General features: G+C 46.6%; 1 protein-coding gene across 2 annotated transcripts; it reads left to right on the top strand.

Annotated features, from left to right (window-relative positions):
* Positions 1-9302: 9302 nt before the first annotated feature.
* GALNT8 (polypeptide N-acetylgalactosaminyltransferase 8) lies at positions 9303-46919 on the top strand. Of its 2 annotated transcripts, XM_047787780.1 has the most exons (11): positions 9303-9684; positions 18352-18649; positions 27036-27202; positions 30468-30651; positions 31584-31781; positions 32317-32431; positions 36112-36297; positions 37536-37673; positions 38309-38404; positions 39449-39616; positions 46100-46919. In XM_047787780.1, exons 1-11 carry the CDS (start codon positions 9474-9476, stop codon positions 46241-46243), a joined length of 1905 nt encoding a protein of 634 aa, XP_047643736.1. In that variant the 5' UTR covers positions 9303-9473; the 3' UTR covers positions 46244-46919. The 2 variants fall into 2 exon arrangements, with proteins under 2 accessions (XP_047643736.1, XP_047643737.1); XM_047787781.1 differs by lacking the exons at positions 39449-39616; positions 46100-46919 and adding an exon at positions 38757-39092.
* Positions 46920-66153: the final 19234 nt, after the last annotated feature.

The following is a 66153-nucleotide window of genomic DNA, read 5'->3' as shown; positions in this document are numbered from 1 at the left end:
TACTATGCTTTCCCTGATCTCTCTCATAATTCACCGGCCCACACCCTTCTTTCTCTGTTTTTAGCTGAAGATGATATTTGAGCCTGAATTCTATGCCCCCTCCCTGAGATTTACTCATTTCCTTGGTTATCTCCCCAAGAGCTAAACTGGTAATAAACTTCAGTTTTTCTCTTGTTAATCTGTATCTTATTATAGGAACTCCAGAACTTAGAAGAGTAGAGAAGAGATATTTTTCCCTCCCCTAGGCAATTAAAAGTATGAATCAATTGTCCTTAAGATAGGGAGGTTATCCTAGCAGATGTGCTCCATTCATATTCTTTAAAAGCAGACAGTTTTCGCTGGCTGGTAGCAGAAAAGCAAGTCAGAGAGATTTTAAACATAAGGAAGAGGTGACGCACTATTGCTGGCTTTGAAGATGGAGGGACCCAGGTGGCAAGGAAGGCAGGCAGCTTCTAGGATCTGAGAGTGGCCCGGATTAACAGCCAGCAAAGAAATAGGAACCTAAAACCTACAGCTGCAGGAGCTGAATTCTGCGACTAATCTGAACAACCCTAGAGGTGAACTGCCCCCACCACCCCAAGGCTACAGAACCAGAGTAGCTGACACCTTGATTTTGGCTTTGCCGGACACTTAGGCAAGAACCCACCTAAGATCACCCTCGCTTCTGACCTACAAAACTATGTGGTTTTTGGAGATCCCGTCATGGTGCAATGGAAATGAATTGACTGGGAACCATGAGGTTTCGGGTTTGATCCCTGGCCTTGTCCAGTGGGTTAAGAGCCAGCGTTGCTGAGAGTTGTGGTGTAGGTGGCAAACGCAGCTCGGATCCTGTGTTGCTGTGGCTGTGGCTGTGGCTGTGGCTGTGGCTGGCATCTGTAACTCCAATTCGACCCCTAGCCTGGGAACTTCCATATGCCCTGAGTGCAGCCCTAAAAAGCAAAATAAATAAATAAATAAATAAATAAATAAATAAATAAATAAAGATGATACTGACAGAGTGCAAAAGGGTTTTGAGACTGTAGACAAAGTTTACAAGCTGCTGCTACTGGATCAGGTACAAAAGACAAGGGCCCTGGATGTAATACAGGCAGGAATATGTGGATCACATTGTGAAAGATTGAAAAAGGCAATTCAGAGTTCCCGTCGTGGCTCAGTGGTTAACAAATCTGACCAGGAACCATGAGGTTGCAGATTTGATCCCTAGCCTCGCTCAGTGGGTTAAGGATCCAGCATTGCCGTGAGCTGTGGTGTAGATTGCAGACGCGGCTTGGATCCCACGTTGCTGTGGTTGTGGTGTAGGCCGGCAGCCTAGAGCCTGGGAACCTACATAGGCTGTGGGTGCGGCCCTAGACAAAGACAAAAAGAAAAAAAGAAAGAAAGAAAGAAAGAAAGAAAGAAAGAAAGAAAGAAAGAAAGAAAGAAAGAAAGGAAGGAAGGAAGGAAGGAAGGAAGGAAGGAAGGAAGGAAGGAAGGAAGGAAGGAAGGAAGGAAGGAAGGAAGGAAGGAAGAAAGAAAGAAAGAAAAAGGCAATTCAAGAAGGAAGGAAAACCAAAAAATGCTGAGGAGGGTGACCCTGAGCTGTTCAAAAGGCAGTGTGTGAACAGACCATAAACCTCTTTATTGAGGAGTTCCTTTCTGGTGCTGCAGGTTCAGGATCCAGTGTTGTCATTGCAGCAGCCCTGGTTGCTGCTCTGGCTTGGGTTCAGTCCCTGGCCCGGGAATTCTATAAGAGGTGAGTGTGGCCAGGAAAAAAAAAAAAAGAATACCGAGAATTTTCTGGCTGTAAATATACTTGAAACCTATTTTGATGCTGTTGAGATTTGCTTTTTGGCTTTGTTAGAGCGGGTTCGTGTTGCCATTAGCTTATAGTCCTTTCTCCTGACAGTGGTCTTTCTGCTGTCTTAAGGGAATATCCAGAGTGTTCACTAAAATGTTTCGGTTGTGACCCAGCCAGAATTCCTACGTCCCCCAAGACTGGACTTGTAATATCTCCGTTATGCCCAGCCCTGGAGCAGTTGCTCTAGACTAGACCTTGTGGACTTACTCCCTGGGCTCATAAGCCTATCGCTGGTCTAGGAATTCAGAGGGGAGCCAGAAATCTCCCTCTTTCTATATAGCTCCTTTGACTTTTGTACCCTGCCCTAAAATTTCCAGTTGCTTTAGCAGCTTTCAAACTCTGCCCTCTGACTCCTCAGCTCAGTGGCTATCATGTTCTGCTCGAGGTTCACCATCCTATGCCACGTTTGCAAAATTGTCTGCAGATTAAGAGCTGCGGTCAATGTAGGACTCATCTCATGTTTTTCTCGTATCTCAGGGATCACAGTCATTTACCACTTATTGCCTGAAAACAGGTGTCTTATACAGTTTGTTCAGTTTTATAGTCTTGGGAGGAGGGAAAAGAAAAATATGACCCCAATTACTCCATCCTTGATGGAAGCAGATGTTGATTCTAGAAAACTAAAAAAAAAAAACCCCCAAAAAACCAAAAAAACCAACAAACAAAAAAACACCCAAAAAACAAACAAAAAAAACTTGTCATGATGTTTTCCATCTGTTTTCAGCTGATTCTTCAGCAAGTTTAATAGAAGGTAGTGATAGCCTTTTTTTCCTGCATCAAACAAAACTTTAGTTGCCTGCGATTCCAGAGTATTTTTTCCTAAGTGCTTCTCTCCCACCCCCGTTTTTTTTGTTTTTTGTTTTTTTTTCAAATGGATCATTTCTCCTTGAATTGTTTAAAATCTCACTGGAAGGCCTAAATGAAACAGAAACTGAATTGGTGGCTGGCAGGTGGCTGGCAGGTGGCAGGTGGTAAGTAAGGTAGTGTTCAAACTATTGCCCATCAGATAATATTTGAAGAAATGAGTTTAAAGCCTTATAAAAGTGAATTACATGGACAAGTGTGGGCTGCATAAAAATTATATCCACTCTAGTTCTGGTGGTGACGGCCAAGATTTCCTTGCTAGGTCAATGATGAAACTTACAACCAAATGTAGCTCAAAATGTAAAACTCAGAGTTCCTGCTGTGGCTCAGGGGAAATGAATCTGACCAGTATCTGTGAGGATGCAGGTTCCATCCCTGGCCTTGCTCAGTGGGTTAAGGATCCAGCGTTGCCTTGAACTGTGGTGTAGGTTGCAGATGTAGCTTGGATCTGGCATTGCTTTGACTGGTGTAAGCCAGCACTTCCATATGCTGTGGGTGCAGCCCTAAAAAAGAAAAAGAAAAAAAAACCCAAACTCATATTTTGATTGTGCTTCTAGTTCCCCTCTTTGGTTGCTTTGTTTTGTTGGTCTACTTTCCAGCCTAATTTTTTTTTCCTTGGGCCAACTGATACTTTTATAGATACTCAGGGCTGATGAATTAATTGCAAAGAATTCAGTTGCTGCTAATTCTCAAAATTAAATGTTTATCAGTTGGACTGACTACTCCATTGGCTCTCCCTAATTGTATAAAAATGCATTTGGTTTTATGATGCTCTCTGATTTTGCAGTATAATTCTCTGTTCTCTGTGCCTATGGTGGGAAAAATTTATCTAAGCCTATTTTTATTTTTATTTATTTATTTATTTATTTATTTATTTATTTATTTATTTATTTATTTTTGTCTCTTTAATCCACACTGGCAACATAGTTCCCAAGCTAGGGGTCGAATCGGAGCAGTAGCTACCAGCCTCTGAGACAGCCACAGCAACTTGGGATCCAAGCCGTGTCTGTAACCTACACCACAGCTCATAGCACAGTCAGACCCTTAATCCACTGAGAGAGGCCACGGATCAAACCTGTGTTCTCATGGATACTAGTCAGTTTCGTTAATCACTGAGCCACGACAGGAACTCCCTAAACCTCTTTAAAAATTTTTTTTTATTGTAGTTGATATACAATGTTCTGTCGATTTCTGCTGTACAGCAAAGTGACCTAGTTATACATATAATACATTCCTTTTCTCACATTATCCTCTATCACGTTCCATCACAAGTGATTAGATATAGTTCCCTGTGCTATACAGCAGGATCTCATGGCTTATCCACTCCAAATGCAATAGTTGCATCTATTAACCCCAAACTCTCAGTCCATCCTATTCCCTCCTGCTTCCCCTTGGCAACCACAAGTCTGTTCTCCAAGTCCATGAGTTTGTTTCTTTTCTGTAGATAGGTTCATTTGTGCCATATATTAGATTCCAGGTATAAGTGATATCACATGGCATTTGTCTTTCTCCTTCTGACTGACTTCACTTAGTATCAGAACCTCTAGTTGCATCCATGTTGCTGCAAATGGCATTATTTTGTTCTTTTTATGGCGGAGTCTAAGCCTCTTGATTATTGCTGGGAAAGACCATTTTGAAGTGAATTTTCTCACTCAGCAGTTTTGCTTACCATAGGATTTTTTTCTGGGTCGTACCATCTCATATTCCCACTCCTGGGTGAGCAGCCGAAGTGAAAAACTACCATCTTGGTTCTGTGTCATATATAGACTTTAGCATAATGATAAATATATAGGCAGCCAGTCCAGGAGGTCAGGAAGGACACTAGGAAATGAATATACATGCAAAAGGAAAACGTTGCAGGTTATCTGTACTAACCCCTAAACCTACAGTATATATATAAAAAAAGTATGATTAAAACACTGAAACAAACAGGGAATTCCCATCAGTGCTAAGTGGTAACAAACCTAACTAGTATCAATGAGGACTAGGGGGTTTGATCCCTGGCCTTGCTCAGTGGGTTATGGATTTGGCGTTGCAGTGAGCTGCAGTGTAGGTCACAGAGGATCTGGCGTTGCTGTGGCTGTGGTGTAGGCCAGTGGCTGCAGCTCCAGTTCGACCCCTAGCCTGGGAACCTCTGTATGCTGCAGGTGTGGCCATGAAAATACAAAGCCACTGAAACAAATACAACCTGATCTCAAGTGGATACTACTTAACCTTCTGATTCTGTTTCTTGTCTGTGAAATGGGATCATAATTCCTGCATCAAATGGTGGTTATGAAGGAGTTCCCTTGTAGCTCATCAGGTTAAAGATGCAGTGTTGTGGCTGCTGTGGCTCTGGTTATAGCTGTGGTGCAGGTTCAAGCCCTGGCTCCAGAACTTCCACATACTAAGGGCATGGACAAAAAAAAGAAGACCTGATGAGGTCACACACAGAAAATGTCCAGTACTGGCTGGCCCATAGAAGGGGCTTATAGAATATTTCTTTCTTTTTTTCTCTCCAACATGTGCTCATGATCTATAAATGAGCTTTTTCTGAGCCATTGTTATCAACTCTATTCCTTGTCAAGTGAACAAATCCTCTAAAATTACACAGATACTTGTAGCTGATTAAGTAAGGGTACAGTTTAATCTCTTGAGACCATATCCCCACGTGAGCATAGAATCAACAGCAATTTTGGTGATGACATATGAGAGGAGGAGGAGCTTCCAGCCAAAAAGTCAGTATTATGATCAACAAAAGCAATCCATTCTGAAATATTTGTCTGGCTGGAGGTTTTAGGCAACGAGAAAGAACAGGTAGATCTTATTAATGATTGAATCACCCATTTTCCCCAGTAGGATATAAAACACTATAAACATAAAATTGCCCATGCTTGAATGATCCATGGTTATATTTAATTCCAGTACACTTCTACTCTCATGTCAATTCATTTCCTCCGAGCAAAAATCTCTGCCCTTGAACTCTCCCCGAGATTCAGAGCCAAATTTCCATTTTCTCTCTGAACATACCTGTTCTTGCAGAGGCCAAATAGGTGACCTAAATATCCCCCCCTCTCTATTTTCCCCCTTTGTAAACCCCCCTTATTTTCTTTTTAGGGCGACAGGTAGGGCATATGGAGGTTCCCAGGCTAGAGGTCAAACCGGAGCTAGAGCTCCCGGCCTACACCACAGCCACAGCAACACCAGACCTGAGCCGAGTTTGCAACCTACACCACAGCTCATAGCAATGCCGATCCTTAACCCACTGAGCAAGGCCAGGGATCGAACCCGCGTCTTCATGGATACTAGTCGTGTAAACTCTTTCATGGTCACTACCCAGCACTCAGTTGCTAACGCTGGAAACCTCAGAGTCCTCTTCCATTGCTCCCTTCCCCTAGGCCTTTATTTGCAAACGGCTACCATGTCTGGCGAGTCTACTTTAAAATATTAATTTATGAACATTTTCCATTGTAAACCTTATAAGACCCTATCAGAGAATAATTAAAAAATAGAAAAAGAGACTTAATTCATACTTCTACAACCTTATTTCCTTTTTTTTAGCTTTTTTAGAGCCACACCGCAGCATATAGAAGTTCCCAGGCTGGGGGTTGAATCGGAGCTGCCGGCCTACACCACAGCCACAGTAAGGCCAGATCCAAGCCTCATCGTCTTTTTTTTTTTTTTTTTTCTTTTTAGGGCTGCACCCGTGGCATATGGAGGTTCCCAGGCTAGAGGTCGAATCAGAGCTACAGCTGCTGGCCTATGCCACAGCCAAGCAACACCGGATCTGAGCCGAGTCTGCAATCTACACCACAGCTCATGGCAATGCCGGATCCTTAACCCACTGATCGAGGCCAGGGATCAAACCTGAAACCTCTTGGTTCCTAGTCAGATTAGTTTCCACTGTGCCACGACGGGAATCTCTGAGCTTCATCTTCGTTCTATACCACAGCTCATGGCAACGCTGGATCCTTAACCCACTGAGTGAGGCCAGGGATGGAACCCATATCCTCAGGGTTCCTAGTCGGGTTCATTAACCACTGAGCCACAAAGGGAACTCCGGGATCATTCTTTTTTAAAAAAGAAAAACAACTTTAAATTTTGAAATAATTAGAGATTCTCAAACTTTTGCAAAAATAGTACCAAGCATTTCTGGGTACCCTTTACCAGTTTCCCCAAATGGATATATTTTATGTAACTATAGTGTAACAGCAGAACCAAAAATTTGACACTGTGCTGTGTATATAGTTCTATGCCGTTTTATCACAGCATCCCTACAATCAAGATCCTTTGCCGTCGGTGTTCCGGTCCCGGTGTGGTGCAGTGGGTTGATGATCTGGTGTCTCCGCAGCTGTGGCATAGGTCGCAGCTGTAGCTTGGATTCAGTCCCTGGCCTGAGAACTTCCATATGCTGTGGGTGCCGCCAAAAAAAAAAAAAAAAAAAAGGATGCTTTAGCATCATTCCATCACCACCCTGCATACAAACTTACCACAGTCTGCTAGTGTCATCATTTTACTTGTTCAAGTAAAATGTAGAAAGTGTACCCTCTTTTATTTTTTTATTTTTTATTTATTTATATTTTTATTTTTATTTTATTTTTGGTCTTTTTGCCATTTCTTGGGCCGCTCCTGCAGCATATGAAGATTCTCAGGCTAGGGGTCTAATCGAGCTGTAGCCACCAGCCTACGCCAGAGCCACAGCAACGCGGAATCCAAGTCGGATTTGTTAACCACTGTGCCACGTCGGGAACTCCGGTACCCTCTTTTAAATCCCTTTACCCTCTCTCATTTATAATAAAACCGTCTTAAATATCTCTTTTACATACTTTGAAAACTACATTAGATAGTGTTATGAGTTTTGTGTCAACTGTTAAACATAATTTAGAAAACTCAAAAAGGGGAAGGAAATTCTTTTGTATTTAGCCAGATTTTTATTCTTTCGACTTCTTTGCTGAGTGAGACTTACTATTTTTTGTTTGTTTCAAGCACATTCATAACTGCTTGTCAAAGTACTTTTACGACGGTTCTTTTTAAATCCTTACCGGACAGTTTCAGCATTTGTGTCATACTCGTGTTAATGTCTGTTGATTGCCTTTTCTCATTCAAGTTGCGATTTTCCTGGTTCTTGAGAGGGGACATGATTTTTCTAGTGCATCCTAGACATTCTGGCTATTATGTTATGAGATTCTGGATCTTATTTAAATCTTCCGTTTTAGCAGGACTTTCTGACACTGCTCTGGTGGTGAAAGGGAGATGCCACCTTGCTGCTACGGGGGGGAGTGGAAATCTAGGTTTCCCACTGGGCCTCCATGGTCACCTGGGGGGGGAATCCCTTATTACTGGTGGCGGGGAGGGAGGAAGTTCATGTTCCCCACTAGGCTTTTGTTGATGCCACAGTGGCTGAGAGAGGGAAGATCACTTTCTTTCTGTTGCCTCATGGACATCATAGGAAACAGGGATAAAATGTAGGCTCTGTGATACCATCCTGGAGCGGGATGGAGGAAGGAGCACCCCATCAGCGGGGGGTGGGGTAGGCTCCCCACATGGCTTTTGTTGACACATGGGTGTGGTGCCGTGGGTTTTCAGTGGTATTTGCCTGGAGTAGGGCCAAACACCTATTTGAGTTTATTTTTGTGTATGGTGTTAGGGAGTGTTCTAATTTCATTCTTTTACACATGGCTGTCCAGTTTTCCCAGCACCCCTTACTGAACAAGTTGTCTTTTCTCCATTGTGTATCCTTGCCTCCTTTGTCATAGATTAGTTGGCTGTAGGCGCATGGCCAAACACCTATTTGAATGTTTATTTGCCTTTTGACATTTATGGGTAGGCAACTTCTCAGCCTTCAGTCTAGTATCTACTGCAAAAAGCAAACCCAGCGGAGTTCCCATTGTGGCTCAGTGGAAACAAACCCAACGAGTATCCATGAGGGTGCGGGTTTGATCACTGGCCTGGCTCAGTGGGTTAAGGATCTAGCATTGCTGTGAGCTGTGATATAGGTGGAAGACACGGCTTGGATCCTGCATTGCAGCTGCAGCTCCAATTCAACCCCTAGCCTGGGAACTTCCATGTGCCATATGTGTGGCCCTAAAAAGCAAAACAAAACAAAACAAAACAAACAAACAAACAAAAACACCCAAAGTAAACCCAGAGGCGAACCCAGAGAATTCATTGCTGTGTTTTTTCTTTGGTGGAAGTTCCCAGGCTAGGGATTGCCTTGGAGCTACAGCTATTGGCCTATGCTACAAACACAGCAACACCATGACCGAGCCTTATCTGTGACCTACACCATAGCTCAAGGCAATGCTGGATCCTTAACCCACTGAGTGAGGCCAGGAATCGAACCCTCATCCTCATGGATACCAGTCAGGCTCTTAACCTGCTGAGCCACAATGGGAACTCCTGTTTATCCTCTTTTATTCTCGAAGGACCAGACCTCACATGTCCTTTCAGAGAGTCTCCCAAGTGATTTTACCAGGGAGAGGGAACACTGCAAAGCTGAACCCCACAGCCTGAGCTAAGTCAGGGAGCAAGCATTAACCTGACTTCTGGAACATAGCAAGGTGTGCCCAGGTGACCTGCCCATTGTTGGGTGGCTGCCATGGCACACTCCACACACCTGAGGCTGCTTGGTAGGACCAGGCAGCCTGTGAAAGCTCTCCTGATCAAAGAACATCTGGCTGGACAAGCAGACTGTCTTCCATGCAGCTGGCAGAGTCCAGACTCGGCTCATTGTGATCCTCAGCCTGCCTGGGCAGTGGCACACGCAGCCCCCAGGGAGTAGCCGAGGCAGAGTATGATGCTCAGGAGAAGTGTCCCCAGGGTCCTCGGCCTTGGGCTGACGCTGGTCTTTGCTCTCAATCTCCTCCTGATACTTTATGCCAAGGGAATTTTACAGAAGCTGGCTCTGGGTGACATCCAGGAAAGGCTTCACTTGCCTCCATCCGAATGGAACAGGACCGAGATGGAGCGACTCTCTCGCCTGGAGGTGGAGTTGCAGCATCTGAGTAAGTTCATGCATAGCAAGAACTTGGAGGGGATGGGTGTGTGTGTGTGTGTGTGTGTGTGTGTGTGTGTGTGTGTGTGTGTGTGTAGGGACACTTTGGAAGAAGGGGCATGGAGGTAAAAATGAGTGAGAATCTGTGTCCTCGTCTCTCCAGTCAGTGGTCAGTGCTCAGTTTCAGCATCTAACATTGAATTCTGTGCCTCCAAAGGGCAGCTAAGTACTGAGAATTAGTGGGACTCAGCACCAGCCACTGATGGAGGGGAGCAGGGTGCGTCCATGCCAGTGGGGTTTGGAGGGGGACCTGTATGTGTTCGGTTGTAACTGTACAAAATGAAACACAAAGCTGCAAGACAAAAATAGCTGGAGAAACTGTTCAATTGTATGCAATATAACTTGTATCCTCCCTGTTTCTTATGCCATCACTAGCCTGTGCTAAAAATAGAAACTGCCCCTTTCCATATATAATTAGTTGCTCCCTAAGGGGGGCAGGGAGAGAAACAGCCCTCTGTTCAGAGCTCCTGGCTGCTCTGTTGGTGGATAAACCTGCTGGAGCCCTCATTGCTCTGCCTCCTTCTTCCGCTCCGTTTCTAACAGTTGGCTCCGCAGGCATGGTCACAACTACACCCCTGAGGCTGGGAGGTGGAAGCTCCAGGTAAGTACAGCGAGAGGCTCAGGACCAAGCAGCCACAGCCCTGTCCTTAGGCCTTTACGTGGCGGGGGAGGTTCAAGGGTGGTGACAATCCCTGGGGCCAAGGCCTGACTTGCATTTGCTGGGAGCTCCCATCGGGAGCGAAGGGGGCTTGTTGGAGGACGCGAGTGGGAGTCCAGGTACGGCCACGTGGTGCGTGATTTGGAGGAGGCGCCTCTCGCTCAACCTCCCTCTTTTTTCCTTTTTAATTCTTTTTTAAGTTTTGTTATTTTTAAAATTTTTTCATTAGAGCTGGTGTACAGTTTTGTTTTTTTTTGAATTGTGATAGAATTGACATATAAGATTATAGAAGTTTCAGGTGTAGAAACATAATCATTCAATATTTGTATATATTGTGAACTGGTCCCCATGATAAGTCTGGTGAACCTCCATCGTCACAGAGTTAGATTTTTTTTTTTCCTTGTATTAAGAATTTTTGAGGCATTCCTGATGTGACTCAGTGGAAACAAATCTGACTAGTACCCATGAGGATGCAGGTTTGATCCCTGACCCCCCTCAATGGGTTAAGGATCTGGCATTGCTGTGAGCTGTGGCGTAGGCCAGTGGCTACAGCTCCAATTGGGCCCCTAATCTGGGAACCTCCATATGCCGCAGGTGTAACCCTAAGAAGACCAGAGGAAAAAAAAATTTTTTTTTGAGCTTTACCCTCTAGCAACTGTCACATTACAGCATTATTAACTATGTTAACTATATTAACTATATTAACTATATTAACTATATTAACTATATTAACTGTCACATTACAGCATTATTAACTATAGTCGCTACGCTGTATGTCACGTCCCCAGGACTTGTTCATTTTATAACTGGAAGTCTGGACCTTTTGACCCTCTTCAGCCCCTTTGCTCACCCTCCACCCTGCCTCTGGCAACCTGTTCTGTGCATCTACGCGCTCATTCCCCTCCCCTGCCCCTTTTACGATTCCACAGATAAATGAGTGAGATCAAATGGTATTTGTCTTTGGCTTATTTCATTTAGGAAAATGCCCTCCAGAGCCACCAAATTTTGGCCAGTTTTGTTTTAGGGGTGCACCTGAAGCATATGCAGGTTCCCAGACCAGGGGTCGAATCAGAGCTGTAGCTGCGGGCCTACACCAGAGCCACAACAACATAGGATCTGAGCCGCAACTGCGAACTACACTGTAGCTCATGGCAACACAGGATCCCCAACCCACTGAGGGAGACCAGGGATTGAACCTGCAACCTCATGGATCCTAGTCGGATTCATTTCCACTGAGCCACAAAGGGAACTTTAAGCTCTTTTTTTAAGTTTTATCAAAGTAGAGTTGATTTACGAGGCTATGATAATTTCTGCTGTACAGCAAAGTGATTCAGTTATACATGCACACATATCCATTCTCGTTCAGATTCTTTTCCCACGTAGATTATCAGAATATTGGGTAGAGTTCCCTGTGTTGTACAGCAGGTCCCTGTTGGCCAGTCATTCCACAGACCTCAGTGTGCATATGCCCATCCCAAACCCTCAGTCCACCCCCCACCTGTCCCCTTTGGTAACCACAAGTTTCTCAAAGTCTGTGAGTTTGTGTTCTGCAAATAAGTTTATTTGTATCCTTTTTTAAGGATAAATTCATTTGTATCCTTTCCCACTATTCCAGGGTTTGTTTTTTTACTCTGGCTCCACATGGAATTCTAACCTGTCAGAGGTTTTTTTGTTTGTTTCTTTTGTTTTGTTTGCTTTTCAGGGCCCCACCCTCGGTATATGGAGGTTCCCAGGCTAGGGGTCTAATCGGAGCTGTTGCTACTGGCCTACGCCAGAGCCATAGCAACGCCAGATCTGAGCCACGTCTGCAGCCTACACCACAGCTAATGGCAATGCCGGATCCTTAACCCAAGGAGCGAGGCCAGGGATCGAACCCGAAACCTCATGGTTCCTAGTCAGATTTGTTTGCACTGTGCCGCAATGGGAACTCCAAACCTCTCTGAGTTTTATGCGCCTGGGCATCTGCCTCCTGTGAGGGGAGCAGCCATGTTCCTGGGCTCCCCCTGTGACAGGGACCAAACGTTGATGCCCTGAGGGGGTGCCTCGAACGTGCAAACAGGGAAGGGATGGCACAGATGAGTGGGTGTGTGCACTTGGGGACCAGGGTGCTGTCTGCGCCTCGTCAGGGCTCAGAGGGAGGCAGAGGGATCGAAAGAAGGATGGACAGGAAGGGGAAAAGGAAGCGAGAGAAAGGGAATGAGAGAGGACAAAGAGATGAGGACAGAAAAGGAGCCAAGAAGTGAGGCGGTCCAGGGCAGAGAAAGGAAGCATTTATCAGACAAGAGGGAAACACCGAAGGTGAGACCTGTGGGTGGTGGGGTGAGAAGGAGGCAGAAAGCACTGGAGCATCATCTGCACCCTCCATCACGAGACTCGAATTGTTGGGCTGCGGTGTCCTGGAAGGCGGGTTTCCTGAGGGCTTGATCTGATGCGGGTCTTGTGTGCCTTGCGCTCTCTTCTCTGTGCCTGGCACACAGAAGTTACAGGGATGACGGAGTGAATGAATGCTTGAGTGTAGGAAGGAAGAGAACAGAAGACAAGTGGGCAGGGGCGAAGGGAAGAGAGCTACAGGGCGAAAGGGCAGAGGACACAGGAGAGTGTCAGCTCCAGAAGCCCTGGCGTGGAGGACCCCGACTGGGTTGGACTGTCGGAAATTACCACAACTCTGGCTCAGGTCGTCACGTGGAGAAGGAGAAATCGCGACAAGGCTCTTGACTTCTGCAGAAGGGCACGGGCACTCCAAACTGAACAGAGGACCCTCCCCTATTTTATCCCTAATGCCAGGTGATGTACCTGTCCCCTTCCCATGGGTCGGGTCAGGGCGCACATTCTTCCCAGTTGGCTACTTTGAAACAAATTGTTACTGGGAAAAGAGGGAAAGAGGAAGGGGGGTGGTGGCAGGGTTGATTCAGCAGAAGCTCCAGGACCAGGAGCCGGAGCAAAATGGAGTCACCAAGATTTCCTTTGATAGAAAAGACATTCTGGGAGTTCCCGTCGTGGCGCAGCGGTTAACGAATCCGACTAGGAACCATGAGGTTGCGGGTTCAATCCCTGCCCTTGCTCAGTGGGTTAACGATCCGACGTTGCCGTGAGCTGTGGTGTAGGTCGCAGACGCGGCTCGGACCCCGTGTTGCTGTGGCTCTGGCGTAGGCTGGTGGCTACAGCTCCGATTTGACCCCTAGCCTGGGAACCTCCGTATGCCGCGGGAGCGGCCCAAGAAATAGCAAAAAAAAAAAAAAAAAAAAAAAAAAAAAGAAGACATTCTGTTCCTTTCCACAGGACCTTGACTATGCGCATATTCTCAGTGCCGTTTCACCCGAGGATGTCTGTGTAGCTGGGCTCCAGGACCACCCCAGTCCTCTAGCTCAGTCTATTGGTTCAGCCCCTCAAACAGCACGAGTTCTGCCCAGAGCGCAGCTTGTCTTCCCTTCCGCCGGGACCTCCTGTGCCCGGAGAAGCAGCAGGGCCATTGGGATTTCTTCCCTCTCCTTCTTTGCCAGGACCCATGGTTCCTCCTCTGCTTGTTATTCTCTGTGCGCTCGTTGCCGAAATTCGGCCTCTGTCTGCCAGTGCCGAACTGGAACGGAGAGAGAGTTTTGGGTAAAGGAGAGATAACTGTACTGCTTTGCCAGGCAAAGGGGGCCACAGAGCCTAATGCCTTAAAGACTGTGCCCCCCCTTGGAAGGGGTTAGGAGGTGGTTGGTTAGTTTGGGGAGTGGAATAAGGATCAGGGTGGAGGCAAGCGGGCATTGTCTTTTAAAGCTGGTGTTTAGTGGCCCCCGGACTGGTGCTGGTGGTCCTCCTTCTTCCCTGAATGAAGATGGCTTTGTCAAGTAGTTCTCCCATTTGGGGCGGGGGGGGTGGGGCGTGGGTGGGGGTTAGTTCTACAGAAAGACTCAAAGATATTATGTATATTCTTTGAGGAGGAACCAGGACCCTGCCCCAAGACTGCCCTGCTCCTCCCTGGTCTCTGCAACCCCTCTCTTCCCTGATTAGCATCTGCCCTTTGGAGCTCAGAGAAGGTCATGGAAGCTGAGGCTTATTTCCTAAAAAAATAAGGAAATACCAGACACAGAAAGGCTTGTGTGCCTAGGAGACCCACGGGCCATCAGCTCGGTTAACCAGGGGCTCCCTGCCTGCAGAAATGAGTCTCAAAGTGTCTTTGGGACCATGTTTCCAGATCGCAGATGCTTTTCTTTCCTGAAGGGCTCACTGAAATTGACAGCCTGCTCAATAACCCGGCCTCTTGCTTGCTTATTGGCTCCAAGAAGACTGGAGGAAGTCATGCCAAGAAGGATACCTAGACAAATTATGGAGCCTATCAAGAGCCAAAGCAAACAAACACAGGATGATAATCACATCCCTCTTGTAGGAGGGGTTGATGATGCTAAGCCAATTTTCTGGAACCTCCCTGGGGGGGTCTGAAAAGGCCCGCACCAGAGTGACACCCTTGGGTGTGTCCCTTTGAGTCTTGGAACGTTTCAGTGTAAGTCACGGGGATGGCCTAAAGACACTGTGTTCATTCTGCTGGATTCTGCCCTTATGTCATCAGTGGTGATGGAAGAAGAAAAATCAGATCTCCCCCGAGGAGCAGCGTGCGGGAGTTTAAAGGCCAAGAGATCACAAGACTGTCCCTGTGCTTGGTAGAGAAGGAGGTGAATAAAAATGCGCTTCACTTTGGAAGAGTGTAAGAGGTCTACTCTCACTTTTGTTTTCCACCAGAGCAAATATACATGCTGTTCACAAGAGCCTTCTTGGGAAGATCTGCCACTTATTTTTCTGTGTTTGCTCTGACCATCCCCTTCCTTCCTTCCTTCTTTCTCTCTCTCTCTCTTTTTTTTTTTTTAACGGCTGCACCTGCAGCATATGGAAGTTCCCAGGCTAGGGGTCAAATGTGAGCTGCCACTGGAGCCTCCACCACAGACACAGCAACACTGGATCCTCAATCCACTGAATGAGGCCAGGGATCAAACCTGTATCCTCGTGGACACTGTGTCAGGTTCTTAACCCAATGAACCACAATGGGAACTCCTGACCATCTTCTTTCTGCCTTAGGCACTTCTGTGGTTGACGCCTTAGGCACTTCTGTGGTTGACCCTCCTTCAACTTGGGCCAATTTATGGAACCTTCCAAAAAGGTCCTCCTCCTAGTTGTAGGACTTCCTTGCTTCCCACTTAGGGTCAGTATGTGTGGCTGAAGTTCTGGCCACATTCTGTTCACCAGGCTATGTGCGGTGGTGTGGGGCTGCATCTGTCCAGAGGGAGTACACGCAAAGGGACCATCCAATCTCCAAGCTGGTGCCTCTGGGCTGCAATCATCTGATAAAGGGATGCTTTCTTGTAACTTGCAGGAAGGTATTACATGGGCTAGAGCTGACTCTGTGAGCCTGATTGGAATTTAGGATGCATGCAAGAGAGGGTTGAGGGGAACGAGGTGGGTCTGTATAGGGAGTCCCTAGATTACTATTTTGGGTTTAATGCTGAGGGGTGTTATAGTCAAGGCTGGACTCGGGACACACTAATCAGCTCTGGGACTGATTCCACCAAACTTCCCACCTATGGCTGCCACGAGCATCTATGTCCCCAGGGTTGCTGCAGGGACCTCTGCCTTCCCAGGAGACTCTCCCAGACCCGCAGCCAGGTCTGGTCCAGGCTCCTATTAAGTTACTGCTTTTGCAGTATTTCATGCAGGTCCTGGCATGCATGAGATGTTGTGTGTGCCCTTTAAAAATGAAGTCTCTATTTCCCCCAGTCCTTTGGGACTCCAGAAATTAAGGTGCTCTGGCATTAAAAGCCACATGCTTTGGGGGCTCATCTTCCTGGTGCAGGACCCCTGGGCTGGGGGCAGATTGCAGGAACAAAAGATTGCTGCTAGTAATAGAAAACTAGATATCTCAAGTTAAGGAATTTAATGCTTTTCTCTGTATGGGAAGATGCAGGGTCTGGGCTCACTGAACGCATTCCTTTGATCTGCATCTCAGCTCTCTGGGGCCAGTATCCTGGGTTTTCCCATCCTGAGTTCCCTCAGGGCTCACTTTAGGAGTGGCTGCAGTCTGATGGCTGCTAGGTCCAGGGTGTTCTTTGATTCCTTCCTGAGTTCCCTCAGGGCTCACTGGCTCACCTTGGAGGTGGCTGCAATGGCTGATAACTGTGACATCCTTTGTTTACTGACGTGGCAGGCACTATTTTATTTCTCAGTGCCATCTGCAGAAATGGGGGTGATGCCTTGGGAGGCATGGGGACAGGATCCTTAGGAATTTGGGGAACTTGAAAAACAGCAAAATGAGAAATGTCTCTGTCAACTTAAAAAAATGCACAACCTGGAAGTCTAGAGTTAAGCTTTATTTGGGGTGAATTTAGGACTTAAGCCCAGGAGAGAGAATCTCCAGTAGCCCTGAGAAAACTGCTCCGATAGGCAAGGGGGGGGCGGGGAGCTAGGATCTATGAGCTTTTGCAACAAAAGGTAGGTCGTAGGAACAAAGGTTTACAGATAACGAGATTTCCCGAAAAACATTTACAGAAGACCAGTTTTGATGGGAAGATAAAGGTCTGGACTTACTGGCCTCACTCCTTTGATATGCTCCTGGGCTGTGGGCCTGGCTTCTTTGTTTCTTTCCTGGGTTCCCAAGGGCTCACTGGCCCACCCTTGATGTAAATGGTTCTTGGGCTTTATTCTGAAAAATATTAACTTATTGTCAATGTATTTCTCAGGTTGTTGCCAAAACTCAGCCTTTGTCTACTGGTGCCAAATAGAACCATGGAGACAGAGTTTTGGGAGAAGGAGAAAAAAATAGCTTTTATTCCTTTGTAAGGCAATGGAGGCCACAGCAGACTAAGGCCCTGAAGACTGTGCCCTTCTTTGGGAGAGAATAGGTAGTGGTTTTATGGTTTAGGAGTGGAAAACAGGGCCTCAGATAAGGATCAGGGTTGAGGCAAGCTGGCTGAGTAGCATCCTTGAGGATGCAGTTTCCATCCCTGGCCTCGCTCAGTGGGTTAAGGATCCGGCATTGCCGTGAGCTGTGGGGTAGCTTGCAGACATGGCTCGGATCCTGCATTGCTGTGGCTGTGGTGTAGGCCGGCAGCTACAGCTCCGGTTCGACCCCTAGCCTGGGAACCTGCATGTGCCATGAGTGCGACCCTAAAAAGCAAAAAAAAAAAAAAAAAAAAAAAAAGCTGGGGCTAGTTCTGGTGGTCCTCCTTATTTCTAGAATGAAGAAGTCTTCATCAGAATTCCTGCTGTGGCTCAGAGAGTTAAGAACCCAACTAGCATCCATGAGTATGAAGATTTGATCCCTGGCCTCACCCAATGGGTTAAGGATCCAGTGTTGCTGTGGCTGTGGCGTAGGCTGGCAGCTGCAGTTCCAATTCCACCCCTTACCTGGGAACTTCCAAATGCTGCAGGTGTGGTCCTAAAAAGACCAAAAAAAAAAAAAATTCTTCTTTAAGTATTTAACATCTTCCATTTGTTGGGGGTTTTAGTTCTGCAGAAGGGCTCAAGGATATTGTTTGGCTATATTCCTTGAGGAGGGACCAGGGTGCACTATTGTTTCTAGACTGCTCCTCTTTGGTCCCTGCAGCCCCTTCCTTCCCTAATTAGCAACTGTTTGAACCTACCCTTTGGAACTCAGAGCAGGTCAAGGAGGCTGAATGAAGCCTGTTTCCTAAAAAGAAATGGGGGACCCAGAAAGGCATCCATGCCCAGGAGCGCCACAGGGCCCTGCTCTGCTTCAAGATCATGGTCCAAGATCTGACAGAGCCAACAGGAAAGATACTTTCTCCTGCCTGCCTTGCTGGGACAGCCGAGCAGAGCTCTGACCAGTTCCCTGGACACCTTGCAACCTCTGGGACAAACGCTCGGAAATTTTAGAGGAAACTATTTCAAGGAAATGTGGGTGAGAAAGCCACGTCCAGATTCCTAACGATTGGCTGAAATGTCTTCTCCCCTGCCCTTCATTTGCAGAAGAACATATGAAACTGGCTATGAAGCAACCGAAAAATGTGGACACCCCACCAGAACGGGTGAGAGATGAAAGTCGGCCTGTTCAAAAGGCAGTGGAAGCCAAGGAGAGGGCGAGGAAGGACCAGAAACCAAAAGAGCTTCTGTTTCCAAACTCGGTGCTTTTCCAGAAGTGGGGTGAGGACCTTTCTGAGGAGGAGCAGAAAAAGGCCGAGGCCCTCTTCCAGAAGTTTGGCTACAATGTCTACCTCAGTGACCAGCTGCCTCTCGCCCGCACCATCCCAGACACGAGGGATCCCAGGTAGGGTTGACCACAGCCGCCTTCCCTGGTACCTCAGCTTCATTTGAAGATGGGTGTTGGGAGCAGGGGAAGTCAAGGGCTGGGAAGAGAGTCCGGGGAGTGGGGAGTTGGTGGGGAAGGGGCTCAGGGCGTAGGAAGTCCTGAAAGGCTGACTGAGCACAGTTCTCCTCATGCATTTTATCATGGCAGCTCAGAGGCAGTAACTGACTGCTTAAAGTGGGATTTTTTTGTCTTTGTCTTTTGTTTTTTTATCTTTTCAGGGCCACACCTGTGGCATATGGAGGTTCCCAGGCTAGGGGTCGAATTGGAGCTGCAGCTGCTGGTCTACACCACAGCACCAGCCGCTGCAGGATTTGAGCCTCATCTGTGACCAGGGGTCGAACCCGCCTCCTCATGGATCCTAGTCAGGTTCGTTAACCACTGAGCCACGAAGGGAACTCCCGGCTGCTTTCAGTGTTTACTGCCTTCTGGAGAAGAGCAGAGATGTCATAGACACGTGGATCCTGGAGAATTCTGATGGGATCCTGGAGAATTCATAATTTTACAAATGAGGAAACTACGGTTGAGTAAGAGAAAGGGCGTGGGCAAATCGAAAGAAGTTAACAGCCCTCCTTTCCCCCCTGGTGTTTTCCTCGAACCCTCGGCTTGGATGGTCTTTGTTATTAATTTTAACTTAAGCTTCCCTCTTGCCTTCTCTTTCCCCTTCCTATCATTTCTTCTCTTTCTGCCTCTCTCACTTTCCTAAAGAAATTTTTAAAATCACAGCTTTGGAGATATAATTCACACAACGCATAATTTGTTAATTGAACAAATGTACAGTTTAATGGTTTTTAGTGTATTCGGAGTTGTGCAGCCTCACAATTAATTTTAAAACATTTTCATCACTTCAAAAAGAAACCCCATGGGAGTTCTTGTTGTGGCTCAGCCGGTTAAGAACCTGATATAGTGTCTGTGAGGATGCAGGTTCGATCCCTGGGCACTCTCAGTGGGTTAAGGATCCCGCATTGCCATGAGCTGTGCTGTGAGTCACAGCGAGGATGTAGTGTGGCTGTGGCTGTGGCTGTGGTGTAGGCTGGCAGCTACAGCTCTGATTCGACCTCTAGCCTGGGAACCTCCATATGCCATACTTTTAGCCCTGAAAAAGAAAACAAAACCAAAACCAAAAACCCATATTACAGTTACTCCCCATTTGCCCATGATTTTCTCATCCCTAGGCAACCAACTAATCTGCTATTTGTCCTTTTGGATTTGCCTATAATATGGGGTCTTTCGTGGATTTTTCTTTTTTTTTTCTTTTTCAGCCGCCTCCAAGGCACATGGAAGTTCCAGATCCAGGGATCAAATCCAAGCCAGAGGTGCAGCAATGCCAGATAATTAACCCGCTCCTCAGTGCAGGGGATCCAACCAGCACTTCTACAGTGGCAAGCTGGATCATTAACCCACTGCGCCACAGCAGGAACCCCCTAAAATGGGGTATTCTGTGCTTGGCTTTTTTCACTTAGTGTAATATTTTCAAGTATCATTCATGTTATAGCATCTCACTATTTCACTCCTTTTATTGTAAAATATTTCGCTGTCTGATTATTTTATCCACACACTGGTTGATGGATTGTTTCCGCTTTTTGACTGTTATGAATAATGCTGCCGTGAACATTCATGTTCAAGTTTTTTGTTTGTTTGTTTTGTTTTGTTTTAAGGGCTTCACCCACAGCATATGGAATTTTCCAGGCTAGACATTCAATTCAAGTTGCAGCTTCCAGCCTACACCACAGCCACAGAAACACCCAATCCCAGCCACATCTTTGACCTATGCTGCAGCTTGTGGCAATGCTGGATCGAACCCACAACCTCATGGTTACTAGTTGGGTTCTTAACCTGCTGAGCCACAGCAGGAACTGTTACATACAAGGTTTTTGTGGACATTTGTCTTCATTTTTCTTGATTATACCCTAGGAGTACAATTGCTGGGCTAAATGATAATTCTATATTTAAACTTTCAAGGAAATGCCGGACAGTTTTTTTTTTTTTTTAAGTAACTGAATCATTTTACATTCCTCCAGGAGCATATGAGAGTCCTGATTTTTCCACATAGTTACCAACATTTATTATTAATTTTTTTCTTTTTGGGGGGGTGGGCACACCTGTCTCATATGGAAGTTCCCAGGCTAGGGGTCAAATCAGAGCTACCGCTGCCAGCCCATGCCACAGCCACCCACAATGCGGTATCTGAGCCAAATCTGTGACCTACACCACAGTTCATGGCAATGCTGTATCCTTAACCCACTGAGCAGAGCCAGGGATTGAACCCTCGTCCTCATGTACTCTAGTTGGGTTCATTACCACAGAGCCATGACGGGAACTCAAAGTTTTTTTTGTTTGTTTTTGTGTTTTTTTGTTAATAGCCATCCTTCGAATGTGAAGTGGTATATCTTTGCGCTTTTGATTTAAATTTCCCTGATGTCTAATAACATGTGGTCATTGGCCATTTGTATATGGGCTTTGGAGAAATGTTCATTTGGAGACTCTCTCTACTTTTAAAAACTGGTTTGTTTGTCTCTTTATTACCGAGTTGGAAGTGTTCTTTGTATACTCTAGATACAAGCTCCTATCAGATGTATGACTTGCAACTGTCTTCTCCCCTGTGGGTTGTCTTTTCATTTTCTTGATTGTCTTCTGTGATGCACAAAAGGTTTTTTTGTTTGTTTGTTTTTTGACTTTTTTGTCTTTTTAGGGCCATACCCGCAGCATATGGAGGTTTCCAGGCTAGGGGTCGGTTGGGAGCTACTGTTGCCAGCCTACACCACAGCTCACAGCAATGCCAGCTCCTTAACCCATGGATCAAGGTCAGGGATCACACTGCAACTTCATGGATTCTAGTCATATTCGTTTCTGCCGTGCCACCATGGGAACTCCCAGTATAACTATTTTAATAATTTTTCAGAATATTTTTTGTTTTCTTTTTTGGTCACGCTCATGGCATATGGATGCTCCAGGGCCAAGGATTGTACATGTGTTACAGCTGTAACCTGAGCCGCTCTAGTGACAATGCTAGGTCCTTAACCCACTGAGCCACCAGGGAATTCTAATAATTTTTCAGTATATATATATATATATTTTTTTTTTTTTTGTATTTTTGCTGTTTTCTTGGGCTGCTCCCACGGCATATGGAAGTTCCCAGGCCAGGGGTCTAATCGGAGCTGTAGCCACCAGCCTAAGCCAGAGCCACAGCAATGCGGGATCCAAGCCGCGTCTGCAACCTACACCGCAGCTCACTGCAATGCCAGATCCTTAACCCACTCAGCAAGGCCAGGGATCGAACCCGCAACCTCATGGTTCCTAGTCGGATTCGTTAACCACTGAGCCACGACGGGAACTCCAGTATACTTTTAATACTTATCTTCTTAATGGGTGGTCTAGGGCTTGTCACATACACTTCATCAGAGCCTGCTTAGACTTATTTCAATGAGATATAGGAAGGTGACTCATATATAGCTCCCTTTTTTATTATCGTTATATATGTTTCATGTAAGTATGGTACAAAACTCCAAAATACTGTTATAGTCATTATATAATTTTATGTCTTTTAAAGAAAATGAGAAGAAAGGGGAGGAAGTATAAATTTATAGTTTGTTATATTTATCTTCTTATTTACCACTTCTGATTCTCTGCATTTCTTCCTGTAGATTCAATCTGCCATCTGGTGTTATTTCCTTATTTCAGTACAGCTTTGCTCCCATCCACCACTTTTGTGCTGTTTTTGTCAAGTATGTTAAATTACTATATGTTGTAGTCCCAATAATACAATTATACATACTTTAAAAAACAATTTCTTTTAAAATTAGTTAAGAGAAGAAAGGAGAAGAAATAGGCATTTACAATGTCGTTTTTAAAAATTAAAGTTCTCTTCATAGCTCAGTGTTTAACAAACCCGACTAGGATCCATGAGGATGCAGGTTGGATCCCTGGCCTTGCTCAGTGGGTTAAGGATACAGCATTGCCGTGAGCTGTGGTGTAGGTTGCAGACACAGCTCAGATCTGCCATTGCTGTGGCTGTGGTGTAGGCCATCAGCTGTAGCTCTGATTAGACCCCTAGCCTGGGAACCTCCATATGCAGCAGGTGCAGCCCTAAAAAAAAAGACAAAAACAAAAAAATTAAAGTACAGTTGATATACACACAATGTTGTACCAATTTCTGCTCTACAGCAAAATGACCCAATCATGTACATATATATTCTTTTTCTCCTATTACCTTCCATCATGTTCTATCCTAAGAGATTGGATACAGTTCCCTGTGCTATACAGTAGAATCTCATTGCTTATCCATTCTAAATGTAAGAGCTTACAACTACTAACCCCAAACTCCCCATTCACTCCCCCGTCCCCCAGCAATCACAAACCTATTGTCTTTGTGAGTCTGTTTCTGTTTTGTAGATAGTTTCATTTATGCTATATTTTAGATTCTGCATATATGTGATATCATATAGTATTTGTCTTTCTCTTTCTGACTTACTTCGCTTAGTATGAGAATCTCTAGTTGCATCCATGTTGCTGCAAATGGCATTATTTCATTCTTTTTTTATGGTTGGGTACTATTCCATTGTGTATATGTACCAAATCTCACCCCATTTCATCTGTTTCTGTGTCTTGGCTATTGCAAATGGTGCTGGAATGAACATAGGGCTGCACGTATCTTTTTGTCTTTTGTTTTTGTTTTAGGGCTACGCCTGTGGCATATGGAAGTTCCCAGGCTAGGGGTCAAATTGGAACTGCAGCTGCTGACCTACACTACAGCACCAGCAATAGCAATGCTGGGATCTGAGATGTGTCTGCAACCTACACCACAGCTCATGGCAACGCCAGATCCTTAACCCACTGAGCAAGGCCAGCAATTTGTTATTGCTGAGCCACAACGGGAACTGCTACAGAGCCATATTGTAATTGCTTATTTGCCAAATGTGGCTAGCGGCTATCATAGCAGACAGCATGGATATAGAATCTCTCTGTCATCACAGGAGATTCGATTGGACAGTACTGGTCTGTACATTCCGGGTCAGGTGCTGGGAAACAGGGAGGAAGGATCCAAGCATCATTTTTGGAACTGCGGGAGCCACATTTTCTGCCTCTCTCTCTCTTTTTTTTTTTTGTCTTTTTGTCTTTTTGAGGGCCACACCCAGGCTAGGGGTCTAATCAGAGCTGTAGCTGCCCGCCTACGCCAGAGCCACTGCAACGCCCGATCCGAGCCGTGTCTGCAACGTACACGACAGCCCATGGCCATGCCAGATCCTCAACCCACTGAGCGAGGCCAGAGATGGAACCCCCAGCCCCATGGTTCCCAGTCGGATTCGTTTCCACTGTGCCGCAATGGGAACTCCCTGCCTCTCTTGATATAAAGTGGGGAGGAGGATGTGGAGAAGAGAATTGTTGTGAAAGCAGTTAGAAAACAGTCAAGACCATATATTCAAAAGGCTGCATGGAAGACTGGGTGGAGGAGGAAAGCGCTGAAGGTAGCTGATGGGATTGTGTGGATTAGAGGCAAGAGAAGCTGAGCAGAGTTTTAATCAGTTTTCAATCTAGCATACTTACAGATTCCCAGTTAAGTGCATATTTATTGTATAACCAGTCTGTAGTAGACATTAAGAACTGCCACGGAGCTCGAAAGAATTTAAAGGTCATCTCTTAGTCTCCTCTGCGTAAATATTCATGATCCTCGGCTTTAGCTGAAGGCTCCTTTCTGCTTATAACTTGAGTGATTTTTATCCAACTTCTGTGAACTCAGCCACCGCTTGCACGGTGATGACTCCAAAATTCGCATGTCTCCAATCCAGATTATTCATCCAGGGCCATATAAGCAATGACTGGCTGGGGAATTCCATGGTGTGACTCAGCGTCACTTAGTGTCAACATGGCCAAACTTAAATGGACCGATTTCTTTGATCTCTGGCCTCGGTCAGTGGGTTAGGATCCAGCATTGCCTTGAGCTGTGGTGGAGGTCACAGACACGGCTCGGATCCCAAGTTGCTGTGGCATAGGTCGGCAGCTGTAGCTCTGATTCTACCCCTAGCCTGGGAACTTCCACATGTTATGGGTGCAGCCCTAAAAAGTGGGAAAAAAAATTATAACAACCACCAAAGTGGTAATAATAGCAGTTAACATTTATGGAGCACTTCTAACGCATGTGATTGCATTTGACCCTCCTAATACGCTATTGTGAGATAATAGAAAATAATATTGGTCTCTGCCCCAGTTCCTGACACAGAGCTCTTGAAACCCTTGTAGATTCGCAAGTGATCAGGACCCTAGGAGCATCTTTTGCTCTGTTGAGGTCCCTCTGATCGGGCTCCTGGATGGGGCTGGTCACGTCTAGACCAAGTCATTTTTAGAAGCTTGGATTGTTCAAAGCACCCTCCATCCTCCAGAAAGGGGAGAAGGTTGAAATCAGAAGGATGCGTCCATAAAATCTCAGAGAGCTTCCAGGTTGATGAGCTGGGAGGGTGAGGCACCCCAGTTCCATGGGCAGAGAGACTCCTGTGGTCAGGACCCTCCCAGAGCTCCCTCTATGTATGTCTTTATCTGGTTGTTTATCTGCATCCTTTAATCCTGTTCCCTGTGATTGGCCTTGGAAGTGGGGAGCAGTCTCGTTGAATGGAGTCTTAACCTGTGGATTCGGATGCTCTCATCAGGCAGTGTCAGAACTGAGTTAAATTGTAGGACATCCAGCTGGTATCACAGAGAATTGCTTGGTGTGGGGAAAACTCCCATACATCTGGTGACCAGATGTGTCCAGAGGGAAGTGTTCTGTGTGGCAATAATGTGATTCACCCCGGAGACACGTGCAGGGAGCCACAAAATTGTTTGATGTGTGAAACCCACAAACACGCCTGGTCACCAGAGTTTTTCCGGGTAAGTGGTGCTGTGAGTAGAGAGAAGGAGACACAGTGGAGTTTTGCTTCTTTAGAGAGGCCAAGACAATTCAGTGGGGTGGGGCGGGGGGAGAGTCTCTTGGTGCTGAGACTCCTCTGTGTCTGTACACAAAAGGGTCAAGTTGCTCCTCGACATCACACCATACGTAAGAGCATCTCAACATGGTCACGGATGTAAATGTAACAGATAAAACTATAAGATTCTTAGAAAAAAGCATGGGAGTCAATCTTGAATCTTAGACAATGATTTTTATTTTTATTTTTATTTTTTTTCTGTTTAAGGTTGCATCTGCAGCATTTGGAAGTTCCCGGGCCAGAAGGAGAATTGTAGCTGCAGCTGGAGCCTACGCCACAGCCACAGCAACACCAGATCCAAGCCTCATCCATGACCTAGGTTGCAGATTGCAGCAATGCTGGATCCTTAACCCGCTGAGCAAGGCCAGGGATTGAACCTATCTCTTCAGGTCCTTAACCTGCTGGACCACAATGGGAACGCCTAGGCAATGATTTTTAGATGTGACCCTCAAGGCGTATGTGATAAAAGAGGTATTAAAAACTTGACTTAATTAAAACTGATTTTTTTTTTCTGCAAACAATATCAAGAAAATGAGGAGTTCCCGTCATGGCGCAGTGGAAATGAATCCGACTGGGAACCAGGAGATTGCAGGTTTGATCCCTGGCCTCGCTCAGTGGGTTGGGGATCCTGCATTGCTATGGCCGTGGTGTAGGCTGCAGGCTACACCTCCAATTAGACCCCCAGCCTGGGAAACTCCATATGCCACAGGTGGGGCCCTAAAAAGATAACAAAAAAAAAAAAAGAAAGAAAGAACAAAGGTCTTAGATATTTCTCCAAAGAAAATATACACAAGGCTAAAAGCATATGAAAAGATGCTCAACATTAGTTCTTAGGAAAATGGATCTTAAAATCGTAGTTCACACCCTCCGGGATGACTATGGCTCTCATCAAAATGACATCGTGACCAATGCTGTCCAGGATGTGGAGACATGGGAACCCACATTTATTACTGATTTAATGTAAAATGTTGCAGCCCCTTTGGAAAATAGTACAACAGTTCATCAAATTGTTCAATGCAGAGTTACCACATGACTTAGGCATTTCCCTCCTAGCTGTGCATGTAGGTAAATTGAAAACACATGCGAACAGAAAAACTTGTTGAAGAAGTTCCTGTTGTGGCTTAGTTGTAATGAACCCGACTAGTATCCATGCGGATGTGGGTTCCGTCCGTGGCCTCGCTCAGAGGTGAAGGATCCAGCATTGCTACAAGCTGCAGGATAGGTCACAGGTGTGGCTCCGATTTGGCATTGCTGCGGCTGTGGTGTAGGCCAGCAGCTGCAGCTCCAATTCAACCCCTGGCCTGGGAACTTTCATATACTGCAGATGCAGCCCTAAAAAGACAAAAAAAGAGAGGGAGAGTAATATGGTTATAAAAAACGATCTCTCATAGGTGTCTCTGGAAGAGATACTCTTCGCAGCTCCCGTCCCTCAGTGTCATCCTCATATTCGTGAATGAAGCTCTGTCGGTTATACAACGGGCCATCGCCAGCATCATCAACCGGACCCCCCCTCAGCTGTTGAAGGAGATCATCTTAGTGGATGATTTTAGCTCAAATGGTGAGCAACTTGCTGAAGGAATCATAGCAAAAATGACCATTTGTTGACTGTGGTAGGCTGAAAGGGCTTTTAGCTTCAAGTTTAGGATAAAAAGTGGGGCTTCTCGGAGTTCTCGTCGTGACACAGTGGTTAACGAATTGGACTAGGAACCATGAGGTTGAGGGTTCCATCCCTGGCCTTGCTTAGTGGGTTAAGGATCCAGTGTCGCTGTGAGCTGTGGTGTAGGATGTAGATATGGCTTGGATCCTGCGTTGCTGCGGCTATGGTGTAGGCCGGCAGCTACAGCTCCGATTAGACCCCTAGCCTGGGAACCTCCATATGCCGTGGGTGCAGCCCTCAAAAAGGGAAAAAGGCAAAAAAAAAAGAAAAAAAAAGTAGAGCTTCTCATGGACAGGAAAGAATCTCTTTCTCTCTTTCTTTCTTTCCTTCCTTCCCTCCCTCCCTCTCTCTCTCTCTCTTTCCTTCCTTCCTTCCTTCCTTCCTCCCTCCCTCCCTTCTTTCTTTCTTTCTTTCCTTCTTTCTTTGCTTTTTAGGGCCGCACCCAAGGCATATGGAAGTTCCTAGGCTAGGGGTCTAATCGGAGCTGTAGCCGCCGGCCTGGGCCACAGCCACAGCCACGCCAGATCAGAGCCATGTCTGTGACGTCCACCACAGCTCCCAGCCATGCCAGATCCTTAACCCACTGAGCGAGGCCAGGGATCGAACCCGCATCCTCGTGGATCCTAGTTGGGATCGTTAACCCCTGAGCCATGAAGGGGACTCCCACAAAGAAAGGGATTCTTTACTGAGGGCTTTACTGAGTCTTCCCAAGGTCAGGACAGCGGGTTATCATCTCGTCTCCACAGATGAGGAAACAAAGGTAGAGAGGTCACGGGGTATGGCTCAGGTGCGTGGCGAGTCCTCGGTGGAACCAAGGCAGGCCCAAGCCACCCGTGCCCATTCCTCACACCGGAGGGGAGGGACACCCGAGAGAAGGAGAAGGGTCCAAAGGCAGAATCCCCAGACCCCAAGAAGGGATTCGGAATGGTCCTCTGGGAGGAAAACCTCAATCTTCCTCCCCAGTCCTCCTGGAAAGAAGGGAGCTCTGGCCGCTGAGACTGTCCACAGCGGCAGGATCTCTTGCTCATGTCATGCCCCCTCCCCAACCTAGTCCAGACCCCCAAGGATGACATGTGGAGAAGGGGGGGAGTGGGCCTGTCTTCACTTTATGGATTTCAGAGTCTTGGTTCCTCCCTTCCATGCTCCACACCCTTGGGTTACAACCTCTCCATGCTCCGGTTTCCTCATCGGCAAAGCACGGATGTCTTTGACAATAACAACCATCCCGTGGGCGAGAGGGAGAATTAGAGATACTAATGGCAGCTAACATGGTTTGTTCTAAGCACCTTGCACACTATTAACTATGAACAATTTCAATCATTACCACAACCTATGAGGAAGGACCTGCTTTTTTGCTTATTTCCCAGATGCAAAAAAATAAGGTGTAGGCTCGTCAAGAAACTTGCTCAAGGTCACACAACTGGGAAGTGACAAACCTGAAATTTGACTGTAAACTTTAGAGGGCAGAGCCCTAGCTCTAGCCACTGTGTTCTTGGATATGGATTACAAATAGCATTTAGTGCATAGTAACCTCTTAGCTAGTGTTAGCTCTTTGTTTGATTAATTTGGGGTACCAGATTAAAAAAAAAAAAAACTAGAACTAAAGTCACAAAACCAGAGATCTGGGCGAGCAATAACGAAGACATTTCAGGTAGCAAGGGCTGTGAAGCAGCGGCTCATGGGAGGCAGAATTGTTTCTTCTCTGGGAGGATCTTTAGGTACCAGATAGGTTATTGCAACATCAAATTAAGGATAGTTTGGCCAGAGGAGAAGAGATATAGGACCTCTTAAGCTTTCCCTTTTGAACTTCCAAACCCTGAAAATAACCCTTTCATGATTTTAAATACCTTCTCTCCAATATAACTGCAATATAACTGCACAAAAAATAAGAAGGTACAATTCCTTAGCAAAATTCCGCTTAAAACCAAAGAAAAGAGCATGGCAGATTTCATTCACTCAGAAGCATGGAGATTGATACCAAGTTTCATACTTGATTTTCAATCAAATAATAGGAGTTTGATTAGGAAGACCTCTTGGAGTTCCTGTTGTGGCTCAGTAGGTTAAGAACCTGACCTAGTGTCCAAGAGGATGTGGGTTTGATCCCTGGCCTCACTCAGGGGGTTAAGGATCTGGCATTGCTGTGGGCTTCATTGTAGGTCACAGATGCATCTCAGATCTGGTGTTGCAGCTGTAGCTCTGATTTGAACCCTAGCCTGGGGACTTCTTTCCATATGCTGCAGATGCCACCTTAAAAAAGAGAGAGAGGAGTTCCTGTCATGGCGCGGTGGAAACAAATCAGACTAGGAACCAGGACCTAGGAGGTTGGACCAGGAACTAGGAGGTTGCAGGTTCGATCCTTGCCCTCACTTAGTGCATTAAGGATCCAGTGTTGCCATGAGCTGTGGTGTAGATCACAGACTTGCCTTGGATCTGGCGTTGCCATGACTGTAGTGTAGGCTGGCAGCTGTAGCTTCGACTAGATCCCTAGCCTGGGAAGGCACCTTCATATGCCACAAGTGAGGCCCTAAAAAAAGCCCCCCCCCCCCCAAAAAAAAGGAGAGAGAGGAGAGAAAAGAAAGAAAAAAAACTAAACAATATGAGAATAGCCAATTTTGTTTGCATAATTTGGGGGATAACTTTAGAAGCTAGAAGCTGGCAAGGAGGTTAGTCTGGGGTTTCTGTCCTAGATGGTCCCTGAGTAGGTCAAGTAGGGATATCTAAAACAAGACAAAGTAATTTCATTTGTCTTTGCACTTCCCAGAGAATCTTGAGACCTTCTATGTAGAGAAGATGTTTCAGGCTCTTATCTATCCATCAGCATCTCTACCTTAGTTGGGCCAAGTCTGTCCCACTCTTCCTTGTAGGAATTTCTCAACATGTATAAATTACGTGTAACAGTGCCTGGTACCTATTAAGCAGTGATATTATTCTGGTACAGTTGAACTTCAAAGGAAAGGAGGTTAGGAAAGGTAACATTAATTCTGAGTACAGAACAGAGAGGAGACATAGGTGCAGGGGAAACACTGCCTGTTTTCTCAGTCAAGGCTGTAGAATTGCCCATCTTAAGCTAGAGGCAGTCTAACCCCTGCTATATAATCGCATCAAATGTATGCACCACCTTGATGATTGCATTCAGAATTTCTGAAAGTGCACATTTGGTTGGCAGAAGAGTTAAAGGCACACTTGGATGAGAAGATTAAGCTTTACAACCAGAAGTCTCCAGGACTCCTGAAGATAATACGGCATGCCGAGAGAAAAGGTCTTGCTGCAGCTCGAAACACTGGCAGGGAAGCGGCCACAGCCGATATCGTTGCCGTCTTGGATGCTCATGTGGAAGTGAACGTGGGATGGTGGGTGTCCAGGGGACTTCTTTTGGGAAAGGGGGGGAGAGGAGATACTGTACACATAAAGACTACATCATAGGATATTGTGAAAGTACGGAGGATGGACAGATCTTAAACAACCAGAAGCTCCAAAGACAGGATGCTTTTCCCCCCAGGATTTTGGTTGGCTGAAAGTAGTCTAGTGTCCAATAGGCTTGAAAGTTTTTTAAACTTTTTTTTTTTTTTCAGGGCTGCAGCCACTGTGTATGGAAGTTCCCAGACCAGGGGTCCAATTGGAGCTGTAGGCACCGGCCTGCACCACAGCTCAAAGTGATCCTTTACACACTGAGCAAGATCAGGGATCGAATGCGAAACCTCATGGTTACTAATCAGATTCATTTCTGCTGAGCCACTAGAAATCTCATGGTTACTAATCAGATTCATTTTTGCTGAGCCACTAGGGGAACTCCCTAGGCTTGGAGCTTTGACAATTGGATCCTGACCTTGACTTTGCCAAATACTTTGACTTTGAATGAGTCATGTCACCAAACTAGACATCTGTATCCTTATCTGTAAAAGGAAGCGGTGATCTTTTGGTCATCCCTAAGGTTTTTTCCCCATGAAGTTACCAAACACACAGAGAGCTAGATGTTTTCTCTGGAGAATGCGCAGAGTCAGATAGTAAAGAGACATCCTTTTGGAAGCAGGGGGACCCAAAAGATCATGGAAATTCAGGCGGATACTGATGGTCCTGTTCACACCAGCTTGGGGGTGGTATTTGGGTACCAGCTACAGATCTGCTCTCGACATGGGCCAGCAGCTAGTAGCCCCAGCTCTCCAGAAAGCTGCAGATTCTCTGCATTCTGGAGAGTTCGCTCATCACCAGCACAGCCCGAATGAAGAGGGTGCTTGCAGCAGCTTTGTCTGCTTGCTTCTGTTGTTATTCACTCTTCCTCTAGGGCAGAGCCCATCTTGGCTCGAATTCAGCAAGATCGCACTGTGATTGTGTCACCTGTGTTCGACAAAATTCATTTTGACACCTTGGAACTGGAAAAGTATGCCCTGGCAGTTGACGGGTTTAACTGGGAATTGTGGTGCCAATATGATTCATTGCCAAAGGCCTGGGTTGATCTGCACGACGTCACTGCTCCTGTGAAGTAAGTCCGAGTGGACTCAGGGAAACTGCTCAGCCCCTGGGAAGTCAGGAATGGATGGGGGGCTGGGCTTGGTTTGCCTTTGGTGGTAGGAATGGGGGTGGGGTGGGGGAAGTGGAGGACACAGGGCGAAGGATGGGGGATGGAGGGGGAAAAAAAGCTGATCTTAGCTAAGACATTATGGATACTTTGGGCCATTTAGGGGATTTCGAAAAACAAAGGAAAATATATGATGTTTTCAAAAACATTTGGGCCACATTAAACATTTGTCAGGCTATGAAGCAGGGATCGATACCAAGATGAAGAAGATGTCACTCCAGCATCATTTGAGAAGGGTTGTGACAGCACAGGGGGTGAGGGGAGACTCCAGGTACTTAGTTCAGCCTGAGGGCTTGGAGAAAGCTTTTAGGATAAGGAAAAGCTTGGGTCGATCGAGTTTCAAAGGCCAAACCATCACTGGGCTCCCTACCCCTCACCTTCATCCCAACCCAGTTATTCCTCGTCAAGGGACTGGTAACTCTCACTGTGTGCTCTGTAGGAGCCCTTCCATCATGGGCATCCTGGCGGCCAACAGGCTCTTCTTGGAAGAGATTGGATCCCTGGATGGAGGGATGGTGACCTACGGAGGCGAGAACGTGGAGCTGAGCCTGAGGGTGGGTACATTTCCATTCTCATTATGGGACAAGCGGAAGGGGAAAATAATAGGGAGGTAGTAGGATCTCTGGAATCCTGCAACAAGCCTGGATATTATTGGCCCTCTCAAGAGGTGGACACATTCTTGTGTTTCCAGGTCACTAGGGGTGGGCTATGAAAACTTCTGGAGCTTTCTGGTAGAGGTCTGTATACTCTGGGAGACGTGGGTGGGGAGATGGTGTCCCTGTTTCCCTGAGGACTCCAGGCATTGTCCAAGCATCTCCTGAGATAAGCCCACATTGGGACAGACAGCTCTCGAAAAGACCAGTCAAAGGGGAGTTCTTGTCATGGCTCAGCAAAAATGAATCCGACTAGGAACCATGAGGATGCGGGTTCGATCCCTGGACTCACTCAGTGGGTTAAGGATCTGGCATTGCCATGAACTGTGGTGTAGGTTGAAGATGCGGCTCCCATCTGGCATTGCTGTGCTGTGGCTGTGGTGTAGGCCAGTGGCTATAGCTCTGATCCAACCCCTTGTCTGGGAACTGCTATTGGCTGTGGGTGTGGCCCTAAAAAGACAAAAAAAAAAAAAAAGAATTGGGGCTAATAGGGAGTTCCCACTGTGGTGCCGTGTGTTAATGATCTGGCTTGTCTCTGTGGCGGCTCTGTTTCATTCTCCGGCCCGGTGCAGTGCCTTAAAGTGTCTGTCGTAGGTTGCAGCTGAGGATGGGATTCCATCCCTGGCCCAGAACTTCCATATGCCGTGGATGTGGCCAAAAAAGAAAAATATAAAAATAAAATAAAATTTGGTGGAGTTCCCACTGTGGCACAATGGGATCAGCAGCGTCTCTGCAGTTCCAGGATGCAGGTTCAATCCCCAGCCCAGAAAAGTGGGTTAAAGCATGGTGGGTGACAGGTGGCTTACATTCAGTAAATGGTTCATGATAAAAATAGTACGAAGGATGTCAGGAGCAACACAGCACTGTGAAAAATATTGGACCTTGGCTCGGCTAATTCTCTGTGCACTGAATGTCTATAAAATGGCTCTTTTTCCTTCTTCAAACTCCAAAATTCTGTGCTCGAGACCAGGGGCCCTCTGGCCCATTGTGGACTTTGGAGGAAAAAGATAATGTCCTTTCCAAAGCTTTTTCCAACCTGCTGCCTTCCTCTTCTTTTCAATGGAGACTGATGAACCTACAGCCGTAGGTAGTAACCAGTTAGGACCCAGCGAGGACTCCGCACTTGCATGTGAACAAATAAACATGGAGTCCCTCTCACAAGAATTCTTTGGCAGAGAAAATTATTATTATTATTAATAAAAGTATTATTATTATTTATTATCAAGATCCATTTTCCTGCTTGTGAAGTGAAGAGAAGCAACCATGTATCATCTCCTCCTAAGGGTGATGGGGCGTTCAAATGCAATAATTAATTTAATTTAATTTAATTTTTTTTTAATCTTTTATCTTTTTAGGGCCACACGCATAGCATATGGAGGTTCCCAGGCCAGGGGTCTAATCAGAGCTATAGCTGCCGGCCTACACCACAGCCACAGCAACGACGGATCCTTAACCCACTGAACGAGGCCAGAGATCAAACCTGCAACCTCATGGTTCCTAGTCAGATTTGTTTCCGCTTCACCATCATGGGAACTCCCCTAAGTGCAATAATTAATTTTAAATGGTTTATAAAGATATTAATTGGAATCCTTGTTTGGCTTCTGTGTTAGAGGCCAAAATAACACCAGCTTAAGGAAGACGGAATCTTTTTGTTTTTCTTTTGTTTCTTTTTGTCTTGTTAGGGCCACATCTGTGGCATATGGAAGTTCCCAGGCTAGGGGTCTAATTGGAGCTGTTGCTACTGGCCTATGCCACAACCACAGCCATGCCAGAACTGAGCCGCATCTGTGACCTACACCACAGCTCACTGCAATGCCGGATCCTTAACCCACTGAGGCCAAGGATCGAACCCGTGTCCTCCTGGATACAAGTTGAGATCGTTAACTGCTGAGCCACGACAGGAGCTCCACTTTTCCTTTTCTTGATCAAGCAATTTCACGCATATCCAGGTTCCTGCGGCCATGTGCCTTTTCAAACCTCTAAGCACTTGTGAGGATCTGTGTTTCTCTAGTAACAGACCTCGGAGAACATTAGAGCTGCATGGGGTGTTTTAGTCTGACACCTAGAGGCCACGGCCGTGATGTTTCCCTGGATGTGTATAAGGAGGGCCAAAGGGAGAGAAAGGAAAACCAGCTCTGGTCCAGCATCTTGATATTACTGGCCATGTGCCAGGGATGAACACCATCTGGGGTCAGAATCCATCTCTGGCATTGACTAGCTGGTGAATGTGGGCACGTTACTTTAACGGGGATAATAAGCATAGTTACACGATGAGGGTTAAATTCATGAGAAACATCAGCACGGTCAGTGGCGCAAAGTAAACCATTGTTACCAGAAGCAGAAGCATCACGTCCCTGTGTGTGTGTGACTCAGAGGGAGACGGAGAGGGAGGGGAGGGAGGGAGAGGGGAGAAGGCGATGAAGGAGCGGGCATTTGGCAAGTGGGAATAGGTCGGGGGTCAATCTGAAAACTGTCGGTCAAGGATCGGAGTCAACATCGCTTCCTCGGGGACTATGCTGACTTTTATCTTTTGACTCGAATTTAATGTTTCTTGTGCCACCAGTTAATTTTTTCTCCCTTAAATTCCTGTGGGTTGGAAAACTCCTTTAGGAAATGTGAAGGATTTGGATTTTTTTAAAACTGTTTGGCTACAGGCAATAAAATCTGAAAACAAATTAGAGGTAACCTCCACTTGATGGTGGGAGCTAATGAGGAGAAAGGGAGGAGGAGGATGGAAGGAAAGATGGGCCCCAAGTTAAAAATCTTAGATGATGCCATGTCCTTTGGTCTTCCCGGCAGCCCCCATGGTGTGTGTTGTCCTTTGTGCCACTACAGTGACAGTACCCGATCTTTAACCCTTGGCACCACCAGGGGACACCGTAAGGAAGATTGTTTTGTTTTATTTTGTTTTATTTTATTTTACTTTATTTTATTTTATTTTATTTCGTCTTTTTAGGCCTGCACCCACAGCACATAGAGTTTTCCAGGGGTCAAATCAGAGCTACAGCTGCTGACCTACACCACAGCTCACAGCAATGCCGGATCCTTGACCCACTGAGCGAGGCTAGGGATCAAACCAGTGCCCTCATGGATCCTGGTCAGATTCGTTTCCTCTGAGCCATGACGGGAACTCCAGGAAGATTGTTTTACATGAATAGGTTAGGAGGCAAACAGAGATGGGAGAGGAGGAGGATTGAATTTACACTTTTTATTATTTATTTATTTATTTTTGTCTTTTTAGGGCTGCACCCGCAGCATATGGAGGTTCCCAGGCTAGAGGTTGCTTCAGAGCCGTAGCCTCCAGTCTATACCACAACCACCGTAACGTGGGATCTGAGCCGCATCTTCGACCTACACCACAGCTCATGGCAACACCAGATCCTTAACCCACTTCGAGAGGCCAGGTATCGAACCCGAAACCTCATGGTTCCTAGTCGGATTCGTTAACCCCTGAGCCACAACAGGAACTCTGAATTTACTCTCCTTTAAAAGTAGTTCCAAGATGTGGTCTCTGAGTCAACAGGCCTCTCCCTTATTGGCCACGGGGTCCAGCCTGCCCAGGAGACTTCCTTTTCTTGCAGGTGTGGCAGTGCGGAGGCAGAATAGAGGTCTTGCCCTGCTCCCGGGTGGCCCACCTGGAGAGACACCACAAGCCCTATGCCTTGGACCTGAGTCTTCCCTTGATGCGTAACGCCCTGCGAGTGGCCGAAATCTGGATGGATGAGCACAAAGACATGGTCTACATGGCCTGGAACATACCTCTCCAGGTTGGACTCAGCACTGGGCAGAAGCGACAGGGATGGAGGAGGAGGAGGTGGCTGTGGTTATGGTGGGAAATGGGAAGAGACAGAGCAGACGTGCCACCCCAAGCCGGAAAGCAGTGAAGTCCAGTCCCAACGTTAATGTTTGCGTGCTGAGCACTAGTAGTAAGTCCAGGCACTGGTGAGTCATCACAACGTACCTCTGATGTTGGGTTTATTTTATATTCTTTCTTTCTTTTCCCTTTTTAGGGCCGCACCTGCAGCAAGTGGAAGTTCCCAGGCTAGGGGTTGAAATGGAGCTGTAGCTGCCGGCCTCCACCACAGCCACGGCAACGCGGGATCCAAGTTGCATTTGAGACCCACACCAAGGTTTGTGGCAAAGCCAGATCTTTAACCTACTGAGGGAAGCCAGGGATCAAACCTGCCTCCTCGTGGATACCATGTTGGGTTCTTAACCCCCTGAGCCACAATGGGAACTCCCGGTTTATTTTACTGTTCTAAGTTTACAGATGAAGAAACTGAAGCGCAGAGAATTGAAAGGAAGTTGTTTAAGGTAATAAGATAGTAAGAGCAGAGATAGGATTCAAACCAAGGAAACTTCTAGATTCCACGTCCTTCACCCATCATCTCTACTGGGGGATTCCTTGTGGGGTGGGGTTGGACATGAATTCACTGTCTTCTTAGGAGGACGCAAACATGGTGGGTGGAGTGTGGGTTGGTGGGAGCAGGCACTGTAATCCTGTTGGATTCACGCGAACGACAGTGACCTTCTCGGCCAAGGCCACATCATTTGTCCTTGTCCTTGAGGCTTGTGTGATAGGCCATCTTCTGTTCCCAAGCTGTGGCTCGGAGCTCAAGGCTTCTTCCTCTTTGACTCCCCACAGATATCACATCTAGAAAATCTCCTTGAGCCTCCAAAGCCTGCTGTAAGAATGTTCCTCTGAAAGCCTTTTCTGGCCATCTGGAGTTGTATCTTGCTGTGAATATTCTCTCAGACAGGAGTGGTCTAGAGCAGCTTGCCAATGATGAGATTCAAACCCCACCATGCAGGCCTTGCCAGTGCCTTTGAAACCAGAAATTCCTGGGGGTCGAGCCTCCTCCACTTTCCCTGGAAAACTGTAAATTATCAAGGTTATCTTATAGGGAATCAGGAAGGTACTCAGCTCCCCCATGCATCACCCATACCCTTTGGTGGAGTCGAGGGTGTTAACGAGGGACAGATGGGCTCCGTGTTCTCTTTGCAGAACTCTGGAATCGATATTGGAGACATTTCTTCCCGAAAGGCGCTCCGGGAGAAACTGAAATGCAAAACCTTTGATTGGTATCTGAAAAATGTCTATCCGGTCCTGAAGCCAATCCACAGCATCGTGGGCTATGGGAGAGTATGTTTGATGAAATTGCATTTCAGATTTTAAACGTTTGGCTGTAAAAGACAGTGAGACCCAAACCGCATGACTATCCAGACCAGGGTTTCCAAAACCCATCCTCCCCAATTCCCTTCCTTCTCCCAAATCCTTCCTCAGCTTTTTGCCCTTGAACCCTCTCAGTTTCAGCTCTTGCTCCCCAGTTCCCTCCTTCTCTCTGCCTCTGGTTCCTTACTTTGCTGACTGCAGCCCACGCTCTGACCCTCACAGTGTCTTAGGCAGCCAGGGTGTTTGGCCTCGCCCACCTGAATGCAGGCATAGGAACCCCTTCTTCATCTGTGCTGTGATGGTCCCCATGTGGTGCCAGATCTCTCCAGGGTGGGTGTTCCTAGGAAGTGGGCATCACAACAGAGCCTCACTTCGGGCTTTGTCTAGTGCAAGAAACTGGCTGCCAGGATCCCAGACCCCTACTCCCTTTGGCTGGTTGTTTCTGGCATCCTTAAGAATATTAGTCAGGTTCTTAATCTGCTGAGCCACAACAGGAGCTCCTCTGGCATCCTTAGATTACGGGGAGAATGCACAGCCTGGGAGCCTTGGGGACCCTCCTTCTCTGCCTCTTCCCTACAGCGTTGCTGTGTGTTTTGCCCCTTCAGATGAAAAACCCATTGGATGAAAGTGTCTGCCTGGATCAGGGAGCTAGTCCAGACAAGAGCCCCATCATGTATCGCTGTCATCAATACAGTTCCCAGGTATTTTCCACAACCTTCCCCGCCCTGACAGGTTGAGTCTGCTGTGGCTCAGCCCCTGGCTGATCTGGGCTTGGAGTTAGATGATGGGGATGCAGGAGCTGAGCACCCTGGGTAATGGGCAAGGGTGAAGCCCAAGCCTGGGCTTATAATAAGCACTTCCAAGTTCAGCTGAGAAGTCATTCCATTTCAGGTACAGAGAGGACGGTAGAAAGGCTATGCACTGTCATATTGATTCTCCGTAGTAATATCATCATTGAAAAACACCTCCTGTCCCTTCCTTTCTCCCATCCTCCCTCTGCCTTCGTGTGTTCTGGAAGGTGACAGGTGATACCACCTGTGGCTTCTTCTATAGGGAAGGAAACAGAGCCTTAGAGAAGAGAGAGGCTGAATGGAAGTCCCTCCACGGGATAGGAGAGATCTGGCACCACGTGGAAGGTGTACCCAGGGACGTTTTCCATCTATCCTGTTGTTTTTCATTTTGCCCTTATAAGAATGTATTGAGGTATGCAGGGGAGATAGCATTTCCATTTCAGAAATGAGAAAACAGATAGGAAAACATCCCATTTGCCCAAGCTCACTGAGCAAGGCAGTAAAAGACTGAGAATTTGCTAAGTTTCTTGACAATAAGCCCAGAGCTGGGGTTTCTTCTTTTTTAGGGCCACACTGCCACATCTGCTCTATGTGGAAGTTCCCAGGCTGGTTGTTGTCAAATCGGAGCTACCGCTGACAGCCTACCCCACAGCCACAGCAACGCCAGATCTTGGACCCACTGAGCAAAGCCAGGGATTGAACCTGGATCCTCATGGATACTAGTCAGATTTGTTTCCGCTGCACCACAGTGGGAACTCCCTGTCCTCTTTCTAGAATCAGCTGGGGCTGGGGGCTGGGGAAGAGAGCAGAGGGGACTCTTCGTTACCCGGGAAAGTTCAGTGCTTACCAGTGGTGACTGGGTGTCTAGGGGACCCAAGCGCAGTCTTTATGCCCTCTGTGAAGTCAAGGGCATTCCCTCTAGTGTCCATGGAAGATCCTTTTGTCCTCTTTCAGAATGTCTACTACCACCTAACTGGGGAGTTCTACGTGGGACCACTGATTGCTGAGACAGATACTGAAGATAACTGCCTGACAGACCCTGGCAAAGGGGAGAAGCCCACTTTAGAGCCATGTTCCAAGGCTGTCGAAAATGGACTGTACATACATTGGGATTTTAAACCAGTGAGTCCCATGTTTGGTTTTGTTTTTAAAGATAGAAATTTTGAATGTAGTCTGAGAAGTGCACCTTTGCCCTGACAGTGTTTTAGAAAGATGGATTTTGTGGTAGTGTGTAGGGAAAAGACCAGACATTTTTCTAGTCTGGGCATAAAACACTGGGCAAAAATTCCTGAGTCTGGGAGTTCTCTTGTGTCGAAGTGGGTTAAGGAGCTGGTGTTGTCACTGGCCTTGTCGCTGTGGCGGCTTAAGTCCCTGACCTGGGAACTTCTGCATATGGTGGGTGTGGCAAAAAAAAAAAAAAAAATTACTGAGTCTGTTGACCAAGGCGGAGTGGCCAAGGGGAAAAAAATCTTGGAATCTGTTGCTACTAAGCAGTTAAGAGTTTATCTTCCAATCCTAGTTCAGTCACCTTTAGCAATTTCCTTCTCTCTGAGACTCAGTTTCCTCATCTCTAAAATGGAGAAGAGAGTATCTAGGTTATGAGCCTAGTGGGAGGATTAAGTGAGATAACATGTGGAAAGCATTTAGCATGGTGCCTGGCACATGGGAAGCACTTAATAATATTAGCTTGTACTAGTCTTATGATTAATGACAATCAGAGAGTCTGGAGCCCTGGGCTGAAATTTGGCAGGAGCTGATGTAAAAGCCCTGATGTAGGAGTTTCCCAGTTGTGGCTCATTGGGTTAAGAACTCGACATAGTATCCATAAGGATGCAGGTTTGATCCCTGGCTTTGCTCAGTGGGTTAAGGACCTGGCATTGGTGCAAGCTGTGGTGTAGACGAAGCTCTGGCTCGGATATGACCCCTAGCCCTGAAACTGCCATATGCCGCAGATGTGGCCAAAAAAAAAAAAAAAGAAAAAGAAAAAAAAAGCACCCTGATTTAACACCATCAGTGGACTAGAACAGGGTGGAGAGACTCTGGCAGAAGTCACATGACAAAGGCACGAGGGACTTGGTTAACCACAGTCTACACATGAATATACTATGTGATAACACTGCATTCTTAAGTCACTTTGGCAAGAATGTGATGTCCTGAGGGAGGGAGGTGATGCTTTGTCTGTGAACTATTTCTGAGCAGGTTGGGGCGCATGGACAGTCTGACAGCAATTCCTAACTTAAAGCTTGGCGAATCTGCTGCCAGCTATAGCCTGTCTCCAGGAAAACATATAGGTGGCAACCTATGTGCACAATTTTACATATAATTTCCGAGGGTTTGGGGATCCTGGATTAAGTTTCTCTGAGCTAGACAATCTCATTCTGAAGGCAGAGGAGTGTAAGTTCTGTCTTCCTACTCTAAGCTCCAACTATATGGAATTATATGTAATTCTATGAAAGGCCATGCTCCCTGTCCCTAGGCCCTTTAGTACATGTTGTTCCCGATCCTTCCCTGTCTCCACTGGGCCAAATAAAAAGTGTTCCTCAGGCCCTGGAGGTGGTTGTCTCTGAGATGTCATCTGTGACTCCCTAGGACCAGGGTGGGTGATTCTTCTGTGTGTTCTCAGGGCCCCTCTTATAGGTCTTGTCTCATGATTTCTTCTAATTGCCTCCTCGCTTGGTTCTTTCCATCATTAGACTGTGAGCTGGGATGCAGGGCCTGGGTCTTGCTTGGTCTTTTCTCTCTAGCATTTAGCACATTGAAGGCTACAGAGCAAATGAAAGATTGGCGGACCTGGAGGTGTGAGCCTGGAGAAGTGAACCCAGAGAAAAGATGATGCTCTCTTCCTGAGTGAGAGGAGGTAGACTTGTTCAGTGTCTGCAGAAGTGAAGAACTGAGACCAGTGGCTGGAGATCAAGGAAGCAGAGTTTAACATAAAGGGCAGGGGAGTTCCCGTCGTGGCGCAGTGGTTAACGAGTCCGACTAGGAACCATGAGGTTGCGGGTTCGGTCCCTGCCCTTGCTCAGTGGGTTAACGATCCGGTGTTGCCGTGAGCTGTGGTGTAGGTCGCAGACATGGTTCGGATCCCGCGTTGCTGTGGCTCTGGCGTAGGCCAGTGGCTATAGCTCCGATTCAATCCCTAGCCTGGGAACCTCCATATGCCGTGGGAGCAGCCCAAGAAATAGCAACAACAACAACAACAACAACAAAAAGACAAAAAGACAAAAAAAAAAAAACCATAAAGGGCAGGGGGAAGACCTTTTAACAGCCTAGCAGCTTAATCTGGCTTACCAAAGAACGGGCTGCCTGGCAAGGTGGTGAGATCTGTCAATTGGAGTCACCAAGAAGAGCATGTTTGAACCTCTGGCAAGCCTAGTGTGCTAAATGCGATGTTCAGATGCCCTTAAAGTTATCTTTTGAGTGAAGAAATATTATTACAAGTTTACCTTGGTTTAAAAAAATATTGAAATGATTAAAGTTATAAGCATAACCCAAGTTTTTCTTTAAGCTTTTATGTTCAGTTTAGAAATATTATTACTTCACTATAAACTTAGCAGGCTTTGGAGTTCCCATCGTGGCGCAGTGGTTAACGAATCCGACTAGGAACCATGAGGTTGCGGGTTCGGTCCCTGCCCTTGCTCAGTGGGTTGATGATCCGGCGTTGCCGTGAGCTGTGGTGTAGGTTGCAGAAGCGGCTCGGATCCCGCGTTGCTGTGGCTGTGGCGTAGGCCGGTGGCTACAGCTCCGATTCAACCCCTAGCCTGGGAACCTCCATATGCCGCGGGAGCGGCCCAAGAAATAGCAACAACAACAATAACAACAACAAAAAGACAAAAAAAAAACTTAGCAGGCTTTAACAATCATTTATTTTTTTCCATCTGTATGACTTTTATTTGTTTTTCTTGCTTTAGTACATTGGCTAGAATTGTTAGTATGTGTTGAATAAAATGAGTGGGGAGATTAGACCAATTTCTGGAAGAGGGATTTTCTGAAAGGGATTGCCTTAAACTGGTGCTAATCTATCTTTACATTTTTGCTCTAGTTCTTCAGGAAAACTGTATGGTCCTAAATATTTCTTTCTCAGGAGCTTTTAAATTATCAGTTGAATTTTTTTATTTCTGCTTTTTTTTCTAGGGCCGCACCTATGGCATATGGAGGTTCCCAGGCTAGGGGTCTAATCAGAGCCTACACCACAGCCATATCAATGCCAGATCAGAGCCACGTCTGTGACCTACACCACAGCTCATGGCAACGCTGGATCCTTAACCCACTGAGCGAGGCCAGGGTTCAAACCCGCAACCTTAAGGTTCCTAGTTGGATTCGTTTCTGCTGTGCCACGATGGGAACTCCCCGAATCTTTTTTAATTGTATAGGGCTATCAGATTATTTCATCTTGACTGAGTTTTGGTGGTTTATGGTTTTTGAGGAATTGGTCCACTTCTCAAATTTATGAGTATAAAGTTATTTATAGTATTTTATTTATTCAGATTTATTTTTACTAAGATATAATTGACATATTATTAGTTTCGGGTACACGACATACTATACATAATTTTGTGTTTATTGCAAAATGGTCACCGTGATAAGTCTAGTTATCATCCACCACCATACATAATTACAGTTTTTTTCCTTGTGGCAAGAACTTTTAAAATCTCTTCTTATCAACTTTATAGGGAATTTTATAATTCAGTCAGTGAATTCCCTTGAACATTATAGATTGAATAAATTTAATGCAATAATTTCTTCCTTTTTTTTTTGTCTTTTTAGGGCTGTACCCTCAGTGTATGGAAGTTGCCAGGCTAGGGGTCAAATCAGAGCTGCAGCTGCCAGCCTACACCATAGCCACAGCAATGCCACTTCCAAGCCACGTCTGCAATCTATACCACTACTCCTGGCAATGCTGGATCCTTAACCTACTAAGCGGGGCCAGGGATGGAACCCACATCCTCATGGATACTAGTCAGATTTATTTCTGCTGCGCCACAACAGGAACTCCCAAGCGTAGCAAGTACTTTACAATAGTAAATATAAACAGAATCTTTCGCAATTATTGTGTTTGATTCTCTTCACATCTATTTTTTATCCTAAATCTGGGGATTACAGCTACTACGTATGCTAAAGAAATAATGATGACATCCTAAACATTCTGAAGGTTTCCTTGCCAAGAGAATTTTGGAAAATCACTTTCTCAGCAGGCTGACATGGATGACAGAACACAGATTTGGGGGTGTTCCCTTGTGGCTACAGATTTTGCAGCTGGTTAAGGATTCAGTGTTGTCACTGCTGTGGCTCAGGTTCGATCCCTGGCCTTGGAACTTCTGCATGCCATGGTGTGGCCAAAAAGAAAAAAAAAAAAAATTACAGATTTTGGCTGGTGTGAGCTCTGATGCTGAAGGACATTGGGGGACATTTTGCCTACCACTCTGATGGCCAGGCTGGGTCCCTTTTTATGATCACCATGCCAAGAATTCCAAAAGTGAAAGAGAGAGAAAACCATGTCAGTCATGCTGCATGACCTGATTTCAAGTCAGGTTTGGGTCAGGTCATGCCGCTTAACCCTTCCATAGCCATCTCATCTCTTGGGACCACAGTTCTTTCAGGTGTGAAAATGATGTTTGAGGGCACGTTGCCCCCCCCCCCCCCCCCCCCGTTTGTGTCCTATTTTCTTTGTTGACACAACCCACACATTGGCTGAATGTTGGTTGGAAAAGGATGGAAGACTTAAGGAGCTTTTTTTCTGCCTTGAACATCAGGACATTTGGATATATTTAAAGTCAGTAGAAAGGGAATCTGCCAAGAGGGAGAAATCAGAGAAGGATGTCAGACAGGAAGAGTGTTTCTCCGGCATCGAGGCTGGCTGGGCTCCGAGCCCAAGGCTGACAGTAGAGATAGAGGCGGGGCAGCTCTTTTGAGACGGCCACCCCCACCCCGAGCAGCACCCTGAGATTGCTCATGGCATTTGGAAGGGGGCTCAGTTGGCTGGAAGCGCAGTCTTCTTGACAAAGGGAAAAATCAAGGCATGTAGTGGAGGGAGCCTCAAGGGCTGGGTGGAGGGATAAAGCGTGTTAAACAGGCCTGGAAGAGTAGCCCCAAGGAGTAAGCCAAGTTCTGAGGCCAGACTGCTCTAGGCACTTACTTTGGGGCCAGGCGTTCTCCGTCAAGTGGACTCTTTCCACAAGTGTTCTGTGGCCTGGAGTTAGGGGCCCAGAGAAAGGAGCCGGGGGAGTGATGGGGGAAGTTCAAGAACCAGAGCCAGTCCTGATGACTGATGCTGGGTGGGGGCACCCAGGGAGGTAGGGAAGTGACAGTAGAGGGAGTCCAGTGTGGCAGGGGGCAGGTGAAACTGGGGGTGGGGGAGCAGTTTGTGATCGGCAGAGATGAGAGGCAGGCAGGTGAGGGTCAGAGAGGGAGCAGAGCATTTGGATGTAAAGTGGCGGCCCTGCTGGCATTGAGAAAACACGGAGTGGGTCATTGAGGTGGCAGCGAGATGTGGGCTTCTCATCTGACATCCAAATGGATGCCGTGAGCTCTGAGGGTTAAGGGAACTCTGCCCAGGCACTAGTGTAGATCCTGCAAAGGGATGGAGAGGGCTGTGGGGAGGGAAGAACGAGGAGAAGCGGACAGGACCAGGTCAGAGGGCATGACCTACAGGGTCAAGATGAGCAGATGGGGAGCAGAGAGGGTCGGGGTTTGGAGGCGGCGCAAGGGAGCACAGAGAAGGATGCCCTCCTTCCCTCGTCCCTGTTAGGATGGGGAGAGGCAGGGGAGAACTAGGCTCTATTGTACATCTTGCATGTCAGACATAGAGCCCGAGAAATATTCACCCCAACGTTTACCCGATAATAACTCTAGACACGTTTTATAGGTGAGGAAATGGAGATTTAAAGAAGTTAGGTAACTTGCCCAAAACTCTCTGTTCATAGTGGAGCAGGGATCTAACCCTGACAATTTGATTTTTTTTTTTTTTTTTTGCTGCACCTGCATCACATATAAGTTCCCAGGCCAGAGATTGAACCCATGCCACAGCAGTGACAATGCTGGATCTTTAACCAGCTGTGCCACAGGGGAACTTCCAACTCTTCGACTTTAATGCCCTTAATGTTCCCAGTAGGAACCCTTGGTGACACGCTCACAACAGGGGAGGTGGGAACCGCCCCCCAGAGAAAACAGGTGGAGAAAATAGGCTGAGATTCCTGAACGGGCCTCCGCTCCAGCCCTACTGCACAGCCTCGCCAAGGGAGGGAGGCGGGGTCCTGCTGGGTTTCACGGGCTCAGGGGTGAAGACGTGGAAAGGAGGGTCGAGTAGACAAGGACCAGGGTACTCCAAGCTGCATCCTCCCTTGCCGGAGGTGCTGACCCGAGGCGACTCTCTCAGGAGAGGTGGGTGATCGCTTAGGAGCCCAGCACAGCATTGCTTACTCCTGGCTCAGTGGTGACTTCGCTGTGGGGCCAGGAGAGGAAGCCCTGGATGGTCCCTCTCTGTGTTCGGCTCTGTTTCTCCTCCAGAGCATCAGGCTCGCGTCTGAGCATTGCCGGGAGGGTGGGAGCTGGGGTTGTGAGGCACCACCAGGGGCTTTCGGTACCTTACCTCTTTCTCTTCCCATCCAGGGAAGAGCCGTCATAAACAGAGCCACCAAGCGATGTCTGGAGATAAAGAAGGCCTCTCTAGATGGCTACCTGCTTGTCCTCCAGACCTGCACTGCCCAGGTGTGGACAATACAGTATACTGTCCGAAACTGGGGGTCAAGCTAATGTCCAGCGAGCCTCAGGGAGCCTGGCTTCTTGACACCGGAATGGCTTATACATGCAACGCTGCTCAGCTGGGGGAGGGGGAGAGAAAGAGTGTGTGTGTGTGTGTGTGTGTGTGTGTGTGTGTGTGTACTGCAACTTCAGCCAGGACTCTCCCGAAACGTGCAGCAAATAGACAAGTAATCTTAAAAACAAATCCCTCCATTCACCCCCCCCTCCCCAGCGGTTTTCTTTGGGTTACTCCCTCTCTCCCATACCAGGGATTCGGAGGCCGAGGGAGGAGAAGACATCTGACTAGCCAGCCCCGCTCTGCCCAGGCTGTGAGGAAGGTGGGAAAATCCAAGTTCCTCTGGGTCTTTCTCGAAGGAGCTTAGAGCATCTAACAGATTTGATTACCTGTTTCCTTCTAAATCCCTGAAAACTATGGGGAAAACGAGGCTTGAAACAGAGAGGCATTGCTTACTGGGGCACGAAGAAGGGATTGTAGGCAAATGCTGAATCAGGGGTCCTTTCTGCTGCCCACTGGCTACATCCTTTCCTGTAGGTGGTGAGTTAGGGGGATGTAATGTCAAGGGTTGCCAGTTTTGGCCAGGTCTTGGAGATTGGTGGGAGTGGGCGTTAAGTTGGGAGAAGAAGGGAGTTCCCATCGTGGCGCAGTGGAAATAAATCCGACTAGGACCCATGAGGTTGCAGGTTCGATCCCTGGCCCCGCTCAGTGGCTTAAGGATCTGGCATAGCTGAGAGTTGTGGTGTAGGTCAAAGACACGGCTTGGATCTGGTGTTGCTGTGGCTGTGGTGTAGGCTGGCAGCTCTAACTCCAATTAGACCCCTAGCCTGGGAACCTCCATGTGCCACAGGTATGGCCCTAAAAAATAAAAATAATAATAAAAAAGGAACAGGTTAAACAAATGTATAACTTCTAGGAGTTCCTGTTGTGGCTCAGGAGGTTAAGAACCCAACTAGTACCCATAAGGACACGGGTTTGGCCCCGCTCTGTGGGTTAAGTATCCAATGTTGCTGTGGCTGTGGTGTAGGCCAAAGCTGAAGCTCCAGTTCAACCCCTAGCCCAGGAACTTCCATATTCTGCAGTTGTGGCCCTAAAAAGAAAAACAAAACAAAAACAAACAAATGTATGATTTCTAGCTTATGCTCAGTATATTGAAGGGAAAAATGTAGTTCATAGCCAAATTTAAAAAAAAGTATATGTCCAATATTCTTTTTTTTTTTTTGGTCTTTTTGCCTTTTCTAGGGCTGTTCCCGCTGCATATGGAGGTTCCCAGGCTAGGGGTCGAATCGGAGGTGTAGCCACCGGCCTACATCAGAGCCACAGCAACGCAGGATCTGAGCCATGTCTGTGAACTACATACACCACAGCTCATGGCAACGCTGGATCTTTAACCCACTGAGCAAGGCCAGGGATCGAACCCGCAACCTCATGGTTCCTAGTTGGATTTGCTAACCACTGAGCCATGATGGGAACTCCTCTTTTTTATCTTTAAAAAATTTTTTTTATTAAAAAAATTTTTTTTGCCACATCTGCAACATGTGGCAGTTCCCAGGCAGGGATCAAACCCATGCCACAGCAGCCACCCAGTCCACTGCAGTGACAATGCCAGATCCTTAACTCGATGTACCACAAGGGAACTCCAAAGATACAGTATTCTTTTTTTTTTTTTTTTTTGCTTTTAAGGGCTGGACCTGTGGCATATGGAAGTCCTATGGCCTATACCACAGCCACAGACAGGCCAGATCTGAACCTCATCTGTGACCTACACCACAGTTTAGCTTAATATTCTTAAACAGGTGAAAAAAATGTTTAACCTCAGTCAAATGCAAATCGAAACTGTCCTGAGGTCATTTTCACCTAACTTGGTGAAAATGAAGGCGTGTGATGGCACATTGGTTGGCAGGGCTGTGGGAAATGGGCAGCCTCATACTTTGATAGGAAGGGATGCAAACTGGTACAATCCTTTTGGAGGACTATGTGGTAATATCTAAAAATACCATCAGTGCCTTTCTTATTTGTGCCAGTAATTCCACCCCTAGGAATTTACAGCTCCAAACACACAAAAAAAATCCTTATATATGAAATAATTCTTTGCGGTCTGGCTTGTAATTGTGAAATGTTGGAAGCAAACCACATGCTCAGACATCAGAATGTGGTCAAGTACATCCACCCCGTGGGGCACTAGGCAGCTGTAAAAAGAATGAGGACCATTTTTTGAAACTGCTGTGGAGTGATTTCCGGCATAAAAGGGGGAAAAAAATAGCATCGAATGTACATGCTTTTTAGGTAAGATATAAGGAGGAAATATATATCCGTTCATTTCTGCAAAATGAAACAACAAGCTAGAAACTAATGAGATTGGTTACCAGAGGGTGGTGCAGGTTGGGAATAGGGTGGGAAGGACTGGGTGTAGGAACAGGATGGAAGATGCATGGCAAGGGAGTGACACTTCTCAGAATATATGTTTTTCCCTATAATTTAAACTTTTAATTTTTTTATTTCTTTTTCTTTTTCTTTTTTATTTTTTTGGCTGTGCCTGCAGCATATAGAAGTTCCTGGGCAGGGATCCAGCGCAAGCCACAGCTGCGAACTGAGACACAGCAGTGAGGACACCAGATCCTTAACCTACTGAGCCACCAGGGAACTCCCTATAATTTAGATTTTTAGAACTATGTTATATTTCATATACTTAAAGCACAAATACATAAAACCAATAAGAATCAAGGGAAACCCCAAGTGGAGTACAAATAAAACCAAGTGAACTCAATCATACTTTGCAATTTTAAATGAATACACACACACTCAGTATCTAGCATCCAGATCTTGGCTTATAAATATTTTCCAGTGAAAGGAATTAGGGCTCTCTGGAAAAATAACTGATTCTCGGGCTTGGGAGCTGCAACGTTTTGCTATGTTGGGATATAAAGTACTTCTCAAAGAATGATGGGGACAGGTCACAGACTGCAGCAGCCAGGTTCCAGGGACTCCTACTGGCCAAATCTAGGATTGGGTTTAGTGGCGCATTAAACTAAACAATGGTTTTATTATATAGATGATAAGCCATAGAATAAAATAATCCATGGGTCCATAACAATGAGTGAGTGGATAAATGGACAGATGGACGAATGAATGAATGAGTGTGGAAAAGGAAAAACTCTTTATAGTAGGAAACTAACTAATAATATGTGAAGAATTATGAAATTAGAAAATTATTTGGCAACCCCCATAATTAAAATTGTTTCAGACAAGAATCATCAATGGTTGCTTTTTTTGTTTTGTTTGTTTGTCATCTTTGTAGGGCTGTACCCACAGCATATGGAGGTTCCCAGGCTAGGGGCTGAATCAGAGCTGTAGCTGCTGGCCTACACCGCAGTCACAGCAAAGCAGATCTGAGCCACATCTACAACCTACACCACAGCTCGCGGCAATGCTGGATCCTTAACCCACTGAGAGAGGCCAGGAATCGAACCTGAATCCTCATGGATACTAGTCTGGTTCTTAAGCTGATGAGCCACAAGGGGAACTCCAGTTTTTGTTCTCATTTTAACAAATATAGTTTTGTTTTTTAAATTTTTTGTTTTTTTGTTTGTTTGAAGAATGCAGTGGCTTGATGTGGGATCTCAGTTCCCAGACCAGGGATTGAACCCAGGTTGCAGTGCTGAAAGTGCTGAGTCCTAACCACTAGACCATTAGGGAACTCCCTAATTTTAACAAACATAGTTCTTCTTCTTCTTCTCCTTTTCCTCCTCCTCCTCCCCCTCCCCCTGCCCCCCTCCTTCGTCTTTTTAGGGCCTCACCTGTGGCACATGGAGGTTCCCAGGCTAGGAGCTGTAGCCACCGGCCTACACCACAGCCACAGCAACACCAGATCTGAGCCGTGTCTGCAACCTACACCACAGCTCACAGCCACGCTGGATCCTTAACCCACTGATCGAGGCCAGGGATCGAACCCGCAACCTCATTTTTGAAAAAAACCCTCATTTTCCCTCAGATTTGTTTCTGCTGCGCCATGACAGGAACTCCACGAACATAGTTTTTAACTGCAAACATTGACAAGTGTAGTTTCAAGGAGTAAACCTGTCTCAAGAGATTTCAAGATTTCTACTGTCTTTGGAAGGATAAAAATCACATCTCTCAATGTTGCTAGGTGTCGTTTGGCCTTCTTAACAAAGGCCCGAGGCAGAAACTCAAATTTGTGACCACAAGATAAAAAACAGGTGCCGTCCAAACTTCCACGGATGTAAACAGTTGTGTCGATATCCCTAATATTTCCCTTCTTCCTCGGCAAGTCCTCAGGGTCAGGACTCGTGTTTTCCAAGCACCTTGTCAATCTTCTTTATTCTGTAAAGGTTCTTCATTAACTGCTAAAGAAGGCTGATGGTTTCTGTTTCCAATACGTCTTTCTAGCCAAGGCTAAATGGAAGAAAGTGGGCTTATGCTTTCCTGTTTTCACAGGTGCTTTGTCCCGAGCCTGTCTGCTGTCCCCAGGTCCCGGCTGCTCCCCCCCCACTTCAAGCTCCCTGCTTCCCCTCCCTGCCGGGCCTACAGTGCCTCTTGACTGGTGTTGCCATGTGAGAATTCCCCAGCATTTCTTGGGAAATTTCTGTGTTTTTCCAAATTTCCAATTTCAAGAGAAAACAGTGGAAAAGTTAGGAAAACAGAAAAGGGCTTGATCATTCTCCTGTGAGAATGAAAGCTTCGCAAGGGACAGAGAAGTCCAGGGGAACGTGAGAGCAGGAAACGCTAACACACAGAGTCCAAGGTTAAGGATGATAGTTTCAGAAACCAGCACAGGAGCACGAAAAAGGAAAGCAGGGATGGCCTAATCTGCTGGTCATCTCTAAGCAAGAACCATATGGTACATCTGTGACCTGCCTGTCTCTAATGGTAATTGTTGCAAATAAAAAAATACATTTTATTAATTTATCAATACACTTTTTATGCATTATACAAATCTTACCAATGGGGTTCCAGGAAATAACACATTTTAGAAACAAAATGTATCCTGAAATTAGCAGTTTCAACGTATGATTCTGACTAGTGCTGTTAACTAGTGAACCTCTCACCAGATGATCTGAATGTTACCTTATTTCAATAATACACAGTAATGTTTGCTGGTGTTTTCCAGTGTTCCAATGTGTGCTATAGACTGCAGTTTTTATAAATATGATTAAACTTAATACTTCTTCTTTATGGAGTTCCCATTGTGGCTCAGCGGGTTAAGAACCCGACGTAGTCTCTGTGAGGATGCAAGTTCCATCCCTGGCCTTGCCCAGTGGATTAAGGATCCGGCGTTGCTGTGGCTGTGGTGCAGGTTGCAGATGCAGCTCTGATTTGACCCCTAGCCCTGGAATTTCCATGACCACAGGTGCAGCCACAAAAAGAAAAAAATTTTTTCTCCTTTATTATACAACTTTTTAGATATCCACAGTAATGAGGAAAGAGTATGGATAATTTTAGAAATACTTAAATAACTTAGAACTTGGAGAATTCCTGAAAATCCCTGAGAGTTCTAATTCTTGTTCCTGAATCCCAAAGATAATATCTGTTGGGAACTCTTGGGACTGCTACCTGAGCATTGCTGGAACCTCCAGGGTGTGCTCCCCCCTCCCCAATTTTTTGCCCTGGTTCTCCACGAAGCAAACAAGCAAGCAGACTTTTTTTCAGGATTACCTTTCAAAAAACACTGTCCTTTTTCTATTGATTTTGCCAATTATTAAAGCCACTTCATTGAGGTATGATTGACATGTACATATTAAATGTACACAACTTAAGGAGTTTGAGGAGAAGGATAACCCAGGAAACCATCACCACCGTCAAGGCCAAGGACACCTCCAGCACCTCCCAAGCTTTCCTTTGGCCCTATTATTTATTTATTTTATTTTTGCTTTTTTTTTTTCCTCGGGCCAAGTGTGAGGCATATGCAAGTTCCCAGTCTAAGGCTTTGAATCGGAGCTGCAGCTGGTGGCCTACCCCACAGCCCCGGCAACGCAGGATCACAGTGACATCTGTGGACCACACCACAGCTCACGGCAACACTGGATTCCTCACCCACGGAGTGAGGCCCGAGTCTGAACCCACGTCCTCATGGATACTAGTCAGGTTCCTTACCACTGGGCCACAATGGGAACTCCTTGCTCTATTATTTATTATTGTTATTATTATTATTAGCACACAGACCATACGTTTATCCTCTTAGGAAAGTTTTAGGATAAGCAATTGTTAGCAATAGGCACGAGGCTGTGTAAGAGGGCCCCAGAAGTTATTCATCCCGTGTAGGTAAAACTTGACACGCTTGCACCATCATCTCCCCATTTCCCCCTTCCCAGATCCCCTGGCAACCACCATTCTACTCTCTGACTCTTGTGAATTTGGCTATTTTTCGATTCCACATATAAATGAGATCATACAGCACCTGTCTTTCTAGGACTGGCTTCTTTCACTTTATAGTGTCCTCCAGGTCCATGTTGTCACAAATTTGCCAAGCTTTTAAACATTCCTTTGACAGAGACTGCTGGAAAACTAATTTTGTTGTCGAGGAATATGGGTTACAGTGACAGTGGCAAGCAAAGGAATCTGTGAGTCGCACAAAGCTCTAGCATAATCTGTGGAACCCCTTTCTTCCCAAAGGCCCACCTTCGTGGAGCCCCTTCTCTACCTGCTGGAGTCTGTTGTCACAGATTGGCACAGGGAGCAGGGGAGGGACCCTGGGTTATGTAAGAACCTCTAGGACAGAAGTTCTGCTTTCTAAGCCTGGGTCCTGCCACTCTGATGAGGGCTTCCCTTCCCCAACTGGAGCCAGATGCTGGGTCCTGGGCAGGGCTTCTGCCAAGCCTTGCTTTGCTCTACTGGGCGAGAGCTCTGCACTCCTGGAGTTGCCCAGCATGGCTTAGGGAACAGGCGAGAGAGCCTAAGGGGGCAGAAGAGGGTGGCCACTGCAAGGCCTGTTTGATTGATGGAAGATCTATGGGATGGGTGTGGCTAGCTGGGTACCAGCAGTACCAGCAGTGGCACCTGCATGCCCTAGGACTCAAAGGGAAGCAGATTCTGCAGGGTCCCTGGATGGGGCAAGGTGGGCAGTGGGCTATTGTCATCTCCAGTAACTGCTACTGGAGGCCCCTGAGGGAACCCTGGCAGGTAGTGAAAGGCTGATAGCTAAGCCCCAGGGTCGGCCAGGCGTGGATGGCTGAGAAAGAGCAAGGAGATGGGGCCTCATCTGTGGCTGCCATGCCCTTATTCCCTTCCCTGCAGGAGGGCTCTGGCTTTCGTACTGTGCCTGAGGTTTCCCAACCTCCATCCTCAGATGTTAGGACCCGGCAGGAACTCAGCTCCAGGGGACAGGCCCGGGCTCTTTTTTTTTTTTTTTTTTTGTCTTTTTGTGACATATGGAAGTTCCCAGGCTAGGGGTCTAATCAGAGCTATAGCCGCTGAGCCAGGCCAGAATGAAACCCACAACATCGTGGTTCCTAGTCGGATTCATTTCTGCTGCACCGCGATGGGAACTCCAGCCCCAGGTTCTGTTGACCAGTAGCAAGCCTACTCGTGTGCATCTTTCTGTTCAGTCTGGAAGGAGCAATAATGGGAGGGGGGGCACTCTTTAGTCATGAAATGCTTTGCCCAATGAAGCTTTAATCATGCTCAGGCTGTTTTCTGGGGATGATTCTTTGGCTCCTACCCCAGCTCTTAAGACACCGAAGAGAGCTCTGCAAGGGACACTCATCTTTCTCCCTTGAACCCTTGGGGATCAGGGAAGACTTCTTAAAGCTCTAGTAAGAAACACTTTTAGAAAGTGAAGGCGTCTCTTCTACATCACCCTACCCGTGTGAACTCCTTGTAGCTAAGTTCTCTTAGAGAGAGAGAGAGAGAGGATTCAGTAATCCTGGGTACTATCCAGAGCCTGGGCAGAAGCAGATCCACTGATTTTGATCAGAATTACTCTCCAAATGAGAATCAGTGGCCAACATAGCAGAACTTTGGCCATCTTTTTAATTTTTTTAGTTTTTTGCTTTGTATGGCTGCACCTGAGGCATATGGAGGTTCTCGGGGCTAGGGGTTGAATCAGAGCTGTAGCTGCCGGCCTGCACCACAGCCACAGCAACACCAGATCCTAGCCGCATCTGTGACCTACACCGCAGCTCACGGCAACGGGGCCGGGTCCTTAACCACTGAGTGAGGCCAGGGATCGAACCTGCATCCTCATGGATACTAATCAGGTTCATTTTTGCTGAGCCACAACGGCAACTCCACCTTTGACCATTTGGAGATTTTCCAAACATCTTGCTTGTGCACCGGGGTTTGAAAAAAATAAAAGCAGTCCAGGACCAGTTCTATCCAGAAGGCAAGGAAGGGGGGGGGGTGGTTCTTAAATGAGCAGCCAAGGCCCCTGGGGGAGGGTGGCTTGGGCAGTTGGGCCTCTTTGGGCACATAGACCAGCTGGCCGGTCCCCAGCTGAGTGCTGTGTGGTAGAATCAACAGACAACAGTTCTGAGATCCAGCTTGCCCTTCCCCAGGCTGAGTGGTCTGGCAAACCCAGGAGGGGGAGACTTCATCTCAGACATGCTTTGAATAAGAGCACCCAGTGCCGATCTTTGCCAGGACTCTTGCCTGTCTCCATTCCATCCTTAGGTCCTTTTGGCTCCAGAGGAGGTCAAAGGTTCCTGCTTTTCTTGGCCCGAGACCTCAGAGAAAGAGAGAGATTTCTAAGAGTCTTTTCATTGTGGGCTCCTGGTTACTGGAACTTGAAAATCTGGCCGTGAATGCTTATTCCAGGCCAACTGTTGGCCCCGATGTTATAACAAGGATCAACTTCTACCCTCCACCCCTTCCGAGTCAAGTATGGAAAAACTCCACTTGGCAGCACTTTCCCCTGAAATAGCAGCAGGCAGTGAGACAAGTTTAAAAAGAGAAAACTTTAGAGTGAATTGGGGATTCTCTTGTACGCTTATTTGTAAAAGTAACCCCTTCAATCTGTCATCAGTCCTGATATTTGCGATTATAAATGGCTTCTAGATGGGGAATGCAAGTCAGCTCTGAAGCCACAGCTGGAATTTTAAAAAACAGAAACAAAAACACAAAACCAACAGTGTATTAAAAGTACTGGTGCAGCTGGTTCAAGATGGCAGCACAGGAAGGTGCTGAACCCACCTCCTCCCTCGGACGCACGGAATCTAGAGCTATGCAGGAACAATTTCTTCTTAGAAAACCCCCAGAGGTTGGCTGAGTGACAACATCACACTGGGCAAACAAGAAAACCACATCGAGGTGAGGACACAATTCATACACAAACCCCACCTTGGTGCCCATCTCACAACCAGGAAGCAACTTGGAACCTGGACCTTCTCCCTGAGAAGCCAGGGGTTTAGACCCCACACTGGGCACCCCATTGTATGGGACTTAGCGAATGGAGAGAGATGAGCCCTCAAAACTTGGCTTTTGGAGTTCCTGTCATGGCTCAGTGGTTAATGAACCTGACTAGCATCCATGAGGATGTGGGTTCGATCCGTGGCCTTGCTCAGTGGGTTGAGGATCTGGTGTTGCCGTGAGCTGTGGTGCAGATTGCAGATGTGGCTCGGATCCCTCGTTGCTGTGACTGTGGTGTAGGCTGGCGGCTACAGCTCCGATTCGACCCCTAGCCTGGGAACCTGCATGTGCCAAGGATGCAGGCCAAAAAATAAAAAAAAAAAAAAGACAAAAATGATGGGTCTTTTTTTTGACCTCTCCCAGATGAGAGATTGAACCCAGGTTATAGCAGTGACCAGAGCCACAACACTGACAACCCACTAAGCCACAAGAGAATTCCTAATCCCCAACCCACTGAGCCACAAGAGAACTCCTGAGTAGTGGGTCTTAAAGGGCTCCCACACTTAGTCTTGCCCATCCCAGGGCCCAGCGTGGTCAGCATATCACACCCAGATTTAAGGGAAGGAGGGTCTCCTGCTTATATTAAAGTGTTGACTGGGGAAGCCAGCCTCTAATTTAACACCCCATCTAGGAGCCGTCTGAAACAGTCTCTGGGGTGCAGACTGGTGGGTGCCATCTTCTGCTCTCCCCTTGCTGTGCTCTGAGCACCCGTGTCTCCTGGACAGGAGCTTTTGCACACATCTGTGCCCCAGTTTTTGTGGCTATCACCTAGGGCATGCCTCTTGATCCCCTGGCTTTGGAGGCTAGGGGACTGTGATCATGGGTGTCACCTAGGAGTTCTCTTGTGGTGCAGTGGGTTAAAGATCTCGAGTTGTCACTGCTGTGGTGCAGGTTCGATCTCTGGCCCAGAAATTTCCACATGTCACAGGTGTAGCCAAAAGAAAAAGAAAAAAAATCCGTGTCACCCAGAAAGGCACTCACACCCATGCTGGGCACCCTGATTTTTGTAGCTGCTGCCAGGGGACTTCTCTACATCACCTGGCTCCGTGAGCAGTGGGACTTACACTCGTGGGTCCCACAGGACAGTAACCAATGGAGAAAGAGTTCTTAAACAGCTGCCATCCCCACAGCCCAGGAAGCGGCAATAGACCCAGGAGCTCAGAGGCCTATTAGCTTATTATAACTGCAGCCGGAGGAGCAGCCTTCTAATCAAACATACACCTAAGGGCTGGCTATAATCCTTTCCTGAGATCTTGGGAGGTGGCACTGTTTTTACACTCACCCTGCTATTCTCCAGAGGCCAGGATTGACCTGGATAAGAGATTTCCGTGCATCTGGAGCCTTGGGGTTTTTTGGCCTGGAGTCCTGGATTTTGCAGTTGCCACCCAGGGGCCACCCCTTGACCACCTGGCTCTGGTGGCCTGGGGGCTTGTGTTCTGGGGTCCCGTGGGGCTGTGGCAATTGGAGAGATGGTTTTTAGCAGGTTACTATACCCAGGACACTGCAGAGACTGTGGACTAAGGCATATGCCCTGGTATTTCTGTGAAGGAGGCCTGTTTTCTTGTCCTGGAGCTTTGGCCTGAGGGGCAGGCTTCAGATCTGATGCACAGTTAGAAGCCTATGGAGCTACACTCAAGGAATAGAGGCTGTGGGTGTCACCTTGGTGCTCTCCCTCTGCTTTGCCACAGGTGAAGAGAGTATGTACTTTCATGTGAAGCCCTGATATCTGTGACGCCACTCAGGGGACACCTGCAGATCACCTGGCCTAATGGCCAGTGGAGCTTATGGCTGTGGTCCCAGAGGACCGTATATATTGGCTGTTACACATTTAAAAGCCAATGCTCGAGGGTCTGGCTCTCAGTCAGCTTGAATCTAGGTGGTGATTGGGAGCCTCCTCTTTGGGATGTGGACAGGTCTTGGCATATCCTCAACTACTGGGAGCGATTAGAAATATAATAGGCTGCTCAGACAAGCATGGAGGCTTAAGGGACAAGCAGGATCTGAGACAGGGCAGAATGAAAAGTTTCATCTCTTACATGAGGCCACTTCTTTAAGACTGGAAGAGGTGATAGTTTCATGTACTGTACTGAAACCAACACAGAGTAAGCCAAATGAAGAAATAGAGGAATATGTTCCAAATGAAAGAACAAGATAAAACCTCAGGAAAAAAAAAACTTAATAAAATGGAGACAAATAATTTATCTGGTAAAGAGTTCAAAGTAATGGTCATAAATATTCTCACTAAACTGGGGAGAAGAATGGATGAACACAATGAAAACTTCAACAAAGAGATGGAAAATATAAGGAAGTACCAAAAAGAAGTCGCAGAGTTGAAGAATTCAATAATGGAACTGGGAAATACACTCTAGGGATTCAAAAGCAGACTACATGAAGAAGAGGAAAGGGTCAGTGAATGTGAAGCCCAGGCAGTGGAACTCATTCAATCAGAGCAGCAAAAAGAAAAAAGAAGGATAAAAAGTGAAAATAGCTTGAAGGACTTAATGAGACCAAAAGAAAGCTGGAGTAGCTACACTTACATCAGAAAAGATAGACTTTAAAACAATAAGGGACAATGAAGGACATTGCATAGTGACAAAGGGGTAAATCCAACAAGAAGGCAGAACATTTGTAAATATTTATGCACCCAACACAGAAGCAAATCCAAAGGGAGAAATAGAAAATAACAATAGGGGATTTTTAATACCCCACTTGTATCAATTGATGGATCACGATGGAAAATTCAGCCTTAAAGATGCATTAGATCAGAGGGACTTAACAGATATTTACAGAATGTTCCATCACAAAGCAACAGAATACACATCCTTCTTAAGTGCACAGGGAACATTTCTTAAGATAGATAATATGTTTGGTTACAAAACAAGTCTTAATCAATTTAAGAGGATTGAAATCATATCAAACATTTTTTTTCTGACCACAGCAGTATGAAACTAGAAATCAGTTACTCAAGGTAAACTGGAAAATTCACAAACATGTGGAGATTAAACAACATGCTGAACAACCAATGGGTCAAAGAAGAAATCAAAAGAGAAATAAAAAATATTTTGAGAAACACGAAAGTTGGAGATGTTACATACCAAAATTTATGGGATGCAGCAAAAGTAGTTCTAAGAGGGAAGTTCATAGTGATACAGATCTACTTCAAGAAAGACGACAATTCCCACACAACCTAACTCTATACCTCAAGCAACTAGAAAAAGAAGAAAAAAGCCCCAAGTTAGTAGAAGGCAGAATATAAAGTTTAGTGCGGAAATAAATAAAACAGAAACCAAAAGACAACAGCAAAGGTCAAAGAAACTAAGAGCTTCTTTGAAAAGATACACAAAATTGATAAATCTTTAGCTAGACTCACCAAGAAAAAAAAAAAAAGAGAGAACTCAAATAAATAAGAGATGAAAAAGGAGGTGTGATAACTGACACCACAGAAATATGAAGGTTCATAAGGGGCTCCATGAAAATGATACGCTGACAAATTGACAACCTAGAAGAAATGGATAAATTCATATGTATAATGGACCTCAAGCACATTATGCTGTGTGACATAAGTCAGACAGAGACAAATCCTGTAGGATCTCTCTCTTATATGTAGAATCCACATGTATCTAAAATATAATAAAATATAGTAATATATAGTATATAATCTATATAACCTATAAAATATAAATACATATAAAACTAAGGTTAAAGTAGAGATTGGTGGTTGCCAGAACAGGGGGTGGGGAGGGGAGGGGAAATTTGTTTTTATTTTAGTTTAAATAAATCAAATAATAACAAAAAGACCCATAGCCAGAGATGGAGAGAGAGTTTAATTAAGTCCATGAGTCAGAGGATGGATAAGCCAAGGTAAATACGCTCCCTGCAGAGCTGGCTTCGGGCACTGGGCTCTGCTCACCCTGAGAGGGAGCGTTTCCTTTCCTCTGGCTGGGAAGGGATGTAGTTTTTCTCCTGAGAGGCTTGTCCTCACAGAAGGACACTCTATTTCCTTCCTTTTAGACATGCACTCTCCTGCCTCCTAGGAAAGGGTCAGGGAAAAGCTGCAAAGGGCCATTTGAATTCCTTTCTGTCACTCCATCTGAGACCCTGTAGATGCTAGAGGCGTGGTCTAGATTCTCCAAGGTCATGCAAACTTAGTCCTGCTTCTTTAGGATTTCTTTTTTCCTTCTTTTTGGGGCTGCACCTGCAGCATATGGAAGTTCCCAGGCTAGGAATCCAGTTGGAGCTGCAGCTGCCGGCCTGCTCCACAGCCACAGCAACACCAGATCTCACCACATCTGCGACGGACACCACCGCTTGTGGCAATGCGGATCCTTAACCCACTGAGCCAGGCCAAGGATCCAACCTGCATCCTTATGGACACTAGTTCTAACTCGGTGGCCACAACGGGAACTCCTGCTTCTTTAGGATGTTATGGTTTTCACCGACTTTCCCAGCCCTTCCCCTTTCAGGCCCAACCTTCAGTTCTACTTATCTGACGCTGGGTGGAATCATCTTGACGGATGCACAGAAGGAAGCAGGTCCACAGGGACCGGGGCCGGGGGCGGGGTGGGGGGGGTGCTAAGGGAGTGGGCGGGGCTGTGATCTGGCCTCCAGGTCTGCCTCAGGCTCGGAAGCCCTCTGAGAAAGGTGGGCTTGGAGGAGGGGAGTGAGGCGAGGGGGACTTTTCCTGTCCCAGAGCCTGGCATGGCCGTGGAGATGTGGAACTGGGAACAAAAAGGGCCAAAAATGAATTTGCCTGGACCGGGCATGTAAGGGCAGAAAAAATCTGGGCACGTTCCCTGGGGGAGAGACAGTGTGGGCCTGTGAGGAACATAGCAGCCAACAGAAATACGTCCTCCGTGGAGCCTTCTCCCTCAGCAATTGCTTAGAGAAGTGAATGAAAAATACTCAGGTTTTATTTTTCCTGGTAAACATTTCTAAAACACATAAAGGCAAAACCAAACAAACAAATTGAAAAGGCTGCATCATCTTACCACTTTGAGTCGTAATGACACACTTCTCCTTACTTCCTTCTTTAGGGCCACACCCAGGGCATGTGGAAGTTCCCAGGCTAGGGGTTGAATCAGAGCTGCAGCTGCCAGTCTACACCACAGCCACAGCCGTGAAGGATCCAAGCCGCGTCTTCAGCCTGCACCACAGCTCACGGCAACGCCTGATCCTTAACCCACTGAGCGAGGCCAGGGATCGAACCTGCATCCTCATGGATCCTAGTCAGGTTCGTTAACCTCTGAGCCACGAATGGACGCCTCCTTATTTCCTTCTCATCTTTTTTTCTCTTTGAATCTAGGTGTCTGAATATATTTATATGTTTTATTAGGGCTGTACATTATACACCGTTGTAGCTGGATTTTTTAAAATTTAGTGTTTTACTCCCCAAATCCAGCATGTTTCACTGGTTCATTATTTTTGGATATAGAGGAGTCATCTGCTCAAAGAAGTTTCTAGCGTAGGCTTTAGAAGATGACTCTGTAGGAGAGATCATTTTGGACACAAGTTTTGGGTGGAACAGAGCGCTCCCTGGGCTAACCAGGCCAGCACAAGGGCTGCTGTTTTGAGAAGGAGGAAGGCAGAGCAGGGCGTGTTGGGAAAAGAGTTCCCTGCTCCCAGATGCAGTGGGAGGGAGCTGCAATCATGGGGTCTGCGTCTCCCTGAAGGGCCTTCCTTCAAGTTGACATTTATTGAGTGACTGCTAGATACTGAGCATTGAGGTGGGTGCAAATACTATTTGGCAGCCTCCAAACAGCCTGACCAAACAAGCATTATGTTATCCACACTTCCCACAGGCAGACACTAAGGCTCTCAGAGATGAATGGTCACGGTCACGCAACTGGTGGGTAACTGCATGAGGATTACAGCTTGGGTTTCCAAGAGCGTAGCAGGATAGAAATGCAGGCTTTGGAAGAAACAAAATCGTGAATTTAAAACACAGTGGTCCTTCAAACTATCAAAGTGACACATATTTATTGCGGAAAGCTTGCCAATAATCTTTCTTTTCTCTGGCACCTGGATTGGGGAAGTCTCTGCTCCTCTGATTTTCTCTGTTGGGATCTTATATTCATTCATTCAACAAACATTTACTTTTCAGTTACCACGTATTAGTCACTGATAAGTGAAATAAATCAATGGATAAGATTTAGCCCCTGGAATTTTTCCTTGTGGCTCAGTGGGTTAACATGATGCAAATTTGATCTCTCGCCTCGCTCACTGGGTTAAGGATCCAGCGTTGCAGCAAGCTGTGCTGTAGATCACAGATGCAGCTCAGATCTGGCATTGCTGTGGCTGTGGCTGTGGCTGTGGCTGTCGCTGGGAGCTGTAGCTCCGATTCGACTCCTAGCCCAGGAATTTCCATATGCCTCAGGTGCAGTTGTAAAAAGAAATTAAGGGAAAAAAAAAAGATTTAGCCCCCACTTTTAAGAAATAGACAGGGCAGTGAGCTGAGGACAAGCTCCACATGCACACTGTAACACCTGTAATGGTTACTGCCGTCGAGATCTGGACCAGGGCTGAGGAGAGGGCTGTGGAAGGAGGATTACACATGTTTGGTGACAGTCAAGGAAGATTTCGGCATGAAGGTGGTATCTCCCACTCTGAGCTTTGGTTGTTTCATCTGTTAAACGAGGGATGTGGACAAGAGTGATTTGCAGCCTTGGCATTCTGTGATTCTCATCCCCTATCTACTGCAGGCTTGTCACCAAGGACAGCTCTTTCCCATATGGAGGAAACCACATGTACGTTTCACACGTGTTTCTGGGCAGTGTGAGCAGAGCCCACACTAAATGGCTGCCTTCAAAGTCCCTCTCCTATGGTGGTCCCATCGGCACCTCTCTGTTGGGCAAGGAGAGATCTGGTCTCAGATTCATCTGGGTTCAGCTCCCTTCCCTCTTTTATTTTTTATTATTTTTATTTACTTACTGATTTCTTCTTCTTTTTTTTTTTTTTTGTCTTTTTGCCATTTCTTGGGCTTCTCCCAAGGCATATGGAAGTTCCCAGGCTAGGGGTCTAATTGGAGCTGTAGCTGCCAGCCACAGCCACAGCAACGCGGGATCCGAGCTGCGTCTGCAACCTACACCACAGCTCATGGCAACGCTGGATCCTTAACCCACTGAGCAAGGGCAGGGATCAAACCTGCAACCTCATTGTTTCTAGTTGGATTTGTTAACCACTGTGCCACGATGGGAACTCCTTATTCATTTATTTTTAGGGCTGCTCCTGCAGTGTATGGAAATTCCCAGGCTAGGGGTCGAACCCGAGCTGCAGCTGCGGGCCTCCTTCACAGCCACAGCCATGTGGGTTCTGAGCTGTGTCTGTGACCTATGCCACAGCTCATGGCAATGCCAGATACTTAACCCACTGATCAAGGCCAGGGGTTGAACTTGCATCCTCATGGATATTAGTTGGGTTTGTAACCTGCTGAGCCACGATGGAAACTCCTCCCTTCCCACTTATAGCTCTTTCCCTCTTTCCCTGCTTTCAGGGGTCTTTCAGGAGCAGGTCATGACTTGCTCTACCCCCCACCCTCTACATTTCCTGGATGGAGGGTATTTGTTCTGATTCATCTCTGCATTGCCCCAGATCTTAGCACAACACCTTGTGCACAGAAGATGATCCATTAATGTAGGGAATGAACAGAAGTTTTCTCTTTGGGAACTTGGTGTGCAGTTTGAAAGTGCCTGCCTATTTCTCCCCTGGTCTGTGCAACAAATAAGCACCAACAGTGGCTGAAAACAACATAAATATATTATCTCAAGGCTCTGGAGGTCAAAAGTCTGAAAGGGGTCTTACTGGGTGAAAATCAGGGTGTCAGCAGGGCCGTGTTTCTCTCTGGAAGTTCTTGAGGGAAATTCCTTCCTTTCTGTTCATTTTGTTTTGTTTTCTGTTTTTCTTTTTGTACTTCCCAGCTTATAGAGGTTGCCTGCATTCCTGGGCTTGTGGCTGCTTCCCTCCTTCAAAGTTGGTGGTGGCTGGTCAGATCTTTCTCATGTTGCGTCACTGCACTGCTGACTATTCTGCCATCTTTAAAGGACCCTTGCAATGACCTTGCCTCTGGATACTCCAGGATCTTCCCTTTTTTTTTTTTTTTTTTTGCTATTTTAAGGTCAGACCCACCGCATATGGAGGTTTCCAGACTAAGGGTCAAATCAGAGCTGTAGCCACCGGCCTATGTCACAGCAACAGAGGATCCGAGCTGCATCTGCAACCTAACCTTAACGCTGGATCCTTAACCCACTGAGTGAGGCCAGGGATAGAACCCACACGCTCATGGATCCTAGTCAGGTTTGTTAACTACTGAGCCATGTAGGGAACTCCCAGGATCTTCGATATTAAGTCAGTTGATCAGCAAACTGAATTCCATTTTGCAGTGTAACATTTCACAATGACAGGTTACAAGGATCAGGATGTGGGAACCTTTGCAGGGGCCATTATTCTACCTTCTGTGGTGCCAGATGACTTATCTTCAGGATCCCACTTATTCAGCCATCTACCCTGCACTCATTCACATTTGTGGTGCTCTCACTTTCTTCCAAGTGCAACACAGGGTGCATGGTGCATAGTCTGATAAGAGGCAAGGACAAACAATTGCAAGACCATCTGACAACCCTTAATGTGGGGGTGCCAAGAGGGATGTGGGGTTCAGAGCAGGGGCCTCATCCTAGCCTGGAGAAAGAGAGGGTCCCTGGCCTGAGCTTGAAGGGGGCTGAGCCTGAGGATGGGGGAACCATGCAGAGAGAACGGCATTGGCAAAGACTTGGGCAGCATGGGAGTTAAGAGTCGAAATTGCTGAAGCAGAAGGTGTGTTCCCCACGCTCCTCCTGTGCTGTCCTTAAGGAAGGGAGTTTAAGCTGGAAAATAAGTGTGAACAGATCATGGTGGATCTTGTGGCCATTTATGGTGCTGGACCTTGTGCAGTAGCCACCACTAAGCCACCAGAGGATGAGAGGAGCACTGGTGGGCTAATGCCATGCATAGTGACTTTCCAAGGATTCTTCCTTCCATATGTGGGCTTCCTTCTTCCCAGAGACCATGAGTGGTCTGCCCTTTTCTAAAATTAGCACAGCACAGCCATTTCATATTCTAGTTGCTAACCTCCCTGGGCTAACATTGGTGCCTGCCATTTGCTAAGACTGCTTTGAGGTCCTCAAAGGTGACTTTGCAGAATCTCTTTCCATATTATGCCCAGATATGTCCCTGATTACCTCCCTGATTTCAGTCCCTCCCCTAGAGCCAGCTTCATTATGGTCCTAATTAGGACAGCACCAATGAGCTATAAACGCATCTGCATGGAATGATCGCTTGTCTCAGCAGATTTGTTGCTTCTTTAAAGGCAGTAGCAGCAGTGGTGATGAAACAGCATGGTGGAGTGGCAAAAGCCCTGGTTTTAGTCAGAAAATCTGTTTGTGAATCCCACTCTGCCATTTAATAGCATTTGACCTTGAGGAAGTCACAGAAATTCAGCCATAATTCAATTACATAATCTATAGGATGGGGGAAGTAGTAGCCGGGGCAGGCTCTCTGCTGTCACCCAAATCATAGTAGTTTAACACTACGAAAGTTTGTGTTTTACTCATACAACAGCAGTCCCTGGTCAGGAGGCTTTTCTGCATAGCTCTCCTCCACCGTGTGACTCAGGGACTCAGGATACCTCCCCCTTATGGCTCCCTCATTCCCCTCCATCCTGCAGTCATCAGAGAGCTCCCTATTTGGCCAAAAGGTGACAAAAGGAGAGAGAATCCAGCTTTATGGGCCAGGCCATGAAGTGACCCACATCCCCTTCACCCACATCCCACTGGGCAGAACCCAGTCACATGACTGCATCCACCTAATGGCAAGGGAAGCTGGGAAATGTGGTCCAGCTTTGTGCCCAAGACAACAAGGAAACATTTACCCACACCTGGCCAGTCTTTCCAACTATCTGACTGTAAGGATAAAATTGTTTCTAGAGTTAGATCAGATGGGTGAATGTCAAGGCTGAGAATAGTGCCTTGTACATGTCAGGATTGAATGTAGGTTTTTGTGCCTTGGAAAGAATGCCCTAAAGACAAGCGCTCTAGGAAGGAAACATAAATTGCGGGCTGTGAGAGCCGTCCTCCGACATGGTTGCTTTAGAGTGTATCAGGAAACGAGATCCAGTAAGAAACAGTCCATTAGTAGCTATAAAATGTACTTCAAAAGCAAAGAGTCCATTAGCCTCACCATCCTCAGGACCAGCCGTGGTCTGCCAGGAGGTGCTGATCCTGCCGGACGGTAGCAGAATCCCTAGCCTTCCCCATCTTCCTTTGCTGCTTCTTTGCCAACTACTTTTCCAACCCCTGCCCCCCCCCCATCCCCAACTCACACAACTTCCCCTCATGGATGGTGGTAACCAGAGCTGACTCAGGAGTGAGAAGGGGACAGAGATGGCTTAAGTTGTACAAGATAATTTAGAGAAATAAATAAGGCAATGTAGGTTATCAAAAGGAGAATTACATGGCATTTGGCCTGGGAGAAAAGTCCAGATGAATTCCAACACTTGTGCAAGGGAGTGTGCAAATAA

Source organism: Phacochoerus africanus, chromosome 7 (genome assembly GCF_016906955.1).
Source record: "Phacochoerus africanus isolate WHEZ1 chromosome 7, ROS_Pafr_v1, whole genome shotgun sequence".
NCBI lineage: Eukaryota > Metazoa > Chordata > Mammalia > Artiodactyla > Suidae > Phacochoerus > Phacochoerus africanus.
This window is presented reverse-complemented; position numbering and strand designations above follow the sequence as displayed.

Excerpts from the sequence above, each read along its gene's own strand:
- GALNT8 (XM_047787780.1), top strand. The coding sequence starts at position 9,474 with ATGATGCTCAGGAGAAGTGTCCCCAGGGTCCTCGGCCTTGGGCTGACG. Across the intron at positions 27,203-30,467 it reads GGATGATTTTAGCTCAAATG|AAGAGTTAAAGGCACACTTG; the intron begins GTGAGCAACTTG and ends TTTGGTTGGCAG. Across the intron at positions 30,652-31,583 it reads GTGGAAGTGAACGTGGGATG|GGCAGAGCCCATCTTGGCTC; the intron begins GTGGGTGTCCAG and ends CTCTTCCTCTAG.